General features: G+C 40.9%; 1 protein-coding gene across 1 annotated transcript; it reads left to right on the top strand.

Annotated features, from left to right (window-relative positions):
* Window positions 1-49071: 49071 nt before the first annotated feature.
* On the top strand, window positions 49072-71461 carry TSNAX (translin associated factor X). Its single transcript, XM_016196009.2, has 6 exons — window positions 49072-49166; window positions 49605-49709; window positions 52984-53098; window positions 54676-54806; window positions 65809-65936; window positions 69621-71461. Exons 1-6 carry the CDS (start codon window positions 49151-49153, stop codon window positions 69996-69998), a joined length of 873 nt encoding a protein of 290 aa, XP_016051495.1. The 5' UTR covers window positions 49072-49150; the 3' UTR covers window positions 69999-71461.
* Window positions 71462-72089: the final 628 nt, after the last annotated feature.

The raw sequence follows: 72089 nt of genomic DNA, 5'->3' as shown, positions 1-72089 counted from the left end.
TTTTTCTTAGAGATAGTATATGGTTGGATCTTGCTTTTATATCCAGTCTGATATTCACTGCCATTTTATTGAAATATATAGATTAGCCCTAGCCAGTTTGGCTCAGTGGTTAGAGTCAGCCCAAGAACTGAAGGGTCCTGGGTGTGATTCTGGCCAGAGGTGTGTACCTTAGTTGCATTCTGGGTCCCCGGCCCCAGTTGGAGCTGTTGTGGGAGGCAGCCAATTTATCTCTCTCTCTCTCTCTCTCCCAGCCCCCCACTTTCTCTGAAAAGCAATGGAAAAAAATATCCTCAGCTGAGGATTAAAAAAAAGAAAGAAATATAAAAACTATAGGGTCAGGAAACATTTTCTGTAAATAGCCAGATAGTAAACTGGTGTTTGTCATTACTTCTCCAGTCTGCTATTGTGTGAAAACAGCTTTAGAAAATAACACCAACAAATGTGCAAGGCCCGTTTATTTACAAAAACAGGAGGCTCCTACTGGTTCTGCTTGTTCTGCTTTTCCTTCTGCTTGCTTGGTCCTGTTTCTGCTTTTGTTTCTGTCCTTTCTCTCCCCCTCCTTTGCCCCTTCACCTCCTCTTCTTCTGTGTTTTTCTTCTTTGGTGTAGTGTGTTTTCCTAGTACAACTGTTCTTAAGCATAACAAACTTCCATAAATACTCACTTAGTAGAAGCCTGGCTGGCAAAATAAAATCCTCTTAGTACTTGTTTGCCTGAAATGTCTTCATTTTGAAAAATATTTTTGCTGGATATAGAATTCTAGGTTGAGAGGGGTTTTTTTTGTTTGTTTGTTTTTTAGCAAAATTAAGATGTCATTCCATTGTCTTCTGCCTCCATTGTTTCTGATGATAGTCTTTGATAATTCTTACCTTTGGTCCACTGCTGTTGTTTTGTTTTCCAAATACTTTTTTTAAATGTGACTTTATCACTGTTTTCATCAATTTTATGATGACAAGGCTTGGTGTTGTTTATTTTGTTCTAATTCTGATTAAGGTGCATTGAGCTTTGTGGATAGGAATATTTACAGCTTCATCAAGTTTGAAAACATTTTGGATATTATTTCTTCAAATATTTTTTGCCTGCACTTTTCTGAGATTCAAATTATACATATATTAGACTACTTAGCATTGTCCCACAGATCACTGAAGTAAAGTTTTTATTTACACACACACACACACACACACACACACACCGCTTCCATTTGAAAGCATTTCTGTGACCATATCTTTGGGTACCTGATCTTTTCTTTTGCAATGTAATCTGGCAGTCCCATCCAGTGAGTATTTTTGTTTCAGATATATCATCTTTTTCAGCTCTGGAATTTCCATTTGGATTTTTCTTTCTATAGCTTCCATTTATCAGCTCATTATGTCCACATTTTTCTTTACATCCTTGAGCATATTTATAAACAGTGTTTTAAAGGATTTGCCTGATAATTCCACACTATTTCTGGGCCTGATGCAATTGGATCAGTTTTTTTTACTTATGGAAATGTAATTCCTTTCCTGCATGTTTAGCAATTTTAATTGGATTTTTGACATTGTGAATAATTTATTATTGAGTGCTAGATTTTGTTGTCTTTTCTTAAAGAGGGTTGATTTATTCTGGCATAAAGTTATATTTATTGTGAAGCCTTTTTAAAAAGCTTTGTATGTTGCTCTTGAGAAGTCTAATGCTAGTTTAATTTTCTTACCTTTTTTATAAGTAATTTTATCTTTATGCCTGGAGGCTCTGAGGCTTTTTCTTTTGTCTTTAGAATCTAGTGATTTTTCCAAGATATGTCTCATAATTGATAATAGGTAATTTTCTCCATATATGTGGTAGGCTCTTTCAATATTTAAGTTTTCTTGCCTCTGGAAAGTTATTTAAAAGATTTTAAGCACTAGTTTTGTTCCATTGTTTTATTTCTCTTCTTCAAAAATTCCAAGTATGTGTATATTTAATTGTTTTGTGTGTGTGTTTTCCATTCCTGTCACACCCTCTCTGATCCCTTTTTAAATGTCTTTATATCAGTTTCATTCTCTGGCTGTTTTACTCACTTTCTTCAGTGATTCCTAGTAGATTTTTATTTGAATTCCTTTTCCCTTGGGCACCTTGTAATTTATTCTTCACTTTTTAGACACATTTTTTTTTCTCCAGTTACTTTCCTAGTTTGATCAATTCTTGTTGCATTTCCCCCAGGGTTTTAAATTTAAATTTTATTTTATTTTGATCTATATCTAGTCTTAGTCTTTGAAATTATTATTCTAAGTAGTTTTAAAAAATTATATTTTCATGCTTCAGATATCTCATTCAGTGTAGAGTTTTGTGTTACAGTGTACCATTTTGTGATTGGTTTGGGGGGAAGAATTTTTATCTGCTGATATGATTCTACTTTTTGTATTTGTGTTCTTATAGTTGCTATGTGTGGAGTTGGTTTAACCTTTTGCTATTCCTAGGTATTTTATGGACAATATGAATGCCCAATTCTGCCAAGATATGAAAGTACAGTTTAAATAAATAAATAAATAAATAAATAAATAAATAAATAAATGAGTCTGGCTGGTGTGGCTCAGCCGGTGGAGCATCATCCTGTGCACCAGGAGGTCGCTGGTTGGATTCCCGGTCAGGGCACATGCCCGGGTTTCAGGCTCGATCCCCAGTGGGGGGCGTGCAGGAGGCAGCTGATTGATGTTTCTCTCTCATCGATGTTTCTGTCTCTTCCTCTCTCTGAAATCAATAAAAACATATATTTTAAAATGTTAAAAAAGTAATAAATAAAAATAAATGAGTTTGTGATAATGTTGAAGGGTGAAAGTGTTGGTGTGCCCTATTTATCAGGTTTCTTAATTTAACTTTCTTCTTTCACTTCGCTGTGGTGTCTCCAAGGGACATCATACTTTCTGTATTCATCTGACTCTCTCAGAAGAAATGCTGTTTTCGCGGATGCTGCCTCTAGTGCAGTCACCTTCAGCTTCTTCCATGTATTTAGTAGTGCCTAGACCTGAGTTTTAACACACAGTGTTGAACATTTTCTTGTTGGGGTGATTTTTGTCTATACTTTAATTTCTTTGCTCCCCTCTTTTATTTTATGTGGAGTTGTTTAAGCCACACTTCCCCTATTCGCCCCCACAGGCCTGGGGGAGCAGGAGTTCTGCTGGAATTTGGTGTTTACTTCTGTACCACAGGTAATTTGAAGTTTGAGTTGTTACCTGTCTCCTGTTGATCTAAAGGCCGGGTAAAGTATGATTTTATTTCTACCTTTTGTTGATTTTACGGATTTAGGGAGGCTGTATAGACAGATTCTGGTTTAGGCATCTGACATTATGTCCCAGACCTGGAAGTTCTACTTGGAATCACCTCTCTAGTACCAAAATATGGTGATTTGTGAGCACATGGGCCAGAGAAGTCCCAGAGCAGAAATCAACATTGTAGTATGTACCAAGGGTCAGCAAAGTTTTTCTATAAAGGCCCAATATTAAATATTTTAGGCTTTTAGGGCCATACTGTTACTGTGGGCCAGCACCTCTGCTGTTTTAGCACCAAAACAGCCAAAGACAAGTCACCAAATGAGTGTGGCTGTGTATCTGTAAATTTTACAGTAAAAATAGACAGTGGGTCAGATTTGGCCCATGGACCATAGTTTGCTAACCCCTGGCATATACCACCCCCCTGGGAAATGGCTTCAAAGTAGATAAAACAAATTACAAAATGTTATGTCAGATGGTTCTGCAGAAAACTTAGAGACTTTCAGTAAAATAGTAATTTGATTTCTTTGGAGTTTCTCGTTAAATACAAAAAATCAGCTTGTATCCTTCACTAAATAGGCAAAAGGATAGAGATCTATCTTAAAATTTTGTGATATAACAAGTATGACCATAGAAGATATTTAATGATGGGAAAATGTTCACAATATATTGTTATGTAAGTCATTTCAGCATTCAATGAATACTTGTTGAATGAGTAAGTCTTAAGTGCTGATTACAGTATTAAATTGTGATCTTGAAGAGAGTGAAGGGATGTTTATCAAAATGTTAACAGTGATTCTGTTTAAATGACATGGTCAGGTACAGTGTTTATTTCCTTCTTCAATCTTTTCTCATTCTGCAACCATTCTACAATAAATATGTAGACTAGTTGTTAAATATATTTGTTTTGTTCTAAAAAGCAAACAATAATAAAATTGTTTGTAATAGAATAATAGTGTTTAAATAATAAAATAATTGAAAGACTTAAAAGCAAATGATGTCGTAGTAGGTGGTCACAAGAAAATTGACAAAATTGCTGGAGGCAATAAGATCCAATGGAAAGAGAATGGATTTTGGAGTAAGAACTGAGTTAAAATTCAAACCCTCTTAATATTTACATGATATTGAAAAGTCAGACATCATCCTGAGTCTTAGTTTACCCATCTGTAAGAGGAAATAGAATTCTCTGCCTCACTCTTGTAAGAGTTAAGAGATCATTTACATGACTAGTTCAAAGCATTCTGTAAAGCACATTTACATTCCACTAGCTTTCCAAACTAATTCGTTAGACCCACTTTCAAAAATTTATTTTAAGCTGAATTTCTGACCCATTTTGCCTTTCTTCCATAATCATGTGAAAAGTCTTTCTCTAAATCCCTTTATTCCATGAATGCTCATATGTAATCTCATGGTCATACAACCAAAGAAAGCAGAGTAAAATCCAGCACCCTTCTAGAAAACAACCCCCATGCACTTGCTATAATCGCCATTACCATTTAATGTGTACATAATAGAAGGTATAGTTTTGTATGTTCGAATTTTTTCACATAAGTGGTATCATGCTCTCTGCATCAATCTGTAAATTGCTTTGTCACTGGACCCTTGCTCTTCACTCTCACTGGCAGAGTCATCTGGATCCTTCAGATACTTTCAAAGCATCTATCACAGCCTGTTTTTCCTTTGCCATATTTTGCTAATGTGTGGCAGACCCAGAAGTGATAAGGCGGCATTTTTTTTTGCAGACAATGGCCTCTCAAAATATTTCTAAGCTCTTGACTCCTGATCGAATCAACATTATTATGTAAAGGAAGCTTTCATAATAGTAATGCCAATGCTAAAGTACAGGTTTCTAGCATTATATTTTAGGAATCACTAGCAGTGAAATAGGATAAAACAACAGCACTGGATGCTTTCTTTTTCACGTTTCCAACAAAAATCCTTCTTTTGCAGTAGCTGGAGCTGGATCATATCTTTGATATTTTTGCAGATGTACTGTGTCTGAAAGAACCTTAATGAAAATTAAATTGTTTTCTGTACTGAACGAATTTCAATCAGATTTCAAAATGAACATGCAAAATAAAAAAAGTAAGAGGCAAATGAACTCTTCTCGCCTGAATGTAGTCAACAGTGTGAAGGTGAGAAATTCATTGCTGGTAGGAATTATTTAGGGAAGCCTAATACAAAGAACGTCTAATGGCGACCTGTGAATTTCCTTGAAATGCGAGGATGGCAGTAGAGGCAGGGTGTGGGGAGTTAAAGTGCAAGTCATCTCCTGAGGGTAGCCACAATTTGCACTACAAAATCTGTGGTTGTGGTTATGGCCGGTGATTAAGATTTCCCTCACAATTAATCACAACCCATTTGTTCAAGAGCCTCCAGTATACTACCTAATGCTCTTCAGTTATTACTTCTATAGCTACATGTATGTAAGACATAGCAGATATGCTTGCATTTTATCTACACTGGAGGTCATTCTACATTACTATAGCAGGTGCTACACAGGTGTACACACTATAGTAATGTGTGTGTATGTACATAGTGTGTGTATATATGATATACATTACGTATACATATTGCATATATATGATGTATAGTATAGATGTGTAATGTGTATATATGGTGTGTAGTAATGTATATATATATGATATGTATATATAATACAGCTATAATGTATTGTACATATAGCGTTGTGCAATATTATAGAGCTATCTGTATATATAAACACACATACTATATATATGGCACCTATTGTAGCAACATATAATAATCTCCAATTACAGTATACATATATACACACACACAATTGGTGCTATATAGTGTACATTGTTATATGTGTGACGTAAGCAGTTGAAAACCCGCAAGGTCCTTTCTAGTTCTCAAAGTCTTTTAGCTGATCACACTATATAAAACCTATAGGCTGTTTATTAAAGTGACAAGTGGAAAATATACAATATGTGGGGAAAGGAGTAAATGGTATCAAAGAAGTAGGCGAGGGCCAGAGCACGTTTGCCCAACAAGTGGTCACAGTACAGGTGTTGAAATGACATGTACACACAGTGCCAGGAGCTTGTAGGAGAGGCACATCCAACCCACTCTGCAATGACCAGGGAAGGCTTCCTGGAAGAGGTGACACTGGAAGCATGGTACCATGCATGCTGCCCCCTCAGAATGACCTTTCCCCAGTGAATTTCAATTCTATTTTCTTCTTTTTATTTTCAATCCTCACCCAAGGATATTTTTTCCATTGCTTTTCAGAGAGAGTAGAAGGGGTTGGGGGGGGAAGAGAGAGAGAGAAAAAATTGGTGTGAGAGGGACACATCGATTGGTTGCCTCCTGCACAACCCCCACCCAGGGCTGGGGATGGAGCCTGCAACTAAGGTACATGCCCTTGGCCGGAACTGAACCCTGGACCCTTTGGTCCGCAGGCTGATGCTCTAACCACTGAGCCAAACTGGCTAGGGCTCAATTGCTCAATTCTACTTTTTGCATCAGTGCTGATTATACCTTCTTTACTCATTCTTTGTTGACTTTGAGCATCACTTTAAAGGATTCGTATTGGCCTTGGCACCCTGAATTCGTGGCTTCATGGAGCCATATTGGAATGACTGAGACAGAGTAAACCTAAATATAAATAAAATACATAGTCACACCACTTTATACAGTATTGCACACAAACACAATGATTCAATATTATGCTGAAGGCATTAAAACTTAAGACAAACTTCAGAAAGATCATCATCAGCTATATTGGAACACCTATAGAATTATTTATGTATGGGAAACGTGCAGTGAAACAATTTTCATCTACTTAATGTAAGTTAACTCTCACAACTCCTTTGAAGTAAGCAAGGCAGGCATAATTTCATTGTCACCATTTTTAGGGACAGATGGTGATAAACTTGACAATTAAGCAAGGTGGTCTGTAAGCAAGGTGGTCTATAAATCAGAGGTGGGGGAACCGACTGGCTAACCAAACTGGGAATGCCTAAGGGAGGTACGGAGAGCCAGAGCGGGAAGCTGAAGGGTTAAAATGCTGGACAGACCCTAACAGAAAAACAGAGGCTGCAACCCTCTCTTATAAGCATTTTAAACAGGAAGCTTCTGGCGAGGCCTTTGCTGTACTGGTTGACATGACCTGTAGGCATCTGGCTCCAGATAGCAAGTTCCAGGGGGGATGACACCATGAGTGCTTCCAGCTCTCTGCTGGAGAGCTTCACCTGGCTGTCCGGCAGGGGCTTCAGACTCAAGGAGGTGAAATAGCTCATTTCCCCCAGGCTTTCCTTTCATTTAAAGTCTTTGCTAATCACGCAGCTGTCTGAGATGGATGCGCCAGGGTCAGCGATGGCTTCTTCTTGTTTACCTCCCACATCTGTTCAGTTGTCAAGGAAGCCTACAAGCCTCAGTGATGAAAGGGTCAGTCTTCCTCAGTGTGGCCCTTGCTTTTTGTACCCGGAGCAATGTAGGCGCTGCACAGACAGAAACTGAGAAGGCATTTGTAGTCAGCTCCAGCTGATCCACATGGGGAACACGAATATAATCGTGATTTATGAAACGGTGCAGGGGAGTAGCGATGGATGGTAGCGAGATCAAAGGGGGCTCTGACTCAGAAAACTCTAATCCCTTTTGGATAGTGTCTTGAAGAATAATCCGTTTGTTCTCTGTATCTAAAAGTCTGTTTCTGTTTTGTTTGTGGGTGAAAGATGTACAAATTGGTAGCTACAAAAGAGCCACGAGGAAGTAAAGTATAGGACAGGGAATATAGTCAACAATATTGTACTGTGTACGGTGCCAGGCGGGTGCTAGACTTGTTGGGAGGATCACTTTGTAAATTATATAAATGTCTAACCACTATGCTGTGCACCTGAAACTAATATAAAATAATATTGAATGACTACTGTTATTGAAAAAAAAAATAATCGGCACTAGTCAGGCTACCAAGAGTTGCATCCAGTTCCTTCCAGTGCTTTCCTTTCCTTCTCATTAGCACTCCAGGTTGGGCCGCTGGTATGTGCATCACTGGAGCTTCCCCCTTCAGAGTTTCAAAGATGCTGCTTGACTGGGACACAAATGACCTTCTCCAGTTCTCTGTAGACTACAGTAGCTACCACCTGACTGGTCTCCCTGATTCCAGTACCTACCTCCCACTCTCAGTCGACCTTCCAAAACTACTAGGTCAGGGTCCTCAGCACAGAGGTTACATGCGGCTAAAGAGGCACAAAGTTAGAGGGTACCCATTCGGCAGGACAAGTCAGCTCCTTGGGAGGGTGTGTACCATGTTGACCCCTCCCAGACGGGCTCCTCTCTGCTTTTCCGACCTCAGCTTCTGCAACCTCTCCCATTATACCCACATGAGTTTTTCCACGAATGAATGCAATTCCCTCATGCTTGTGTCTCTGGCTACATTCTTTCTTCTGCCTGGGATTACTTTCAGTTTTCTTCTGCTTGGGGGTGGGAGAGTGTCAACAGAGTAAAAAATTAGGACTTGAAAAACAAGTCCTCAGCCTTAATTGAGGAGCCTACTATAGAATTCTCCTGAACATGTGGGAACCTCAAGAAGGAATATATCTGCCAAGAAGGACTCCTCATGGTTAACTAGACCCAAATTCATGATCAGAGCCTGGTGGCCATTGCTGACAGAGGCCTCTCGCCCAGGCTGCGTTTCAGGGATAGTCGCAGCCTCCTGCACTGTTTCTGTCATCTGAGCTGACCTTTGCAAAGAAGCTCCTGCTATAGTCTTTTGACCAGTAAGACTGAGACCTGCCCTGTCCTCTTGGAACTGTGCAGCTATAGCCTCATTTGAATTTCTACCCACCAATCAGGGCATGTAATTCCAACAAATCAGGACAATGCTGTTTGGACCAATCAAACTGTGCAAATTTGGATTCCTCATTTGCATAAAAATGGACCAGTTAGGGGTGGGGTGGGGGGCACTTTCTTTATATAATCTGGCTTCCCCTTTGTTTCAGGGGAGCTTGCTTGTGGTTTCCAGCGGAAGCTATATTTCCCTGAACAATTTTTTTTTTTTTTTACCATGCCCCAGATGAGGTATTCCTGTTGGCATTAGATTGATGGCAGCAACATTTTGTTAATAGATGTTGTGAGGACTTGAAGAAATCCATATAGAGAAAATCAATCAACTAAATATAATCTGATTATTCTGCCTCTACAGGGATAAAACGTTGCTTATGATAAAGACATCTCAGCTTGACAAGCGGACTGCAGGACAGTTCAAGAAGTGTACTAGTTCTCAGCATTCCTCCTGAATAAAGTCATGCTACGTGCAAGTAATTAATTTGGTTCAGAGAGAAAGTCTAGCCAATAATGTGGAAAGTAACCTGGACAAGAGCTCCAGTCCTTAAAGGTCCACATACTGAGAGTAGTGAAGAAAATCTGAAAATCCAGAATACTTCAAAGTCAAGATCTGGGGGGTTGATTAGAATTCTGGAGAACAAACAAAAAATGGAACGTGAAGAGTAACTAACGGAAGAAACCAGTAAACCAAAATACCAACATCTCTGATGGAGGGACTTGGATCAAAGGCACAATCCACGGGCTTGAAGACGACAGTAAAACATGTTGAGAGATCTGCTTGGCAGGTTGAAACCAAGAAAGGATAAGTTTAAAAAAATGGATAAAATATTGAAAACACAGAAATCTATATGATTAAATAAGTAATTATAAGGAACCCTACAAACATTCAAAAATATAAAAATATCCCTAAAGCAGAGGCAATGAAGGGAAGGTAAAGTCTAAAGTCCTGCTTTCTACCGAAGAAGACAGTGAAAGCCTGAAGGGGGCACAGGAGGAAGCAGCCGCCTGGGATTGGAGCTCACTGAGAGGACAAACCTCATTAATTCAGGAGCCTCAGAAAGCCACGGAACTCTTGTTTACAAGGAAAATGAAACTGAACATTTTAATCATTACATTGTGCAACCGAAATAGCCAGATCTTCACCCTGAATCAGACGGCAAATACTGTATAACTAAAGGGGAAATGCAAGGTGTAATTTAGTTAACGGACAACTGGTAGATCACTGGAATGAGGAGCTAAAAGATCAGAAAATATTCATGAGGATCCTGCTAAGTAAGTACACTGTAGATTTTTATCAGTCTCATGTGCACCTTTTTAAACTGTAAAACACTACACAAATATATCACAAGAAGGGCGGGGGCATGCTTGGTGGACAAATACAACAGATGTTCCACTTGTAAAAGTCTATTAAGATGGAGTTTCCAAGGAATAAAAAATAATAGAGAATAGAATTTAACCTGGGATCCATGAATGGATTTCAGAGTCCATAAATTACCTAGAAAAGTAAACACAATATCAGTGAATTTGCATTTTAGGAGGAGATCTTCCATAACATTCATCAGTTATCAAAGAGGTCCATGACCCTACTGTGATAAAGAAGCCCTGCCACAGGGTTTCCATGGTAAAATGAAATGTAAGAGCTTGCAGGCATCTTAAGAGGTAGTTTCACATATTTGAAAATGAAAGTAGAGCCCAGTGCATTGCAATGTGAGAACTCCACACATTGTTGCCAGCTTTGAAGATGGAGCCATGAGCCAAGGAATGCTGGCACCTCTAGAAGCTGGTAAGGGCAAGGGACGGGAGATGCTGGCGAGTGTCCAAAGCCAGACTCTATGAGCTGAAGTCGGAGGAAAAGAACCACTCCACACTATTGAGGGGGGAGGGAAGGGGACCTCATGACCACATTTCTACTTCTAGGTGCTTGTGTCAGTATCCTGGCAGGAAACACATGGTATCTTCAAGTGGGGTACCAAGAGGAATTTAAGAGGAAAGTATTTATAAAGGTGTGGGCACGACTGAGGGAAGTCACTAATGAGTGGAGAAGCATCCCAGGGCTAACCAACGCGGGGCAGCGAGGGGTGGAAGGGAGCAGGTTACAGAACTTGGAGAGAGCTGCAGGTGCAGGAGAGGACCTTGGTAGAGGAGGCACCGTTGCTGAGCCACAGCCCAGGAGACAGGGAGATGTCCTGTCTCTCCTTCCTCCTAACTCCCACCTCCTGCTGATGCTTCCCATGGGCTTAACCCACCTGTGGCCAGAGGGCAAGGAAGTCCATGCAGACCTTCCCAGCCCCAAATCAACCCTGCTCAGCATTGAGGAGTCCAGAAGGAAGCGGGATTCCATAGCTCCAGGAAGAAAAGGAGGGTTTCTAGGTGAGAAGCTAAGAGTGGAGAATGGAGCTAACTAAACTGAAATACTACCGGAGGACTGAGAAAAGAATGAAGCATTCTTCAGAAAGTTCCAAGTTGGTACCAGAAACTTAAAGCAGAATAACCTTTGGAGTGTGATGATTTAGGCCAAAGTTCTGCTTCCTGAATAATTCAGATATTTGCCTCAGCCCCATGCTTTGCTGAACGTGGAGAGATTTGACTTCAAAAGGCAGGTGGTCAAATTAAAATTATGTTTTGGTGGACCTTATTTTAAGCTCTTTTGGAAAGAAAAAAGAGAGCCAATTACTGCTCAATTAAATATTTCTATGCATTGTGAAAAAAAAATAATGAAAGTACACTTCAACATTGACAGTATAGAACAAGTATCTTTTAAGGAAATAGCATAAATTAGCAGTTAGTCTAGGTTGGGATGCTACACTCTTCATCAGTTGATTTACAAGTCTATACAATCAAGCCAAACTGTGTGTCATCTTAAGTCTTCTTCCATCGTTTCCCTTCTTCCATATGCTCAGTCTCCAAGGCCCATTGGCTCTTCCTAGGACTAGATTAGGACATGTGAGAGTCTCAATCTAAGAATTTCCTGCCCATTCAACTGTTTATTGGGAGTTGGGAAGTTAAGTATTGTTTAACTATTATTTAAGAATTATTTGACAGCCCAGCCGGCTTGGCTCAGTGGTTGAGCATCGACCAAGGATCCAGGAAATCACGGTTCGATTCCCAGTCAGAGCACATGCCTGGGTTGCGGGCATGATTCTCAGGAGGGGGAGTGCAGGAGGTAGCTTATCAGTGACTCTCTCTCATCATTGATGTTTCTCTCTCTCTCTTTCTCTCTCTCTCTCTCTCTCTCTCCCCCTCCCTTCCTCTCTCTGAAATCAATAAAGATATATTTAAAAAAAAAATTATTTGACAGGTAGGAGGTCAGACCCAAAAGAAGGTAGGGCCGGAAAGAAGGTGTCAGTATGAACCAGACTGCAGAGACAAGTGGGCTTCACACCCTTTATGGATGCAATTCAGTGTGGGCACATCAACATAGCCAGGCTGCTCCTTGGAAAGCTTCAGGCTCGCGTTTCTGCTGAGGATTCCATGGGGCCCAGGCTACACACAGGGCAGCCGTCACTGGGCAGAATGAAGCCACCCGATTCTCGGTCTCTGAACTGAGCACTGACGTAGGTCTGACGACAACATCAACCCACCTCATAGCACTTTCTTACGCAGTCAAGGAAGGACGTGTCGGCACAGATCAGATGCTGGTTTTCTTGGGTGCTGATATTAACTCTACAGATGAAAGAAATGGATAGTCCTGCACCTGGCCTCAGCAGGTCAGCACGTGGACTCTCCAGACGTCACCCTGGCTCAGCAGCTCACCTGGAATGCAGACACCCTTCAGTCCTTCGGTCACGGGGTGATGGCATGAGGGGGTTTCTAAAGAAAGGCAATAAAATGCGAGTGAGTACGTGCAAGACCCCATCACGCCTGCAGCTTTGCTTCTGCCCTACCAGCTTGTATGAGCTCACCGGCCAGCAGGGACGACAGAGGGTCAGATTACACTTTGTTCCCTAGAGTTCCAGAGATGGCAGTGACGATAATAAGGTCAACTGAGGCAACGGTAGTAGTGATAATATAACAACAACCTATTACCGTAGTGGTGACATATTAAGAATGCTAATGACAGTAGTGATAACAATCAGTATTATTCCCTATCTCTAAAAAGAGAATTACGCAACATTTGTTAGGTGTGATGGAAAGAAATCATATGCATTTTATATATAATATTTAAAAACCAAATAGCATCTTGGGAGGCAGATAAAAACATTTAAAACTTAGATGAATAAATCTCTTATTCCTAATAAACAGGATTTGTTTATGCATTATTTGGTTCTAGAATTTCTTCCCCCCCACCCCCACCTGGAACCTCAAAAGGTGACATTATTTAGAAGTAGAATCTTTGCAGATGTAATTAGCCAAAATGAAGTCATTTTGGATTAAGGTGGGCCCTAAATCCAATGATTGGTGTCCTTCTAAGATGATGTGAAGACACGGAAAAAAGGGCCAGGTGACAATAGAGCCAAGGAGCACCAAGGATTAGCAGCAGCCACCAGAAGCAAGGAAAGAGGCAAGGAAGGGTTCTTCCCTTAAGCCTTCAGAGGGAGTATGGTCCTGCTGACACCTTGTTTTCAGACTTCTGGATTCCAAACCAGTTAAGAGGATAAATTTCTGTTGTTTTAGGCCACTGTATTTGTGGTACTTTGTGACAAAGCTCTAGGAAACTAATACACCAGCCATATGGGAATGTGTCTTAAAGTGGCTTAATTAGCAGCTGTAATAAAACAAAAGCATTTTACCTTCTGAGAGACAAATTTCATCACTCTCATCACTTACTGAAATTTTTGCTTTTGAAAGAGACTTGTAGAACATTTATAAACCTGTGACAAATAGCTTACCTGATTTCTACATTTTTCTAAATTGTATGAATCTTGTGAGCCTCAATTTAACTCTAATCTGCATACCCATTTCCCCACATTCTTATGAAATAAGAACATGTCTCCCAATGATTCGTTATTTGTATATAGAAACACAACTGATTTTGGTACAGTCATTTTGTATCCTACAAATTTACCAAATTTGTTTATTATTTATAACAGTGTTTAGGTGGAGTCTTTAGGGTTTTCTAAATATAATATCCTGTCATCTGAAAATAGAGACAGTTTTACTTTTTCCTTTCTGACTTGATGAATTTTATTTCTTTTTCTTGCCTAAATGCTCTAAGATTTCCAATACTGTGTTGAATAAAAGTGCTGAGAATGGGCATCCTTGTTTTGTTCCTGATCTCAGAGGAAATGCTTCCAGCCGTTCACCATTGAGCATGATGTTAGTTGTAAGCTTGTCAATGTGGCCTTTATTATATTGAGGTATGTTCTCGCTATACCCATTTTATTGAAGAGTTTTTCTCAGGAATGGATATTGAGTTTTGTCAAGTGCTTTTTCTGCACAAATTGAGATGATCGCCTGATTTTTATACTTCACTTTGTTAGTGTGGTGTATCACATCAATTGCTTTGTGAATGTTGAACCATCCTTGCATCCCTGGAGTAAATCCCACGTGATTATATCATCTTTTTAGTGTATTGTTGAATTTGGTTTATTACTATTTTGTAGAAGATGTTTGCATCTATGTACATCAGGGATATTGGCCTGTAATTTCCTTTCCTTGTAGTGACAATCTGAGGGTATAAAGCTGGTTTCATAAAATGAGTTTGCAAGTGTTCCCTCTTCTATTTTTTGGAAGAGTTTAAAAAGGATTGGCATTAGTTCTTTAAATGTTTGTTAGAATTGAGCAGTGGAGCCATCTGGTCCTGGAATTTTTTTGTTGTTGGGTAATTTTGATTACTGATTCAATCTCTTTACTAGTAATCAATCTGTTCGAATTTTCTATTTCTTCATGATTCAGGCTTGGTTGAATGCTTCCAGGAATTTACCCATTTCTCCTAGATTTCCAATCTGTTGGAAAGTAATTGCTCATAGTAGTCTCTTATGATCCTTTCTATTTCTGTGCTATCAGTTATAACATCTCTTCTTTCATTTCCGATTTTGAGTCCCCTCTCTTTTTCTCTTGGTGACTCTCGCTAAAGATTTGCCTGTTTTATCTTTTCGAAAAGCCAGCGCTCAGTTTCATTGACATTTTCTGTTGTCTTTTTAGTCTCTGTTTCATTTATTTCTTCTCTGATCTTTGTTATTTCCTTCCTTCTAACTTTGGGCTTAGTTTATTCTTCTATTTCTCGTACCTTAAAGTATAATGTAGGTTGTTTGAGATCTTTCTTGTTTCTTTTTTTTATGATTTTTAAAAATTAAATTTATTGGGGTGACATTGGTTAATAAAATTAGATAGGTTTCAGATATACAATTCTATAGTACATCATCTGTATATTGTATTGTGTGTTCACCACCCCAAGTCTGGTCTCCTTCCGTCACCATTTATCCCCCCTGTACCCTCTTCTACCTCCCCCACTCCCTTCCCTCTGGCAGTCACGGACTGTTCTCTGTGTCCGTGAGTCTTTCTTTTTTTCTTTGCTTAATCCCACAGGCATTTAACGCTGCGAGCTTCCTGCTTGGCTCTGCTTCTGCTGCATCCCATAAATTGTGGTATTTTGTATTTCCATTTTCATTTGTCTCAAGATATTTTTTGATTTCCGGCTTGATTTCATTGCTGATCAATTAATTACTCAGTAGCATGTTGTTTAATCTCCACATATTGTGAATATTTTAGTTTTCTTCTTGTAATTGACTTATAGTTTCATATCATCTCATTGGAAAAGATGCTTGGCATGACTTCAGTCTTCTTAAATTTATTCATACTGTTCTGTGACCTAACATTTGATCTGCCCTGAAGAAGTTTCATGTGCGCTTGAGAACAATGTGTTTTTCATTGCTTGTGTCAATGTTAATCTAGAATTTCTTATTGTGACTGTGACTGCCAAGTTCACGTGACTGTCAGGTGGGTGGTCTTGGAAATAGCCCATCCCATAGTCAGAGTTTGGCACGAGCTTATTGTGGAGATGCTCAGTCGAGCTAGGCTTAGGCTGGCACAGGCAAGAAAACTTTAAATATTTTTTCTCTAGGAGACCATCTACTTTGATAAGAGCAATGTTAGTTTGCATTTTGACAATTGAATAAGAAACTCTTGGAGAAACCTGGAGGAACTGACACAGCAGTTCTAATTTTTTCCAGTGGTGTTTTAGCAATTCTTTATGGAAGGGGACCTGGGCAGCTTCCCTGCTGGTCTGCATCTTAATCCAGTTCTGGTTCTACTCCAGAAAGTTCTCTCAAATGAATTCTCCCCTGTTATTTGTCTTAGGGCTCTAGTTTAAGTTTCCATTACTTCTGACTTGGATAATTATAATACTCCTCTTTAGCCCACGTGTCTTCCCATTCATCATGCATTTTACCAGAATAATCTTCCTAAAGGTATTAGTTTATAAATTTGTCTTTCCCACCAGACTGTGTGTTCTTGCTTATTTAGTACATGGAAGATGTTTTAAAATGTTTGTTCAAATGGGGGACATCTTTGCAGATGTCAACAATAAAAAAAAGTTTGTTCAATGAAGAATAGAATAATTAATTAATTAATATTAAATAGTTAATATCTGATTTTGAAATGTTGGCAGACATTCTCCCTACCCCCTTCATCCCCCATGCAAATAAATTTTTCTTTGTGTCAGATTAAACCCATAGCCTTGGCTTTGTCTAAATCTCAGGATTTTCAGAATTATGACCTAGATATGGGAGGGCATGGCCAACTAGCAGCATGGACGAGAGAAAGTCATAATAAAGACAAGTTCCCCTGGGTTTACTCAGACCACCCATGTGAAAATCCACTTGGAAAAAGTGAGAATCAACTGCACGTTGTCAGTTAATATTTTTTACTGAATTCAAGAGTTGCTTCTTTTGCATTTTTTTGGCCTTATTTATTCCTTATTACTGATATCCCATATTTTTTACTATTAAAAAGAACTGATTTAGGATAACAGCAGTGGGACTATAAGAATTCATAGGATTGTTTGTTTGTTTTGTGAATCTTCACCCAAGGATATTTCTTCCATTGATCATTAGAGAGAGTGGAAGGGAGGGGGGTAGCGAGAGAGAAACATCGATGTGAGAGAGATACATCGAGGGGTTGCTTTCCGCACTCGCCCCAACCGGGCCGGGGATTGAACATGCGACCCAGGAATGTGCCCTTGACTGGGAATCGAACCTGCAGCCCTTCAGTGCACAGGCCAACGCTCTAACCACTGAGCAACACTGGCCAGGGCAGAATTCATAGTTTTACCTCTGCTCTGAAGAGTGGTGTTTCGCCCCGTGCACTCCCTCATGTGGAACCCTACAGTACATAGGGGTTAGCATGTCGAATGTTCTCTGCAGTCAGCATCAACCACCCCAGATTTAGAACTCTATCTTATTTTACTATAAAATATTTATATTTTACAATATTATTTGCAGTATTGTATTAACTTCAACGTTAATACAATCATGAATCGGGGTAATAGCATGGAATATACACATGTGCCTTTTCTCTTATATTTCTGCATTCATGACCCTCTCCCTAGCTCAAGATGGCAAAATGTAGGAAATCGGAAATGTCAGTTAGGACAGCTACAGAGGAAGGTAAAAAAAAGAGTTATATTCGGCTTGTGATGTTTAAGATGAGATTTCACCCCAAAGGAAATAATCTTGCAAGACGCTCTTTGTCAAAATAGAGGAGTTTTTAATAATTTCATTTTTCCTCTGGGCATATCTAGATCCAGCCCTGAGGGAAAGAAGCAATAGCGTTTTAGGAAGGGGGGTGGGGGTTTGCCCTCTGGACTTGGGAGGTGGGGAACGGAGAGAGCTGGAAGTTGGGCGCTGATAGGTCCTGATGTCCCTCTTGCCTATTAGAGTGGCCAGGGCCACAGTGGATCGACATTGGGGGAGCAGTTTGCTGAGACAGGTTAAGGACAGCCCTTTAACCTTCCTTAGTTGCTAGGAGGCTTGGGGAGGACCCAGGAGCTCCTGCAAGAGCACACGGCAGGTAGCTGAGGTGGGAGCTAGGGGCGCCTAGAATCTGAACACCAGTCACAGCCGAGCGGTGACACCTGGGCCAGAGTAAACTCGCAGAAGGACCTTCACCGTCGGCAGGGCCCAGTTACACAGGCTCCACCAGGCTCAAGGCTGAGAGCCCCAGCTACAAAGGACACTGACAGGCCTCACCCCAGGGTGCTGTGGAGAACAAATTGTGACCAGGAGGGTGTGGTCGGCGCTGCAGAGGCCAGAGGAAGGGGCACGTTTCCGAGGAAGCCTTCCCCTCGTGGCCACAAGGCCACAGAGCCAGCCACGCCTTTTCCTCCTGGAGAGAAGCAAGGAAAGGGTAGAGAGGAAGTCTGAGACTGGTCGTTTTTATCTTAAAGAGGAAGATTTATGAAAAGGGACTCTGAATGACTGCATCAGGCAAAGATTAGTATATTAGGCACACATTTAAATGTTATGTCATTCTACTTAAACAATAGAGGCTTGTCAGGAAGACCAAATCAGGTACAGAGGAAAATCAGCCTTTTTTTCTGTGCATGGGGGTTGCTGTGTAAATAAAATGGACAGATTCCACTACACATGGAAATGAACATCTCTGAACATATATTTAGCACCCATGATGACAAAGATGGAGTTAGCTCCTCTCTCAAAGAGCTTCAGATCTTTAAAAGAAAACAAACTTTCAACGTTTTACAGTAGATTTGTCTTCTAACAAAATAAACCCAAACTCATTTTTCACATGGCTTATAGAATACGGGGCCCACAAGACAGGAGGCAATATTAAATAGCAGAACAATTTATAGTAGGTGCTAAAATGTCAGCTCGAAGGACTTCAGACTGGCCACTGTGAAGACAAGGAGAGACTCTGTCACCCTGAAGAATGTACTGTTCACTCTGGGAAAAGAACAGATAGCAGTTATTTCCACGGAAAAGACAAATGATCTTTCTTGAGGTGTCAATAGAAGACAGAGACATAGTATAATACTCTTTAATTTGGGAGGTAGGTTTCAGTCACTTTATTAAGCTCTTAATGGGTTTACAGGCATTCACTGGGCCAACACAAAATTAAGTAGAACCAGAATTTCTATTTCACATCAAGTCTGTAATTATTTAAGACTGTATTACATGTAAGGCACTGTTCCAGGCTCTATATAGGCTCCAATAATGAAGACTCCATTTCTATTTTAAAACAAAATAGATGATACAAGGCAGAAGAGAAATAAAATGGGATGGATAAAAAAGATAAACGTTCTCTAGCACTGAATATAGTTCCTCGTACCCAGTGAAGAGTCAATTAGTATGTGCTGCTGAATGAGTGAGTGAGCCTGTGAGACGGAGACAACATCTATGGGACAGTTTAATTTGAACAGATCCTGAAAAGCAGAAAGGATTTGGATATAAAAAATGAATGTGGAGCACGTTTATGGGGAAGAGATGTATTTTAAAAGGGTAGGAGCAGCACAGGGCGTGTTCAATGAACAATGATGAAATTAGTTTGGATGGAATGGGGGCTTCATGAAGCAGGGTCGTGGGTGACACCAAGGAGCTTCCAAGAGGCGGTGGCTTGGAGTAGTCTGACTTCTAGGGCCAGTCTGAGAGGTTTGGGCTGTATGTTATCAACACGGGAATGCCAGAGAGGTAACTGGGCGGGTGATACGGTCAAAGGGGCATTTGCAACCGCTGGCACATTGGGTATGGGTCGAAGTAGGGAGAGACCACAGAAGTGACGGCCAATCACAGCCCTATTGCTACAGTAAGTTCATTTCCTTTTTTGACCTGAAGCTCTTTGAGGAGAGAAGAGCTTAACTCCACCTTTGTCACCATAGGTACTACACATACGTTCATTTATGCCTGCTCTTGGGTAGTGGTGGTAGGAATGGCAAAAGGGGATCTATTAATTTATTAATTAAACAGCGGTAAGTAGGGGCCAACTGTACTTCCGGCTCTATATTTAAGAGACATCACAAAAGATAAACAACAGGACTTGAGGATATTGAAGGTAAGGAGAAAGAACACTCATGTTCTTATACATGTGGACATCAAATGTGCTACATTTGGTGAAAAGACTGTCATTTGTCACCTCTGAATTATTACAACCCTTGGTTTCCTAAACCATCCGCCCCGGGAGCAGGACACAAATAAGGGAGTAGAAACAACTTCATTGGTAACAAAAATAATGGTGGGTTCAGACTCCATATCCATGAGGGTCACTTGAGACCCAGTGACCAGTCTAGACACTGCGTTTTGGCCCAAGTAACCCACACGTTTTACTTGCTCCATTCGAGTTTTCTTGGTGTTTTATCCCTGGAAGGGCTGAGTTTGCTGCTGTTAAGTCTCCTCTCAGAGACTTCGCTTCGTCTTCTCAAGCTGAGGACCTGCAGCTCCTCACACACCTTCCATGGCGCTCCCATCTGCACCTGGATTCTAATGACTTCATCAGACTTCGAGAAAGTGTTCCCACATTCCTAAATTTCCTTGTAATTTCTGGGGCTTTATAGAGAGGTGTTTGAGAAACATCACCCCCCCCCCCAAAATATCCCTGGCCTCAGTAATCAGCCTCTACCCTGAGTATGTAAGTGCTGTTCTCAGAGTAAGTTTTCTATTTTCCTGATGCTACATTTGTTGGCCTCTTGCTTTCTGAAGATTCTTACACTTCATGCAAATTGGATGTGATGTGCCGAGGCAAGTATACAGAGAGGCCCCCCTTTGGACCCTTACGGAGCAAGTTACCTTAATACAACATTCTTGGAGATAGATAGTTTTGTTGTTTCTTTTAATATCTGAGGAAACAAATATAACAAGTATAATAAAAATAAATGATTTGCTTAATATGACTAAGGTTATTCGATTATGACAAATAACCAATCACAAAGCTGTCTGTTGTAGTGTATCTGCTATGGGGAGTCTTGATTATGGTGCTAAAGCCAGTCTTGGGGAGCCATTTACACACTGTAAATTCTTTTCCAGTGATAAAAGTTACTAATTTAGGTACAGGCAGTACAACTTTGCCCAGTTTTTCAAAATATCAACTGAGATGGCAGGTGAGAGACTGTAAGATTGCCTTTGACAACTTTTACATTCAAGCAGGAGAGGGGATTCCTATCAGGGGGCCAGACAGACAGCCGGTATGCTAGCAAACCCTCTGCGTCAGGAGTTCAGAGGCCTGGGTTCCAGTCTCAATTCTGCCACAAGCTAATTGTGAGACCTTAGCTACTAAAGCCTGCTAGAGGTTAGTTTCTTCACCCGAAAAATGAGAGAGTCGGGCCAGATCCCCTGTAAACTTCCTCCCAATACTATCATTCAAATTATACAAAACAATATAGAAGGTAATAATAGGTGAGTTTAAAAATTATAAACATAAGAATTATATCAAAATTATTATCTACCCCAAATAATTAAAAACAGGGACAGGCAGAAATATTTGTGCCTCTGTGCTCACAGCAGCATTATTCACAATACAAAAGGTGGAGGCAACCCAAGCGTCCCCTGCTGGCTGGCCGGCTAAACCAACTGTGGTCCATCCGCACAATGGGCTGTTATTCAGCCTGAGAGAGGGAGGGGATCCTCACACCTGCTGCAAATGGGTGAGCCTTGAGGACGTTATGCTAGGTGAAGTGAGCCAGTCTCAGGAGACAAACGCTGTGCGATGCCACTTACATGAGGCACCTAGAGGGGTGAAATTCACGGGGACGGAAATCAGGGTGGTGGTTGCCGGGGGCTGGAAAGAGGAGAAGATAAGTTGTTGCGTCACGGGTATGAAAAAATCCTGGAGGTTGGTTGCATAACAGTGAATCTGTACATTTAAAATGGTGAAGCTGGTACATTTTCTGTTACGGGTATTTTGCCACTTGCCGCGGTCCAGCCGCAGCGGGAGTCGGGTGCCGGAGGCGGGCAAGGCGTCGGCGCTGGGAGACGGCGGACTGCACGGCTCGGGGGTGGCGTGACACTGTTCCACTCTATTGAGAATCGACAGAATCTTTTATACTTTCTTTTTTGGCTATGATTCCATTTTTTCAGTTAGCAAGCAAGAAATATTATTCACAGGTTAAACAATACAAGTTTCGATTTCATCAGAACGGAACAATTTTGACTTATTTTTTAGAATACAGGAGAAGGGAAAAATCAGTGACCTATAGAGTGATAGCTGTGGCTTTGCAGCAGGAATATATTAGTTTGTGAGACAGATATTTTCTATAATATTTGCCTGTGGTTACTACTTCTTATGGTTATATTTTAACTATGGACCTATTCTTAAGCTATTACATTCTTCTTGCCATTTTCTTCTAAGAAAAGAGTGCCTTTTGCCATAGCTATGGATTAACTGCTAAGAATGCTTTGCTTTTGTTCCTTGGGGAGCGAGCACCGGCGTGGCCACTGCCTCACCGAGCGTTTCGTGGAGGGCAGGTTTTCACACTGACCAGGCCTTCCGTTTACAGTAACTGCTCTGATACCGCTCTCACTGGAAGCACCTCTGTAAGGCAGAGGAGGGGCTGGTGGCCTTTCCACACTGTTAGCCCCTTCAGGGGGATGCCACAATCTGCCATTTATTCTGTGTGCTACCCAGGGTGGCCCTAGCACAGTAGGCGAGGGGCGATGGCCTTTTCCTGTCCTCGACTAATCCTGCAGTCACAGGCGGGGCACTGGAGGATCGGCGGCTGGGTGAGCTCAGCTTTCTCTGGTTCCTCCATAAATTCCTTATTGGGGGCGCCAGGGGGGATTTTCCTGGCTACTTCTAATAACAATTTGTTAAAGCATCTGGCACATGTGATGGTGACTGGACTTGGGGAAATCGGGATTTCTTCAGAAGTGAGAACATTGTTTACCATTCCCAGGTTAGTTACTGATTTATGGGCCAAAATCCCCCTCCAAGGAGGAGAAGGGATATTCCCATTAAGCCAATTCCTCCCACCCACATGCCACGTCCTCTCCTGAAGACGCCTTCCTTGAAGCTTCCTCTCCATGTCCGGATTTTGTCAGACGACATGGTTGGGAGAGGACGTGGCATGCCACCATTAAAGAATTACACCCAAAAAACATGAGGGAATTTTACAAAAGTTTGGTAGTGGTTTGGGGGCTTTGCCAAATCTGCCTCCTCAAATACCCCTTGGTAGGAGATGGTGGGGTTTCATAATAAATTCATGATAAATACACATCCTGGGGATTTCCAGTGAAGTTGTTAGGAGACACTGTTTATATTTTATTTATATATATATATTTTATTGATTGCAGAGAGGGAAAGGGAGAGGGAGAGAGATAGAAACATCAATGATAGAGTCACTGATCTGCCACCCCCTGCCCAACCCTCACTGGGGACAGAGCCCACAACCTGCAACCCGGGCATGTGCCCTGACCGGGAATTGAACTGTGACCTCTGGTTCACAGGTCAACGCTCAACCACTGAGCCACGCCTGCCAGACAGGAGGAGACACTGTTTATATTTGATGACTAAACATACAGGGCATCCAAAAAAAATGTTTACACACTTTAACTGCTGATAGCTCAATCTTGAAAATGAAATGTATTTTCATAAACACCGCCTTTATACTCTTTCAAAGTGTGTGGATGCACATTTTTGGGACCCCCTACATAGTTTTCCGAATTTTTGAAATTGTATTGTAGACATGCTGAGGTGAGAATTAACTAAAATTTAAAGTATCAATCCCCTCGGCTAAAGAATGCATCCGAAGGCAGGCCAAAGAAGAAGATAAAAATGCAGCTGTGGCGATGAGGCCAGGGGGCTGCCCAGCTCTGCTGTGGTCCGTCTGCTCCTCAGCGCTCAAGTGCAGGTGTCCCCCCCCCGCAGCTCACAGACTCCCGTGGGCGCACGACTGTGCCAGGCGGGCCTGAGAGGAGACGCCTGGGGGGGGACGTGCTGAGCATCGCCCTTGCTGTCCCTCCAGCTGTGGGCTCCGCTCACCTCTGCTGTGAGGACACTGGGCTTGGCAGTGGCGTGACACTGTCCACACCGGCCAGGGCAAGGGGCTGTGCATCCTTCGGAGTGAGTGCCACCTCCGAGCTCAGTGTGGCTGTGGGTGTGAGCCAAACCCAGAGCAACCCTGGGCTCCTCACCTTCCCCAGAGCTGACCGGATAGTAACTCTGCACGAAGCACCGATGACCAGCTGGGATGCTTTTCCCACCGGTAAAGTGTATGGTGTCTCCATGGAAAATAAATCACAATTTTTTGGGTCCATTTTAAGAGAAAACAAAGCTTCATATTAAGTCTGCCTTCTCTCCTGCGTTTCTGAACAGGCGTGATGCCACACTTACTCAAGTGGCTCATTGCCCTGGCCGGGTGGCTTGGTTGGTTAGAGCATCGTCCCCCACACCACCAGAAAAAAGGCTGTGGGTTCGATTCCTGGCAAGGGCGCGGGCCTAGGCTGCAGGTTCCATCACCGGCTGGGGGGTATACGCGAGGCAGGCCATCGATGTTTCTCTCTCTCATCAACGGTTTGCTCTCTCTCCCTCCTTCTCTCCCTCTTTCTCTCTCTCTCAAATCAATAAACATATCCTAGGCTGAGAATAAACAAACAAAGTGGTGAGCTGACAAAAGTCTAACATTCTGAATCTATTTTCAAAACTTTCTGAAGGTGGTGGTGAGGGCTGCGAATCACTTGCTGCGTCATCAGAGAGTCAGACAGATGCGCTGCGGTGTCTGAAATAGCCGTGTCACCGTGGCACGGATAAGAAAAGCTATTTTCACGACACCCATCCCCTCACCACAACCCCCATCAGAACCTAATGGCTCACCCACGACAACCGATGCCAGGTTTTCTCTTAAAAGTTAGTCCTGCACCGGAATAAATTTAAGATTAATTTTGTCATACTGGTGGAACTAAGAAACTAGATAGCCTCATATTCTCTGGGCTCCTGAAACTAGTGAGACGTATCACAGCAGAATTCAAACTCTGTAAGTGCGATGTAGCTAGTACTCTGCTAGATTGCTAACTAGGGACAAAGCTGTGAGAGCTGCCACGTCCGTTACAGGGTCAGAGGAGTTTCCAGAACGTTCATTCTAGAAATAAAGTACAAACAGATCTTTTCCTTATAGAAAATTCCCCTGGGACTGTGACTTAGACACATTGGGCCACCCCTTTCCGAAACTATTATTTGATTCCTCATTAAGGTGGCTACTTTGAAATGATTAAGTATATTTGCATCAAACAGTCACACTGAATTATTCCAACAATTGAGCCTTCCAAACCAGAGCCAGCAATACACAGTCTTTGTTTTTTTAACTACATTCCGAAGTGCATATCTAAGTTCCATGGCTGATAATAGTCATATGGAGCTAAATGGGGTGGGGGGGGCGGGGGGGAAAATGCTAGAGACTGGTCTTATCTCCACGCCCGGAATTATGCTTCAGCTGCAGTTCAACAAGCTCTCGGCCTGTTAAAGGAGCAACAGAGGGGAGAGAATGTGTTGGGGAAGCTGTATATATAATAGAGTAGAAAGATTACAGGCTCTGGGACATCAAAGTTCAAATCCTGGCGGCACCAATGACTCCGTGTGAATTTAGGAAAGCTATCAAGCCTTTCTAAACGTTAGTTTCCTCCTAAGTAAAATGAGGATCTATTTATTAACTTCACCAACTCGGGCGAGGGTTTACTGTGAACAGAAAGGTCATTGGTGAGGTCACTTTTTCTTAGGCAAACTGAAGCGTCTAGAGTCCCACCCCCAGGACGCAGTGGCAGACATGCACAAGTGTAGACACGCACACTTTAAATATTCCAGGGAGAGTATATTTAAGTTAAATGTGAAGCGTGTTGCCATATAATCTTCTTGCCTAAGTGATTCTCATACATTTTTTTCATAACCTTTTACTCTGGGTTTTTCATGTTGGAAAGAGGGTAGCCTCAGCTTAGAGAACAGACTTGGGAGTCCATCTGACGCAGTTTCATGTGGCTTAAAACAGTAAAAGCACCAGCTACTGTGCTAGGCCCTGGGGACACATCAGTGAACAAGACACATAAGATCCCTAGTCTTCAGTGGAATCATAATAACACCTATCTCATAGGGCTTGGTACAAAAATAAAAATAATGGTCACTATCGTTACCAGTGACTGAGTGCTCTCCATGTGTGAATTTGAAGCACTTTATAAAAGAATTCATTTCAATTCATTTAATTCACAATAACCTTATGAGATAGGTATTCTAATTACTCTCTTTTAGCAGATGAGGAAACTGAGGCAGGAAGAGGTTAAGTAGCTTGCACAAGATCATGCAACTAAAAAGCCAGAGAGCTGGAATTTGCAGCCAAGCTATCTGGCTCCAGAGCCTGTTTTCCTAATTACACTCAGGGCCAGCCCCAGGGGCCTGGGATCTCTGCAGTCAGTAGGCCCCACACTCAGAAGGATCTGCACTTACTTTAGTGCTCTGCTGTTGCCGTCTTATAATTTTCATAATTTTAAAACACGGAACTCTGCATTTCCATTTTGCACTGGGCTTTGCAAATTATGTAGCTGGTTCCTTACTATCCTCTATTGCTGATAGTTCACAGCAAAAGAAAAGGCATTTTAAAAAGTTAGAACACGGTAGTCGTAAACTGTCAAAAGACTTTGTAAATTATTACATTTATTTAACCAAGTATTTTCCAATCTGCATTGTGCCATGATCAATGATGGGTGTGGCAACCAAAAGAGACGGACTCTTGTTTGGGCCCCAGGCCCAAATGGTGCGCTTTACGACTTCCCAGGGTGGCTCATTTATCTGCCCTGAGATCTTACACTAGAGAGAGCTTATTACAGTCTTATACCGATGAGGAATTTGCAGCTTACGTGATTTGCCCAAGGTAACATCACTGTTTAGAGCAAAAGCAAGATTAGATTGCAGAAGGTTTGACTCCTGTATGGCTTCCAATTCTTGAAATGCCAGAGATCATACACATTTATGAAGAAGAAAGATGTGGAAAAAATGGATTTCTGGAAATAATATAATATGTTACCGTCATTCTCATGATCAAGAGTTGGGGGTCACTTTTAAGCCAGTCACTGGGTCAAGCCAGAGAAGTTTTTAATGATTGGAGGTATCTGCAAAGGGGAAACCTCTTGACTATAGTTTACTGGAGTAAAATGCATTGTTCCTAATGGAACGGTCCCTGTTATGGCATCTGAAATGGTTCAGAGTGTGGCTCAAGGAATGTGATCGTACTGGAATTGCCACCCAGTTATCACCTGCGCTGCTGCTTGTAGGGGCTGGGTGACAGGGAGCAGGAGCTTGAGCTTCCCAGGGCGTCCGCTCCCTGGGTTCTTACCCGGAACGTCCAGGGCGGATGGTGTGAAGCTGGAATCTAGGAGTTAGGCCTGAGCTTGTGGCCACATGATCAGACGGGAGCAGGAGGACCTTGGTGGTGTTGCTGCTTCTCAGGCAAACTGGGGGGCCTACAGTTTCCACTCCCGGGAAGCGGAGAATGGCAGAAATGAGCCTGCACACTTTCTGCCTTCCGGGGAGAGTGCAGTTAAGTAAAGTGCGAGACCTGCTGCTGTGCAATCTTACTGTCTAAGTGAATCAGCCCGAGTTTTTTACTTGGCATTTCGTGCTGTTGGGTGAACAGTATGGGACCGCAGCTGAAAGGATGAGCCTTTCTGTCAGTCTGGCACAGCATCGAGGACCAGTGCCAGCGTATTAAAGTAACGTTAGCTGCTATTGCAGGTGAAGCTCAATTTTACAACCATGAAAGTTGTTTTTGTTCACAGCCTAACGTTCCTGGTTAGGCAGCTTTCCATGTGGCCAGCAGGGACCCCTGCGCCCGCTCATCACAGCTCCCACCCTCCTGTGTCCTCAGCATTCTCTGCATTCAGCCGGAGGATTGTGAGAGAGAGACTACGTGGAAGACAGGGAAGGAGCTTTCCATGGGCCTTTCTAGCAGAGGTGTCATCACTTCAGTGCCTTCTCTAGACAGAGCTCTGTCACATGGCTCCACTGAGATGCAGAGAGGCAGACGCTTCCCAGCAGCAGCTCCACGCCAGGGAACGGTGAACGGCTTGGCATCTCTTCCACAACCTCCCTGGCCGCTCAGCAGCTATGCGGCCTTAGCCAAGTCTCTCATCTTCTCTAAGCCTCAGTTCTGTGTAATGAGAATGAAAACGCAGTCTGCTCTGCTGCGTGTCTGCTTCTGGGAGGCAAATTAGCCGGTATGAATCGGTACACAGGGGAGCATTGGCGCAGAAGCATCGGTCCATGGGCGATTTTACTACTGGTAAATATGCGAAGCATTTGCTCCATGTGCAGAAGCACCGGTCCACGTGCAATTCTACCATAGGTGCAGAAGCACCGGTCCACGTGCGATTCTACCATAGGTGCAGAAGCACCGGTCCACATGCGATTCTACCATAGGTGCAGAAGCACTGGTCCACGCGCGATCTTACCATAGGTGCAGAAGCACCGGTCCACGTGCGATTCTACCATAGATGCAGAAGTGTCAGTCCACGTGTGATTTTACCATCGTGTGTGGCCACTGTGTGCTGAATGCCAGCCATGCACCCTCCCCCACCTGCTTCCCCAGGGCTCAGTCCCACTAACACTTGCTCTGTCTTGGGACTGCTTCACGCAGAGTGTTCCCTGACTTTTGTGCATTTGTACCTTGTCTCCATAAATCAGCAAACTCAACTTTTCTTTACATTCCCTTCCATAAAGCTGCCTTCATTCTTTTGATTTAAATTTGCAGTTCAAATGTCTAGAGAGAGGAGAGTGAAAAATAAAGCCCAAGGAAGAAAATATTAAAGATAAAAGTTGAAATTAATGAAATGGATAACAGAATAGAATAGTTCTAATTAATATATCAAAATCCTGTTGACTTTTTTTGTGGAAAAATTAATGAAACAGATAAGCCACTAAGTAGATTGATCAAGAAAACAAAGTATGAACATATAGGATAAGAAATGACCAGGGGAAATAGCTTTCAAACAGAAGAAATTTAAAGCATAAGAGATCACTTTGCTGACTTCCTGGGGAAACATGTTATTTAAATTGACCCCCTTAGATTTAGAAAATTTAACCAGTTTCCACAGGAGAAATGGAGACAGTTATTAAGAAACCACCCAACAAAGTGCACAAAGCCCAGGTGAATTCTACCAATTCCACCAGATAGTCCTAACACTTTATAAGTTATCCCAGAGCCTTAAAAATGAAGGAAAAGTTCCAAATTATTTTTATGAAGCAAGTGTAACGCTGATACCTCAACCAGATAAAGAAAGTACAAAGAAAAATCCAACAGACCTGAATCACACAAAAATTCTTAAATTATTAGCACATAGAATCTAACATCACACTAAGAAAATAATACACAAGGAATGCCAGTTTGGTTCAATATTAGGAAGTCCGTTAATACTACACATCACATTACTAAATCTGAGGGGGAAAAACATAATTATCCTTATCAATGCCAAAAAAGACTTTTTGACAAAAGTCAACACCCATTCATGAGAAGAAACACTCAAGGAAATAGAAATTGAGAGGTACCTTTTTAACATGATGTAATGAACATGGCCTATTTCTTTAGCCAGTATTTTATTTAATGGGGTAGCACTAGAGATTTTTCCACCAAGATCAGTTATAAAGCCAGGATGCTCACTGTCTCTACTACTAGTCAACATATTACTAGAAGCATTAGCCAATGCGATTAGACAAGATAAACCAATTGGAGACACATTCTAGCTATGGCTAGAATGAAATTTCATGGTGCTATTACTGTAACTGCACTGTCCACTTTATTTGGTATCCTTGTGACTTCATTTGTTCCTATTCAGTTCCTCAGAGAATAAACCTTCTGTGCTCCTCCTAGAGGCTGTCCGTGGTTGTATATATGTCAAGGGGAAGGGAAAATGGGGAAATTGACTGATCTGTCAGATACACTTTCAAGCCATCTTTCTCTTTGCAGCTCCACATCTCACTTTAACTTTTGCCTTCAAGACCTGAGCCTCCTGGTGTGCTCTTTTTTTTCTTTCTCCAGGGCACACTTGGGTCTTTCCTCCCTCTTTTGTCTCTCAAGGTGTATATCCTTCTCTCTCCTAAGCTCCAAGGGCCCTTCTTTCCCATCTGTACTTACTTCCTGAGCCCATGTCTTCTACAGTTTACCTCTACCTCTTATAGCTTGAGGGGCAGGGGGAACCTGAGCCTCTCCGCAGATTTGAAGACTGGTTCAGCTCTCAGCTTGTTCAGGACCTCCTTGCACACACTATTAGTTGTGTCTTTCTCTACCATGCTAAATCAGTTACACTCTAACATTCACTTTGCAGATTCCAAAAATGTGTTGAAATTTCTTATCTGCTACCAGCTCCCTCTCTAGAGTCTTTATTCTTATAAGCTTATGGATTTTTAAAATTCATTTACTTGTGTTTTATTACATTTATTTTAATGGAGAATAAGGAAGAAGAGAAGATGAAAATTGTAGTCATTATTAAGAGCTGATGATTATTATTATAGTAAAAGTGGTAGATGTTAAGAGAAAATAATTCCATGTTTCACCCAAGGAACTTAAATAGTAAGAATACTCTTGTTACGGCTATGAGGTTAGAAAAGAACAATCATTCCTACATGTAGAAATAACCAGAACATTTGGGTGATTTCCTCAAAGCCAAATTGATCTGCAAGATTTTTGTCTAAATACAAAACGTTTCTTTGATCTGTTGGGGGGGAAAATCCCACAATTTTCTGTGGAATTATATCATTTTTAAATTTTACATAAGGCAATTGATGTGACTCACTTTCTATTACAGATCAAATTATTAAACTCCCACTGAGATAACTGCTAGCAGGTCACTCACTATTGTGTTAGTTATAATGAAAATTTTGGAGAAAACATGTGCCCTGACCTTTGTAAGAGGAAATTTGTCACTTACGTCACCTCCATACATTCTAACCATTTAACTATTTATTTTTGTTTGTTTTGTTAATCCTCAAGGACATTTTTTCCATTGCTTTTCAGAGAGGGGGAGGGAGGGAGAGAGAGAGAGAGAGAAATATCGATTGGTCGCCTCCTGCAGACACCCCGACAGGGGCCTGGGAATGAGCCTGCGCCCGAGGTACGTGCTTTTGGTCGGAATTGAACCCAGGACCCTTCAGTCCGAAGGCCAACACTTTAACCACTGAGCCAAACTGGCTAGGGCTGACTATTTCTTTTTTAAAATTTTATTTTATTGAGGTATAATTGACTATTTCTTATTTTTCATCAAAGTCCTATCATTGTGATCCTCTCAACTAGATAAGTTCATTGGCCTTCTGATCTTCACAGTTTCCTTCTCCTGTCTCTGTGGCTGGGGCCACGAAATGCCTCCAGTTCCATGAAGTTTCTCGAGTCCCTCTCATCTCTGAACCGAGCGTCTGCCTGCAACACTCCTACCCCGCTTCATTCGGTTCCTCCCGCACCCCGATGAGCATGTTATTTCCTGGGATTTTTTCCTCAGGCCACTACAAGAAGACTTAAGTGTTCTTGCTGTGTGCTTTCATGGCTTCCTATACTTTTCTCATTTCAGCGCTATCATTCTGTATTGTGACTACATATTTGCCTGTAGCCTCCCGTAAAATGTAAGCTCCAGAGGGTCCAAATCATGCCCAGTTTGCTCACCCTATTATCTAATAGTTACTTTGAATATATAAACTTGGTAAAATGGTCCTTACTACCTGTGGAACAATTATTTCCCTATAGTCAAGAGGCCATTTATTATTCATTCAACTACAGGCAGCCCTCACTTTGCTTGGTTCCAATACGCACAAATTTCAGTTACTGGAGCTTAGTCCCTCAACGTCCTGGTTCAAACGTCACTCGCTCCAGTATATGAACTGTGAGCGCGCACAGAGAATACGAACTCTGCTGCTAGGTCTCCAGTCAGAGCAAAGGAAATAACAGGCGTGCGTCGTGATTAGAGGCCAGGCACGTCCCTTCGCCCGAAGCCCGTGGGAGGCCGCGCAGGTCGGTCCCCGCGACCTGGCCCTCGGCGCACGCACAGGCCGCCAAGTGTGCGGTGTGTTGCCCGCCTCCCAGTGACAGAGCCACACGTTTTACAGAGACGGATGACTGGGCGAGGACGTGGGCCAACAAAGAGAAAAGTGCAGCAAAGCAAGAGAGGCGATAGAGCTGGAAGTGAGATTTGAATGGCGCTCCCTGAAGCTATAGGAGTGAGTTCACCAAAGGGCCTGGCTGGGTGGCTCAGGTGTTAGAGCTCCGGCCGCATACACCAAGGTTGTGGGTTCGAGCCCCGGTCAGGTCACAAACAAGAGTCAACCAATAAATGCACAGATAAGTAGAACAACAAATCGATGTTTCTCTCTCCCCCTCTCCCATCAATGGGGAAAAACCCACTAAGAATTAGCCGCCACGGAATGCTGACCCGACCGCCATTCAAGAGCCTCTAGATACGCAGCCAGAGCTAGTTTATAAACATCAAGGCCATGTTTTCAGCATAAACAAGGGACGTGACTGTCACCAGAGGGTGAAATGTCCCAGAGGAATTGACGCTGGCAAAAAAGACACATTAAAGGAACTCTCAGAGATATTTCACCGCACCGAAAGCGGAAAGGGTACAATGTGGAAAGCTGATCCAGCCTTAGAAAGAAGTCTGACAACTTGACAGTCTGCCAGGATGTGGAAGATACCCATTCCAGCCCAAAGTCACACAACGAGGGGCAAGCGCTGTTCGAACCACGAACCACAAACCACTTGACAACATTCTTTGCAAAGAAACAAAACACTTTATTTTCCCATGTTTTTAATTTTTAAATTACAGTATACTAAATATTAGTTTTAGCGTTTTTTTTTTTCATTTTCCTCTATACTTATAACTGACATTATGGAGCTTTTTGATGTTTTGATGATCGATGTTATTGGTCGCAGAACAACTGTAACTTTTCACATTGGCTATAAAGAATGCTTTGCCTGGTTTTTGCACAGCATTTTACGGTCCCACATTACTGTGCAGAGCAAGGGCTGCCTGTAATTTATTGATGGGCAACGATATATGCCTGGCACTATTCTAGGCCCGGGGTTACCATGGTGAATAAAATAGACAAAGCCTCTGCCCTAATTTACCATATTCCAGTGGGTACAACAGATACTAAACAAAAGATGTGCAATACACACACACACACACACACACACACACACATATGCATATCCAGTCCATTCACGTCTCTACTCTTTATACCTGGCTCTAGTCTATCAGAATCTCTTATTTCAAAGCAAGATACAAATATATATATTTTCAAAATATGTTTTTATTGACTTTTTTAGAGAGAGAGGGAGGGAGAGGGAGGTTGATGAGAGTCACTGATCAGCTGCCTCCTGCACATCCCCTGCTGGGCATGGAGCCCGAAACCCTGGGCATGTGCCCTGACCGGGAACTGAACCCAGACCTCCTGGTGCATAGGTCGATGCTCAACCGCTGAGCCACCCAGGCTGGGCCAGCCATATTTTTGAATAAATAAATATTTCCCTGTAGCTGATTTTGACCCAGAATTTTTCAGTTCCAAAAGGACAGTAAGTGACTTTTCCTCAGATAGTCCCCCAAACACAAACATAATGTCCCCGTGGGACTGCTGTGAACAGATGCAACTAGAGTTCCACCAACACATTCCAACACCAGCAAAGTGTGACATTCTTTGGGATTAGCTGTCCCTTCTGTCCAGTTGGCAGCTACGAAGAAGTTGAAGCATCATGAAATGCAATGGATTTTTGCACATGGTGGTCCTGACGTAAAGTCATTGTCAGACAAGAGGGAGGCCTGGAACAGCCCTTGAGTGCTGGCTGAAGATATGAGGTGAGAACTTTCTGGCAGGAATTAAAACAAACAAATTGTCTGCAACGAGAAAGGCCCTCCAGACGAATTCCTGAATTCAAAAAGCTTCGTTTTCTCCTGAGCCCTATTAAACTGAGCATGACAGCATTTTCAAATGGGTCAAAAGCTAAGACTGTGAGCTGATAATAAAGTGGTAACAGCATTTATTGAGTATATACTGTGTGTCAGGTAACGTCATAGAAGCTTTATATGTGTTATCTCATTTGGTTCTCGCTGCAGTTCTGTGAAGTAGATATTTTTCTACCTATTTTCCAAGCCTTAAATGTCTTACCCAAGTCCCAGAGCAAGTAAGTGCTAGAAATAAGAAGGGCTCACAGGTCTGCCTGGCTCCAAGCTCCCTGGTGTCCCCATATCTCCAGGCAGCACTTAATGTGCAGTTTTCTCATGATTGGCCAGAACCACATAAGTAAGTACCTACATGGAGTTATAAATGGGCCTTAAAGAAAACCCTGAAGTAAATAGATTTAGGGCTACCTAGTCCTTCTCTGACTTCATCTAGATTGGTTTCATTACAAAAGCACATGCTCAATAAATTTGAGTTCAAATGCTCTATTTTAGAGGACTTTACAGAGGACATCAATTAAGTTCTATAAAGGCAAGAGCACACTTTAAAATTTAGTATATCATATCATGACACTTTCTCTCAAAAGTGATGTGCCATTTGTACTCCCGCCAATATTAATATATAAATGTGTTTGTTTTCCTTACCCTTAGCAACATCGGGTGTTATCAAACTTAAAATTTTTTGTCAATCTGACAAGTGTAAATAATATTTTGTTCTAATTTGTGTTTCTATAATTAGGAGTGAAGGTGACTAAGCTGTCACTGTCCATTTACATCTCCTTTGCAGAGATCTACCTGGTTATATCTTGTGCCAATTTTTCTTAAATATTGATCATTTTATTTTTTAATTTACAAGAATTATTTTTATGGTAAAGTAAATTACTCTTTGTCACGTTTTAAAAATAATTGCTTTAAAAATAAAGCCTTGTGACTTTGTATATGTTTTTATTTTGTCAAAAAGAAATGCTTTAATATTGTCAGATATATTGATTGTACTGATGACCCCACCCTTTCCTCAGCAATTTGGCATGCTGTCTGCAATATCTCATTGGTTATTCGATGCACATCTTTTTGACATTTTAACACCTTTGAAATCCAATTGTCTTAAAGTTGATAGCATTTTATTACTGCTGTCGGTGAGGTAAAAGAGTTGCCGTTGCTTATCTAGGTACAAATTGTTCGTAGTTGTTAATATTTTCATCACGTCCACTGCCTCATGCTATAGTTAAGGGAAAGAAATTCAGTGGAACTTGGTTCAGCCCAGCCAAGTTGACACATGGCAAAGCCACTCGCCACAGATCATATGCTTTTTACATACAAATCGGTGAACTACATTTACTGAATTCTTAATATTTGCATCATTCCCACAATGTACTCCACCTGCTATTTACGAATTATTTGTATGTATTGCTGGGCTCCAGTGAACATAATTTTATTTACAATTTTTGTAGTGACATTTATTAGTGAGATTGGCTGTAAGATTTTCTTTTTGTTGCTATCTTTATCAAGTTGTGATCTGATATAGCAATATTATGCTAATTTTATTAAAATATTGAAAGTATTCTTTCTTAAAAATTTTAAAAACAGGTCTTAAATAATTTATTTCATATATCTTTAAAATTTATAATAAAAATGCTGAAGCCAAGGACATAAATAAAAGTGATGAAATAAGATGCATTTCTGAACTAGTAAATGTGGAAGATGTAGGTATATAAAATTTCTATTTATATTCAATGAATATTATGGTCATTCCAAGGATATGGAACAATTTAAACTCTCACAAAAGAGAAGTGGAATGCCATTCAGTTGACTCTCCAATTTCTAATTTTCAGAGTTATGTGGGAGGTACATGAGATATTTAATCATATATATTAATCCAATATGTATATATGTAACAGATTTTCTATATATGGAGATATACATGTTTGAGAGACAGAGAAAACATTTATATTTTATCTTTTCCTGGAAATTAGCACACGATATTAATAAATAAATGCCCATTAAGTGAATGTTATAACTTAATGGCTCATTGCAACTACCATGTAAGCATCTCTTATGTATGAGACACTTTCCATACATTATCTCAATTACCATCATATACAGGTGAGGAAACAGAGAGATGAAGTGCTGTGGCTGAGAGCATGAAGTTGTAACGTGGTGGCAGAGCCAGTGCTCAAACCCAGGCCCATTTGACTCCCCAAAGGGTGTTATTTTGCCCCACAGTGCTGCCTCTAAATACTGGACCCTATTGGTAGCTGAATAGATAAGAAAACAAGACTCGATTATATGCCACCTGCAAGAGACCCACCTCAGATCAAAAGACTCACACAGGCTGGAAAAAAACAAACTTCTGGAGGACTTTAAAGGAGAGATCGACAGCAACACAGATCTTCCAGACAAAAATCAACAAGGAAACAGTGACTCTAAATGACACACTTGATCAGATGGATTTAATTGACATTTACAGAACATTTCACCCCAAAGCTGCAGAATAGGCATTCTCTTCAAGTGCACATGGACATTCTCAATGATAGACCACCTGTTAGGACTCAATACAAGTCTCTACAAATTCAAGAAGACTGAAATTGTATCAGGCACCTTCTCGGACATTTACACCATGGAATACTATGCAGCTGTAAAAAGGAAGGATCCCTTACCCTTGGAGACAGCATGGATGGACCTGGAGAGTATTATGTTAAGCGAGAAAAGCCAGTCAGAGAAAGACAAGTGTTACATGATCTCACTCACATGTGGAATCTAATGAACAAAATAAACCGATGAACAAAATAGATCCAGAAACATAGAAGCATGGAACAGACTGAGGGATCTCAGAGGGAAGGCAGGGTGGATGGGTGGGTGGGTGGGTGGGGAGAGATTAACCTAAAAACTTACATGCGTATATGCATAACCCTTGGACACAGATAGCAGTGTGGTGAAGGCCTGGGGGGAGAGGTACGGGGGGAGGGGATCAATGGGGGAAAATAGGGGACATCTGTAATACTTTCAACAATAAAGATAAATTTAAAATAATAAATAAATAAATAATAAAAGCCCTACTGCAGTCCAAGAACATACTTTGGCTGCCAGTAATAATCTCAAATATCAATAACTAGGTATAGATTTCTGAGACTATATGTGAAACATCAAAAGCCACAATATTCTTGTTATTTAGGTACCTACCCATCACTGAAAACCAAAATAATGCATTATGAAATACCAAGGGAGAGAAACTATGCTTTCAGTAAACATGAAAGCAACATGCATATGGCAGAAATGCCTACTTTCATGGGCTAAGCTAGGTACTTTCCAAAGAGTGCTGTTAAAAATGAAAGGTATACATTCATTTCTCTCTCACATGTCAGATAAGAGAGCATTTCTGTTTTCTGTCTCAGGGTTTCACCAGAACTAGAGGCAGGTTTCAGATTAAGATCAGATGCTCTCCAGGGAACATGAATGTGTCCATCATTCAGTTCTGAGTCAAATCATCAGCATATCACAGGCTCTTAAACTTGCGTGACCTCTGACGTGCACCGAGGCAGGTACAACTCTGCTCCCTGCAGTAGTGGGAGAAACCTTTAGACACTGGACATGTGTCATATTCATAGGAAAGCTGCGGGAGAAGTTTCTGCTTGGCTCCTGTCATATTCATTTGTTTTACCCAAACAAGTTGATTTATTTAGGGATTTACTAATTTTCCCTGGCCAAACATGTTGGTCAACCTTGATCTGAGCCAAACAGAAGTAGGCCATGCAGTTTACCAGGAACAGAGACAAAAGGAAAACTTACTTGAAGTTGGGTAGCTTGACTAATCACATAAGGAATTTGTTCTACACTTGCACACACCCTTCATCAGAAATTCTAGGCACTCAGACTTAAAATTAAGAAAAGAAAGGCAACACTTTCCATTATAGTTTAATCAGTTCATTGGAAAACATCTCATAATGAGAGCTAGATGTTGATCTAAATCAAGCCTACATATATTTATCAAGTGTCTATTATGTGTGTTTTTTTAAAAAAGGGAACCAAGTAAAAAGAAAGGAAATATGTCCTCTAGAGTGAGGAGTGGAGGTGTGTTTGGTCTTCTTTCCACAAAGCCCTCTTTCCAAGAGCCCACATCAGACTGAGCTTCAAATGACTGCATCTTCCAAAGTTCTGCTCACTAAAGAGATTCACTATGACAAACAAGTTTATCTTTAAAGCTAGAGAAGAGAAAAGAGCCTAGAAAATGTGGGTGGAGAGGAGACCCCTGGCTCCTGATCAGAGGGCAACCAGCACAGGTGCTGGCTCTGTCTCCCCAAGGACCCAACATAAAACTGTGAGAGACGCAGGTACAGATAGAGGATTCTCAGGTGTGTGTGAGGGAATGGACCACGCAGCCCGAGGGGATGGCCAGCGAGGCCTCAGCCTGGGGCCCAGAGAGCCAGACCAGAGCTGTCAAATCCTAACTTAGCTTCTGCCCCGCACCGCCTTGGGCAGATCACCATGGACGCCCGAGCCAGGCAGCTGGGGTCTCAGGACAGGATTAGGCAGCGAGGAGCCCAGCTGGTCAGGCAAAGCAGGTGTTGAAAGCAGGTGTAGACCGATCGGTCTTCTTTTAGCGCTCACCCCTGCGCCCACTCCCACTCCAAACACCAGGGCTCCTGCACTCGAAGACGACCGCTTCTTCCCAGTGCTGCAGGGCCCCTAAGATTTTTAAAGAGCAAAGGAAAAATATATAAAATATAATCTCAGACAGAAGACGGGAAATGCAAGAAGGAACACAGAGCAATGAAGATGGTAAATATTTGAGTTAAACCAATCCATATTGATTTCCTAAACTAATAATAGTATCTTGTGGGTTTGAAACATATAGAAAATTTTAAAGCATGACAACAATACCATACAGATCAAAAGGAGGAAAATGCTACCTGCGTTGTTTCGGAGGAAGACAAAAGTACCAAGTCACAGGCTCTGAGTGTAGGACGAATGCTGCAATCTCTAGGGAGCCGCTAATAACAGTACGATGGGACATGACCAGGAGGCTGAGAAATGGAAGGAGGGCTGGAGGGAAAGAATTTTTAAAAATTAAATCCGTTGCCCAGCCAGGCGTGACTCAGCGGTGGAGCATCGCCCTAGGATCCAGGAGATTGGGGTTTGATTCCCAGTCAGGGGGCGTGCAGGAGGCAGCCAATCCATGACTCTCTCATCATTGATGTTTCTCTCTCTCTCCCTCTCCCTTCCTCTCTCTGAAATCAATAAAGATATATTAAAAAAAAAAAAAAAAAGTGGGCAAGAGACTTCAACAGGCCCTTCATGTGAGAAGCTATCCAAATGATCACTGAACATATGAAAACATATTTCATCACTAGTGATCAGCAAAATGTAGATTAAAGTCATAATTCAATACCATTACACACTTTGTGGGATGATAAAAGAAAGAAATAAAAATACCAGGGAGCTGGTAAGGATGTGAAGCGCCAGGAAGGCTCATACATTGCTGATCGGCATGTGAAGTGGTCTAAGCACTTGGAAAACGTTTAGGCCCTGTCTTTGGAAGTTGGATCTGTGCGTGCCTTATGACCCAGCAATTTTACTCTTGGCATATTCACGCACGAAGAATCTTATACAAGAATGTTCATAGCGGCACTACTTGCATGTAGCCAAAGACTCAAAATAACTGAAATTTCCCTTAATAGTACAACAGATAAGCAAATATTCAGCAATGAAAATGAACATCCACAGCTACCACTCACATCAATGTGGCAGAATTTCACAACTATAATATTGAACAGAAGAAGCCATACATAAAAGAATAAATACTCTTTTATAGAAAGCTCAAAACAAAAAAAAAGACACTAAACAATAGTGTTAAGTTTGGCTTAGTGGTTACATTAGGTAGCAAGGAAAGACGCAGTCATTGGGAGAAGAATACCGTTTTTTGGTATTGTTAAGTATAGATATTAGAACTTCAAGAAAAGCCCCAAATAGATAGACATCTATATCTTCCAATCCAGTGAAGAAGAAAAATAAGAAACAAACCCATAATAAAATTTCTAATAATGGAAGAAAAGAGAGAAAAAAATTAGAAAAAGTCAGAAAGATAGAAAACATAAAATAATTCAGCAGAAACAAATCAGATCAGTAATTATAATCAATGTAAATGTACTTAATTGTTAAAATGCACGAAAGAATGAGCAGGTATAAAGAGCGCCTGTATCATGACTTAATATATACTATATCATGGCAAAGCAGTTAATTCACCAAGAGGATATAATAGTTCCAATTTTTATGAACCTAATATCATACCTTCAAAACCAATACAGTGAATTTTGGCAAAACTACAAAAATGATACAGTGGTCATTCTATCATCACAGGGAAAGAGTCTCATGCACTTTTCCCAGTAATTGAAAGGTCAAACAATTGAACAAGCAAAAAGTAAGGAATAGAAGATTTAAACAACACAATTAATAAGCTATAATCCTGCACCCTGTACAGCCCTACACCCAACAGTTGTGAAAAAACAAGGCATTTATGAAAACAGATGATGTATTAATTATAAGTCTCAACCAGTTTTACCATTGGCCTGATAAAGACCACCTTTTCTGATCTGAACACAATTAAATTTAGAAAACAATAATAAAAGCTAAAATGAACAAAAAATAGCAATCATTTGGAAACTGAAAATAAATAGGTCAACGAAGAAATCACTGAAAAATTTTAAATGCTTAAACATAAAAAATGAAAAATTACTCATGAATATTTGGGGCATGTAACTAAAGTGGTCCTTACACAAGTAAAGTGCTGCTTGCATGGATATTTGTGCCACTGAACTCACACATTATAAAAGAAGCGAGGCTGAACTTTGTGAGCTGAGCAGGTGGTTTCTTTAAAGAAAAAGAGTGGCTTGCTAAAAGAGGTTTAATCTTCTTTGAAAATCTTCGGGCCCTGCACTGTGATTTTCCTGCTGGGACTTGCAGCAGACTTCTTAGAGCATCCGAGTCGGCTCAGATTCTCTGAGCAGCTTGGAATCTGCTGAGGCACCGGACCAAGCACCAGAACTGTTTGCATTGCAGTTTGGACCAGCTGAAGAACCTTTTTGCTCTCGGCACAAATCAGAGCTGGCAGCTTGCTCAGCCGCTTGGCAAGTGTATTAGGGCAGAATAACAGGAAATTATAAATTTTACCTCCAGAATTCAAAGAGGCTCAGCAAGTATTGTACCACCTTCTCTGTCATTCTGGGCAAAAGATGGAATATCTTTCATGTGACTTGGGTGAAAATATATTGACACTCTAACCTACTAAAGGCATAACTTCTGTCATGTGGCAGGATCTTGTATTTTTGTAGATTTTTATTTTCACGTGCTATAAATATGTGCTGTAAATCCATAGCATCTTGGGTGCCTGCTATTCCCTGCTTTCTGGATCCTACTGGCATGTCATCATCAATGCAGTAAATTAATGTGCTGTCTTAAAGAGTAAGGCAGGCAGTCATGTGTGACCCAGAACACGAGCTAAACATCCTGAGCCAGGATGGTAAACATGAACTGCTGTCCCTATCAAATGCAAGCAAATGTGTCTACTATTTTCTTAAATTATTTACATCCATTATACACAACCACACTTTCCTTCATGATTCCAATTTTCTAGAAGTTTTATTTATTTTTTTAAATTTTATTTTTCAATTAGAGTTTACATTCAATATTATTTTATATTAGTTTCAGGTGTACAGCATGTGGTTAGACAATCATATACTATTTTTTTTAGATTTAAAAAAAATTTATCTTTACTGTTGAAAGTACAGCAGCATCTCGGTTTTTGAACGTCTCCATTGGTGAACATTTCCGTTTGTGAATGCTGTAAACCCAGAAAGAAATGCTTCGGTTTTCGAACACACCTCAGAAGTGGAACCTGCCACATGGCTTCCGCTGAGGGCTAGATCCTGAGGCCCAGCTGTCGGCTGTTGATCCCTCAGTTTTCTGACGTTTCAGAACTCCAACGGTCTTCCAGAACGAATGACATTCGAAAACTGAGGTACCACTTTATTACAGATGTCCCCTTTTCCCCCCAATTGATCCCGCATCCACCCCTCCCCTATCACCACCTATTGCCTATGTCCATGGGTTATGCATTTAAGTTCTTTGATTAATCTCTCCTCTCCCACTCCCCCACCTCCAGCTTCCCTCTGAGATCCCTCACTCTGTTCCATGCTTCTATGTCTGATTCTACTTTGTTCATCAGTTTATTTTGTTCATTAGATTCCACATATGAGTGAGATCTTGTAAAACTGAATCAGGAAGAATCAGAAAACCGGAATAGTCCAACAGCAACCAATGAAATCAAAGCAGCAATAAAAAAACCCCAGCAAACAAAAGCCCTCGACTGGACAGCCCCACAGGGGAGCCTTACCAAGCATTCTGCTTCTGATTACAGCAGTCCCTTTAACATTTCCTGCAGTGCTGGTTTGGTGGTGATAAACTCCCTCAGCCTTTTTTTTTTTTTTTTGTCTGGGAAGCTCTTTATTTCACCATCTATTTTGAATGATAGTCTTGCTGGATAGTTTTGGTTTCAGATCCTTGCTTTTCATTACCTTGAATCTTCATGCCATTCCCTTCTGGTCTGTAGAGTTTCTGATGAGAAATCAGCTGACAGCCTTATGCGGGCTCCTTTGTAGGTAACAAATTGCTTTTCTCTTGCTGCCTTTAAGATTCTCTCTTTGTCTTTAATCTTTGGCATTTTCATTATGATGTGTCTGGGTGTGGGCCTCTGGATTTTTCTTGCTTGGGACTCGCCGTGCCTCCTGAACTTGTGTGACTTTTTCCTTGACCAGGTTAGGGAAGTTTTCTGCCACTGGTCACTTTCTTCCCCTTCTGGCACTCCTATGATGTATTATTTTTCACAATGTCCCACAGTTCCTCCTGTTTTTTAATTGTTTTTTCTTAAACTCTCCTCCTGTTTTTTGTTTTTTCTTTTTGGATCTCTGATTGAATGCTTTTTTCTACCCTGTCTTCTAATTTGCTGATCCGATCCTCAGCTTCCTGTAATCTGCTGTTTATCCCTTCCAATGTAGTCTTTATTTCTGCTATGTTATTCTTAAGTTCCTTCATAGTTTTCATATCTCTTCTCATGCTGTTCAGGCTTACCCCTTGAACCTGTCTCCAAGCTCCCCTTTCTTTGACTTTTCAGTGAGCTAACAGGCTCACTTCTTTTCTATAATGTTTCTAGAGAACCAAAGCAGAGCACTGCCTAGACTGTCTCATGTTGAAGTTCTTATGTAGAAAGCAGTGGAAACTGACATTAACTTAAGCAATATGAAAGACTTTATTTGAGATTCTGGAGAGCAGCCAACATTGAAATAAAAGATGAGCCTGGCTGGGTGTGACTCAGAGGTTGAGCATTGACCTAGGATCCAGAAGATCACAGTTCAACTCCTGGTCAGGGCACATTGTACCATATTGTGGGCTTGATCCCCAGTCAGAGGCATGCAGGAGGCGACCAGTCAATGACTCTCTCATCATTGATGTTTCTATCTCTCTCTCTCTCGCCCTCTCCCTTCCTCTCTATGAAATCAATAAAGATATATATATGATGAACAACGAATCCTTGGAGAGGACAGAAACCATTCCAGTTTCAGAGATCTTATCCTTGGGAAGCCATGGACTTGCAAATGACTCAGCTAGCATCACCTTTCCTCCTAGGGTGTGTCTTTCAAAATCAAATTCTGGGAAAGAAAATGGATTTATTTAGGAGTGCCTAAAGGAAGTGATACTGGGCAGGGCAACACAACATATTGTATAATACAACAATATAATAACTTAATACATTCAAATACAAGCCCAGCCCTGGCCAGATAGCTCAGTTGGTTTAGAGCATGCTCCCAATATGCCAAGGTTGTTGGTTTGATCCCTGGTCAGGGCCACACACAAGAATCAACCAATGAATGCATAAATAAGTGGAACAATAAATCAATGTTTCTCTCTCTCGAATCAATAAAACAACAACAAACACAATAAGTACAGTACCATTTTTGGAAATATGAAAAGTCCAGAAAAATGTGAAGTTGGGAACCTACTATGTGTGTACGAAAAGGGGCCACATGCTAACTTGACAAGTTCACGGAAGGCCTGCATCGAGGCCTTGCAAACTCCGAGACCTAAAATAACCATAAAGGATGGTCTGAAATTAAAACTTAAAAAAAAAAAAAATCCTCACCCAAGGATATCTTTTCCATTGCTTTTCAGAGAGAGTGGAAGGGAGAGAGAAACATCGTTGTGAGAGAGACAAATCAATTGGTTGCCTCTGAATGTGCCCCGAGGGCCGGGTATGGAGCCTGCAACCTAGGTACGTGCCCTTGGGCAGAATCGAACCACGGACCCTTCAGTCTGCAAGCCAACTCTCTAACCACTGAGCCAAACCGGCTAGGGCTAAAATTAGAATTTTTTAAATAAAAGAAGTTTATGGCAAGTAGTCCTGTCCTAGGCAAAAACCTTCCTTGACAAAAGTCAATTTTTACTTTAACTAACCCAGTCTATTATCTTTTGCATCTATGATAACATTCCTTTGAAATGTCAAGGTGACTCCCCTTTTTCCAGACTCCTCAGGGCACAACCAATGCACCAGGCTGAGACCATAAATCTCATTGTTATTGTTATTAGGTTAATTGTTGACTGTTAACAATTTTTTTTTTTTTATATGTCTTTATTGATTTCAGAGAGAGGAAGGGAGAGGGAGAGAGAGAGAGATAGAAACATCAATGATGAGAGAATCATCAGTCAGCTGCCTAGCCTGCAACCTGGGCATGTGTCCTGACCAGGAATCGAACCCTGATCCCCTGGATCCTAGGTTGATGTTTAACCCTGAGCCATGCCTGGCCGGGCTGTTAACAATCTTGTACCCACCTATGTAAAAGATGTGTCTATCATTTTACTTTCATCCAATCTCAGAAGTTTCCCTGCTTTGTTTCTCCCACCTCCCTAATCTATCACCAAAGGATTTCATGTAACCCCTTTATGCCTCCTTTGATTGTAATGTATAAAATAAGGTGTAAAACTGACATTTTCTGGACCATTTTCTCAATCCCTTGAGATTTTGCTTCCTGGTAATTGCTGTCAGTTTTGCTCAAATGAACTCATAAAAATTCTTACAGGTTTGAGTATTTCTGACATCCACAGACTTTTATTTTAAATAATTAATTAGATAGATTCTTCTTTATTGGAAATGTGGTAGGCAGTTAGACAGACATGAGCAGGGCAAGGAGGATGGGCCAGGTACAGAAGGTCACCAGGGCAAAAAGCCCTGGGTGCCTAGCAAAGGAAAAATGTAGGATGGCACCTCACCCCCAGGGTGACCTTTTCTCCCTTAGCCTATCCTTGTTTGGTCTTGCAGTTTGGACCCCCTGACCTTTCCTCCCTAGAGATAACATCTAGGCCTCAGTTGTATTTCAGCTCCACACCCAGAAAAGCAACAAAACCAGACTCGGTCGGGGTACATGCGAGAGGGAACTGATCTATGTTCCTCTCTCACATCAATGTTTCTCTCTCCCTCCCTCCCTTCCTTCTTCTCTCTAAAACCAATAAAAACATTTAGATAAATAAATAAATTTAAGCCATATTGCTTGATGCTTTCCCTAGGAACACTGAAGTGTGTGTGTGTGTGTGTGTGTGTGTGTGTATTTACAATACTTGAAAAGAATGTTTCCCATCACTCTTTTAAAATATTTTTGACAGCTTTATTGAGATATAATTCACTTATTTATAATTCATTCATTTAAAGTGACCAATCCAATAGTTTTTAGTATACTCAGATATGTGCACCTATAATCACAATTTTAAAACATCTTCACCACCTCAAAAAGAAATTCCAGGTTTTTTTTTCTTAGCTATCACCCTTCCATTCCCTCTCCCATGTTCCTCAGCCCTAGGCAACTGTGAATCTTTCTATCCATACACATTTGCCATTCTAGACATTTCAAAAAAAAACCACACGGAATCAGATATGCTATTTTGTCACTGGTTTCTTTAACTTAGAATAATGTTTCCAAGGTTGACCCATATTGTAGCACAGATAGTATTTCATTCCTTTTTATTGCTACATAATATTCCACTGTATGAACATACCATATTTTAACCACTCATCCATTGATAGACATTTGGGTGGTTTCCATCTTTTAATTATTGTGGTTGTGCTGCTATGAACATTTGTGTACAAGGTACAGGCCTAGGAGTGGAATTACTGGCCATATGGTAATTCTAGCTTTAAACCTTTGCAACCGCCAAACTGTCTTCTACAGTGGCTGTAAGGTTTTACAGTGTTCCTACCAGCAATGTAGGAGAGTTCCAATTTCTCCCCACCCCCACTAGCACTTACTTTTTATTATTGCCACCCTAGTGGATGGGAAGTGATATCTCATTGTGGTTTTGCCTATCCCTTCGTACTTTCTCAAATACCACCTTCCCTCTCCAGTGAAGACTGAACATCATTTTCTCCTGCATCCTAGCATTGGTTGAAAAATAGATCTGTGAACTGGAATGTGTACACTTCACAGTACCACTCTGGACCCTACAGGTATCTTTTAAATATTATAAAACCCCATGGAAACATGTCTGCTTCCCCCCTCCAGGGTTTCTGTAATAACTACACAATAAAGTAAATGTGAAAACAATCTCTTTAGGACCTATATTTCTTCTCTTACTTTATTATATAATTTTTCAATACTCCAAACCAATTTTTTCTTAAAGACTTTTTTTTTTTTTTAATAGAGATAGAGGAAAGGAGAGGGAGAGAAAGAAACATCGATGTAAGAAAGAAACATTAATCAGCTGCCTCCTGCATGCTGACTACTGGGGATCATGCCAGCAACCCGGGCGTGTGCCCTGAGTGGGCATCAAACCAGCAACCTTTAGGTTCATGGGATGATGCCCCACCATCTGAGCCATACTGGTCGGGACCCCTCAAACCAATTTTGATATGTGATTTTTTTTTTTTTCCTGTAAAAGTGACAAACACTTATAAACGGAATAAAAAACAGGTGGATCTGAAAGGCTTAGAGATTTATTCGGAGTCACGTGTGAGCAACTGGAATGCAACAACAGGAGGGGTGAAGAACACCACTCCAGGGGTAAGGTCTTACTGGAAATCTTTACCTTCCTCTCCCTGCCTTGGGGTGGTAGTATTCCTTTAAAGATAACAAAAACATGTTTTGCCAAATACCAAAACTATGTGTATACATCTGAAACAAGAAAACAAGGAGACCGCCAGGGGTGGAGATGCGTTTTGCAGGTTTTCACTAACGTCGAAAGGTATTTCCTGACAAAGGAGTGGCTACAGTTGGGACACCTGGAATATGTGCATATATGGATAAATGCATATGCAAATCGGGGCTGGGAAAGTGTTCCTGGGACTCACCTCCAGTCAGTACTCTGAGAAGTCATTGCAGGTTATGAAACTGAGTCTTCTAGTCGTTACATTTAAGGGAAGCAGCAAAAAGCAGTGCAAGTAACACAGCGGTAGCTGAATGAGTGAACAGGCGCGGTGGCCAGAGAAAGAAAAGAAATATGGCTGATCCAGGGTTTGGAAAGTTGAGGTCTCGGAAACTGCTGTTCCAGCAGAGTTAGGAAAAACACCCTTCTCCCAGACTATGGTAAAATAAGCGTTTGCTCTAAAAATGTTCATAACTACTGGCTTCCTTGGATCTAGAGGGAGTCACGTTAAAATGATTACATTTACAGCACAGCTGTCTCCCCCCCCCCCCCCATGGTCTAGTCATCTCCAACAGAAGAGTGGGTGGGCGGGGGATACTGTGGATTATGTCAGGAGGGTCAGACCTCACACACACTGAAAACCAACAGTTCAGCCCAGGAGCCTCTTTCATCCACAAGGAATCCACATATTCGATCCATTCATATATTCAAAGGGATGCACAGGGATGGTGGGTGGCGGTGACTTTCTTGCTTCAGAGTAGGAAACGGCCCTAGAGGTTGCCCACACATCGAAACCCTTCCTACAGTGCTCGTGCCAGGGGCTTGAAATGACTGCCATGCTCCGGCCAAGCTGTCTCACTTACCGTCCTTCTGTTCTGGAACTAGCAAGGAGAAATAATAGGCGTGTGTAACAGGTGCCTAGGATATGCAGGTGATTTAGAGATCGGGTAACAAAAGATACTTGTGTTTCCCCTACCAGGCCCAGGTCACCCAACTCACCAGCCTTGGCCTGAGTCTGCACCTGCAGGATGCTGGGCTGCCACTTAGTAGCGAGTCTGGATGATGGGAAACCACCGCCCGACGAGCGCTCACGGAGGCCAGGAGGGGGCGGTGCTGAGACGGTGGGGGAGGGGCAGGTCCGACCCGGCTGAGGACAGGGCGGTCCCTGCCCGTAATCAAAAGCTCACAGTGTAGCGCACACCTGCTGTTACTACTAACTTCTCTCAATCATCATTATTATTTTTTTGGGGGAGAAAGGTATCAATGCTAATATTTAATTGAGCACTTACTACAGGAAAGGCGCTCTTCTATGGGCCTTAGCAGTAACTCACTGAGTCTTGAAATGACCCGACGAGGCGGGTACTATTCTATCCCTATTTTACAGATTAAAAAAAACCACCTGAGGTCTACAGATGAATTACTTCTTCAAGGTCACACAACCACTGGATGGCGGAGACGAATTTGAACGCGGGCAGCGGGGTTCCAGGGAGCCAGGAGAGAGGAGCAAAGCTTCCTCTTACTGATTTGCATTTTTCCGTCACTATAGATCCTCGAGTCGCCGCCAGGAAGGGAAAGTTTCAAAACTAACTCGGGAAAGTTCGACCTGGATGTTAAGAAGACCTCCCCACAGGCGCTCACGGAGATCTCGCTCTCGCCTCCCAGCCTGGCTCGAGCTCAGCAGGACCGGCTCCGCGGGCGAACTACAACCCCCACTAGGCACCGCGCGGGAGGCTGGGTCCTCGCTGAGGGAACGCGAGGGTGTTTCCAAAGGCGCCTTAAGCAAAAATTCACGCCCATTGTCCGTCGCTTTTCCACCTTCACACAACCTCACCTCCGGGAGGACAGATCGTGTCCCGTATTAGCAGCGCATGCATTGAAGCGTGTAAAGTCGCTTCCGTCTTCAGGCACGGCAAAGAGCAGGCCCGAAGGCGGCTGGCCGGCGCGAGGACCCTCCGGACCACGCGCGGGGCGGAGCCAGGGCGGCGAGGTCCTGACGCAGGCCGGAAGTGTGCGAGGGCGGAGGCACGGGCTGGAGTGGCTGCGGCCGGGCGCTTCCGGCTCGCGCGTCGTCGTCGCCTGGTTGAGAGAGTCCGCTCCGAGGCCCTCAGTCTCCGCTCGTCTCGCCGCGGGCCGTGACGACATGAGCAACAAAGAAGGTGGCGTCCTCGACAGCGCTGGGCGTTATTTACCCCGAGGGGGAGGACCTCCAGGCGGCGTGTCGGATTTCCCCCTTCGCCCGCGAGGGACGCCGCGACCCTGGCAGGCGGGGGGCGGCGGCCCTGGCGCCCGTCCCGCCCACGCTGGCCCCGTAACACCTCTCCTTTTCTTAAACGCACGAGTTGTTTTAAAAAAAAAAATCTTAGCTGGGTAATTACTCCACCTTGTGCCAGATCGGGGAGCCTATATTGGTGGTGGCCTGGCCGAGCGAGCTTAAGGTTTGGGGGGAAGAGGCAGGGCTGGGCAAGGCCCTGAGGCGCGGGCCCTGCGGGCGCCTGGTGCTAACGGAGGGAAAGGGGGTGCCTGCCGTCAGTAGGGTTGGACACCCCTCGGTGATGGCAGAGCCTCGCCAACTTTTTTCTCCTTCTCTACATAAGGATCAGGAGGGTTCAGGAAAAGGAAGCATGACAATTTCCCTCATAACCAGAGAAGAGAAGGGAAGGATGTTAATTCATCTTCGCCCGTGATGTTGGCCTTCAAATGTAAGTTCTCTGTAATGCCAGCTGCCCGAGGAGGAGAACTGAGGAGGTGGTGGCGAGGCTTGTTTGGCCGTTGCGTGCCCGTGAAGACGGCCTCTGGGAATTTAAGGCGTGCCTACGCGAATGGTCCACTTCTCCCCGTTTTGGAAGGGGCCTAGGTCTGTCATGAAGGTCACGGTTACAAAAGTCTTGGGTTTCCTCCCCATTACGGGCCCACAGGTAAACATTGGTTAATTGACACGAGACGTTGCCATATAACCAAAAATTATGGTGTACCCGATACATAAATATATGAGACATACACACATTCACCCGCGCTGCTTAGTGACTGGGAGAAACACATCACTCGGTGGCTTCGTGGCTGTGCGATCGTCACACCTGGGTGGTGCTGTCCTTTCTGGAATTGTGTGAGCTGTGCTCCTGTACTACGCCCAGTGCAGCACCGCAAACACGGAGTAACCTGTTCTGTTACAAAGTTACGATGGCTATGACGTCACTAGGCAATAGGAATTTTTCGTCTCCATCATAATCTTAGGGGGCCCCCTTTGTATATGAAGTATGTTGTTGACCAGAACGTCATTATGTGGCACATAACTATGTATCAGGTGTGTGTGCGTATCAGGTATATATAAATATACACATATATGTGTGTGTATGTGTATATATATAAAGTGTATATATATATAATCTGTTTAATTTCTTAAGTGTGTATTGGTTTTGTTTCCTCAACTAGACTTTTGAAGACGGACTGTGTTTTTGTTTTGACTGTAGCACTTTGCACGGAGTGGGAACTCCTGTCTATTGGTAAATCTTGGATGGATAGATAGATAGATGTATATTCATAGTTTCCCTTTTCTCAGTGTATTAACTTGGTCAGGTGCTTCCTCATTTAAAAACAGAACAAAAACAAAATTCTTGTCTTCTGTCCAACATCCTGTACTTTGTAGTTTCTGTGGTTCAGGAACCTGAGAGGGGCTTAGCAGTTGATTCTAACTTGCTGTCATCTGAAGGCTTGATTGGGGCTGGAGGATCCACAGCTATGGACAGGTTAGGGCTTCTGCCAACAACCGGCTCTCAGATCCTCTCCACATGGACCCCTCCGTATTGCTGCTTGAGTGTCCTCATGTTCTGGCATCTGGCTTCCTCCAAAGCAAGGAGGAAACCGCGACCCCCTTATGTCCCAATCTCAGACATCATACACTGGCACTTTTGCTACATTTTATTTGTTAGAAATGAAGCAGTTTAAAAAAACTTCTGCCTCATATTTAAGGGGCAGGGAATTAGGTTCCACTTTTTGAAGGGAGGAGTTGCATAATTCATGGCCATATTTTATTTATTTTTTAAAATATATCTTTATTGATTTCAGAGAGAGTAAGGGAGGGGGGAGAGAGAGAGAGAAACATCAATGACGAGAGAATCATTGATCGGCTGCAGCCCGCAACCCCGGGCATGTGCCCTGACTGGGAATCGGAGCCCGATCTCCTGGATCCTAGGTAAATGCTCAACTGCTGAGCCACGCCTGGCTGGGCCATGGCCATATTTTAAAACAACCACAGCACTTGCAGTGATCTTCAGAGATGTAAGACAACTAGTTGTAATTGAGTAGAGAGGATATTAGTTACAGCTGTTTACTCTGGAAAAACTACAGTGGGCCAGGTATTCCCACCCTTACAGTCTGACATACCCTATACAGAGCTGCTTGTGTCCAAGCATATTTTGCTGTTTTATGTTTCTGCCAGCCTTTCGCACATAGTTTTTTAAGCTTGGAATTGCTTCTAATGTGGTGTGCTCATTGTTTATCGGGTGAACTATGGTTTTGTTCAAGACCTAGCTTAAGTAGTGTCTTCCCTTTGAAACCTTTCTGATTTTTCTTAAGCACAGTTGATGACAGACATTGCATTCATTCATTCATTATCCATCCATTCATTTGCGAAACGTTTACTGAGCATCTATGTTCTAACATGTTCCTAGTGAACAAGAAGCGAGGTTCCTGCTTTACTGAACCTTTTACATACATTATGGGGTGACCACATTTTACTTGATGGTGTCTCTGTCTCATACTGCACTAAGCTCCTTGAGGACAGGCACTGTCGTCTTTATCTTTGTATTCGTACTATCTAGTTCACAGTGGTCATTCATGTATTCATAATAAATAAAAAAGACATTTGCGTGTCTTAAAATATTGGGCAAAATCCTAGCCTAATTATCTCAATAATAAAGGATCAGATGTATTTAGATCCTTGTCAACTATGAATTTGTTTAATAGTTATTCAAGTTCTGGATTTTTTTTTTAATTCATGCAAAATATACTTCCTAGGTGTTCCTTATAGGACAGGCACTTTGCCAGGTCCTTGAAGTAACAGTACTTCAGAAATAAAGTGGTTGTGAAGAGTTAATTGGCTCAGGGGTATTTCAATGACTAGGGCTTGAAAATTCAGAAAGTTGATATTAAAAGTTATAAGCTTTTAATTAAAAATTCCAATTTTGCCCCGGCCTGGTTGCTCAGTTGGTTGGAGCATTGTCTTGATATGCCAAGGTTGTGGGTTCATCCCCTTTTGGGGCATATACAGGAATCAACCAATGAATGCGTAAATGAATAACAAATCGATATCTCTCTCACTCTCCCCCTCCCTAAAATCAATTAAAAAATGTTTAAATTCCAGTTTTTTGCGGGGGCGATATTTATATTGTATGTGGTAAGATAATTTGAAAAAAATATATGCAACTTAGGGAAAAGTAGTTGGAAGTGATTTTTTTAATTTAATTTTTTTTTTCCCCCCAGAGAGTAAGGGAGAGGGAGAGATAGAAACATCAATGATGAAAGAATCATTGATTTGCGGCTGCCTCCTGCATACCCCCTACTGGGCATTGAGCCTGCAACCAGGGCATGTGCCATGACTGGGAATCGAACCCCCATCTCCTGGATCATAGGTCGATGTTCAACCGCTGGTCACACCCGCCGGGCTGGAAGTAATTTTTTAAAGTAGTTATATGTGATAATTTTGTGATAATCTCATGTTTAATAGACCAGATATTTTTTACAATATATACATCTCATTTTAAGGCTCTGAGTGGTAAAACCCAGTTAAGGCATACTTCTATTTAAAGAAAATATTTTGGTTACTAGCAGAATCTTAGATTTCCCAGTACTTTAAAAATAAATGATTTTGTTCTCTTTATCACATAACAGTTGCTTTGTCATGCATAGTAACAATATTGTCTGATAGGCTTTAATTACAGAATATACATGCTTATGGTTGTAATAACGTATTCTTAGCATTTCAGCAAGAACTTGACGCAAGACATGACAAGTATGAGAGACTTGTAAAACTTAGTCGGGATATAACTGTAGAAAGTAAAAGGACAATTTTTCTGCTCCATAGAATTACAAGGTGAGTAAATATCTTTAAAATGTATTACAGTTGGATATAATTTCATATGTATTGTATATGTTGTAATACTTTATACCTCACTGGACAGTAACTAGCTGTTAGAATATTCTGTGACTTATTTTGTCAACATTGGGATCAGAAGGTGTTAGCAGCAGGCAGAGTTTAAGAATAAACGTTTTCCTTAATAGCTGTAGGTAGATATCTTTCTCTTCATCAGTAAGGTTTAGTAGGTTGTGCCTTTCAAGGAATTTTTACATCTCATAATGTATCTTTATTGTCCTTTGATTTCTGTAGGGTCTGTACTGACATCTCTCTCATTCCTGATGTTAGTAACTTGGGTCCTCTCCTTTTCCTGATCTGTGTGGCTCAATTTTATTGATCTGAAACTACCAAGTGTTGGCTTTATGACATTGTCTATTCTCCTGTTCAAGTTACGCTGATGGGTTTTCCCCTTCATGTGCTTGCTTTGGACTCATTTGCTCCTCTTCTTCTAGTTTCTTAAGGTGGAAGCTGAGATCAAAGAAGGAACTTAATTTGCCCTGGCCGGTTTTGCTCAGTGGTTAGCACATCAGCCCACGGACTGAAGGGTCCTGGGCTTGATTCCAGCCAAGGGCATGTACCTTGGTTGCAGGCTCCACCCCAGTTGGGGCATGAGTGGGAGGCAGCCAACTGATGTGTCTCTCTCTCTCTCCCTCTCCCCCCCCCCCAAAAGGCAATGGAAAAAATATCCCTGGGCAAGGATTAAAAAACAAAAAGAAGGAACTTGTTTTCCAATATAGACATTTAGTGCTATAAATTTCCCTTTTAAGCCTCTAAGTACGCATTAGCTGCATTCCATGGATTTTGATAAGTTGTTTTTCATTTTTACTCAGTTCAAAATACTTTCTTTCTTAGGGAGACTCTTAGGCTCCATGTAGATTTCTCTTTCCTGAACTGTCACTTGGAAAGTTTCCAAACAGTAAGACAAGACAATCCATAGGACACGTGTCCTTTTTCTCACAACTCCCTCAGGGATCACTGCCTATTGTCCAGTGTCAGAAAACTGTTGTTTTGTTTGTATTTTTTCTTTTTAGTTGTTTATGGTGGGAGGATAATGTCTGCCCATGTTACTCCATCCTAAAAGCAGACATCTCCTGCCCAGCCGAGCATGGCTCAGCGGTTGAGCATCAGGGCGTGCAGGGGGCGGCCGATCGATGACTCTCTCATCATTGATGTTTCTATCTCTCTCTCTCCCTCTCCTTTCCTCTCTCTGAAATCAATAAAAATATATTTAAAAACAAATAAATAAATAAAAGCAGACATCTCTAGATGTCATATTTTTATGAACATAATTTTTCTTAGAGTTATGATTATAACGTACATACAGCTTTGTATACTTCTTTTTTCACTCAGTAGTATGTTATAGCATTTTCCATGTGTTTACATAGTTTTAATAAAATCTGTTGTAGTTCTGGGTTAGTAGCCAAATACATACAATACTTACTTAGGCCTATATTAATTGATAATTAGATTATTTCAGTTTTTCACTATAAAGCATCTGGCTGATGTTTTAAAAGTCCCCAATATCTTGATTACAGTGCTCCTGATATGGAAGAAATATTAACTGAATCAGAAATTAAATTGGATGGTGTCAGACAAAAAATATTGCAGGTGGCCCAGGAGCTCTCAGGAGAAGACATGCATCAGTTCCATAGAGCCATTACGACAGGTAAGTCTAGGTTCTCTTCAGTGCTAACACTCCTTTTTAAAATAGTGTGTTACATGATTTATGTGTGAGTTGCATGAGTTTTAATTGATACTTGGTGAAATATTATCAGCTTTTAAAAATTGGACTGCTGAATAGTAATGTAAAGGTAATCCAAAACATTTAAATGGCTTTATTTTTCTAACCATGCAGTTTCAGTCATTATAGATTTTAATAAAGTCTGTTTGCTACCAACTGTTTTCTCAGTTACTTTATTTTTGAGTGTGTAGGGTGAATTCAGACGGTATATCTGATCTCCCAGCAGTGGTGGCTCTAAGTTTCGGCTTTAGTAGGTTCATAAAGGAGATGATCAGAGGCATTGGTGGGAAGATGGGTAAAAGCAAAGCTTAAATAAGCCTCCAGAGGAAAACATGAAGATAGCTTCATGAACTTGTGGTAGGAAAAATGTATTTATTTAATTTTAATTTTTATTATTTTTTAATCCTCACCAGAGGATATTTTTTCCATTGCTTTTCTGAGAGAGTGGAAGGGAGAGAGAGAGAGAGAGAAACATCTATGTGAGAGAGACACATTGATTGGTTGCCTCCTGCATGCACCCCTACTGGTGCCGGGGATTGAGCCGACAACCGAGGTATGTACCCTTCGCTGGAATTGAACCCAGGACCCTTCGGTCACAGGCTGACTCTCTAACCATTGAGCCAAACCGGATAGGGCAGGAAAGATTTTTTAAAATAACACAAATAAGCATTAACTTCTAAAAAAAAATATGACCAATTGAGTTTCATTAAAATGAAGAAGTGCTGTTTATCAAAAGATCATTAAGAAAGTGAAAAGGCAGGCTGAAGTCTGAGAGAAGAGGTTAAATGCATATGTTGAATAAAGGACTCCTACAGAATATATGAAGAATCCCTGCAAATCAAAAAGAAGACAGTTTAAAAATGGACAAAAAACTTGAACAGAGGCTTCAAAAAAGTAGAATATTTTAATAAGCATATGAAAAGATTATTCAGCAGAGTAACTCACGTGAGATACCATTCACTCACCAGCATGACCAAATAAATACTACTTTAAAAAACTGGCATTATCTAGCTAAAAATATGTGCCTACTTTATGATCACTTCTCGGTATGTACCCAAGAGATGTGAGGCTTGTGTTACCAAAAGATATGTGAGAAAGCTCGTAACAGCTATAGTCAGAATATCCTAAAACTGGAAAATGACCCAGATGCCTTCAGCAGGAGGTGGATAAATTGTAGTGTAGTTTTACCAGGTAATACTACATAGCAATAAAAAAATAATAAACATATGCAGCGGTGAATATGAATCTCACGTATGTTTTGTTGGGCAAAATTAGCAGACATACGGAGTATCTGCTAATTATCCCACATGTGTGACTTTCGGAAAGAGGCAAAGTTAATCTAGGGAGGTAAAAGGCAGGATAGTGGTTGCTTCTGGTTGAAGGTTGGGGCAGAGATTACTGACTAGAAGCATGAGGGAACTTTCTGGAGTGATAGAAATGTTTTATGTATTTATGTGGGTGGAATTACGTAGGTGTAAAAGTTCATTGAGTTAACCATCTAAGGTTTATACACTTTACTGTTTGTAATTTATAACTCTTTTTTTTTTTTTTAAACAAAGAAAAGTCACTATTGATTAATGAGATCTTAGCTCCTTTTCCAGAGCAGTTCTTAGTATCAGGAGGTTACATCAGTAGCAATTCTCTCAGTGGCAGCCTTACACCAGGAAGGAAGCACTGCTGTCTTGGGCAGAGTTCAGCTAGGGCATTAGTAAAGCCAAGCAGTCTTCCTTCAGATTGTCCCACTTCATGGATCTTTGAGGAGTCTTATAAACACCATGTTTTTGTTTTAGGCCTGTGTTTATGATATGTAACTTTTCTCTGAAGATTAGCTGCTCATGGGTTAAAAATGTAAAGATTTCCTATATCTCACTTTTTCACAAGTCTTTGAAGTAAAAAAAGGTTCTTTAAATTGAAGCAGTAAGTATTTTTTTTTTCTTTAAGGAATAAATCAGTTAAATGAAGGAGGTAGGTATCTGGGACTTAAAAATCGGCTGACAGATATTTTATTTGATAAAATACGGTTATTTATACTTAGAGTAGCATTAACAATATGATGCTTATGAATAGCTTGCTGCTTGTAATTGTTAAATGCTTGTTTTGGTGTTACTCCAAATAGTTGTTCTTTTGACTTGAAGATAAAACAATTCTGGCACTGAACTAAAGGAGTTCTGCGCTTTTCCTCATTAAGCCGAGTGCTAATGGCACGCAGAGCATTTCCCTACGGGATACTTGTGTGAGCTCAAACATTGTGCATCCTCCTAATAATTGAACAACAACAAAAAGTTAGGTCTGTTTTCTACACATTTCTTATCAGAGTAGATTACAGATTGTCCCAAGGGATGGTTAAACAAATGAACGAATCATTAGTTGCTTGAAATAAGTCACTTAAAAAATTTTTGTGCCCTGTTGTGTTTTGTTTTGTTTTTCTCTCTTGTTGAAAAATTAACAGTTGGAGGAAAATATCCTCCATGTCAAAGAAAAACTATATGTGTATATATAAACATATGTATATGTTTACATATTTATATACATTTCTGTTTCTATCACTGTGAGAATGATAAAAATTGTCATTTAAGTTTCAGACCTTTTGGTGTATGAAACTAAGTTCAGACTCTTAGCTGATTTTAATTCTTATCCAAGAATGTGAATGATGGGTTAAGTGCATGTTTTGGGCCAGTTAGATATATTTTAAGCCATCGTTCTTCTTCTTTTTTTTTTTTTTTAAAATCCTCACCCGAGGATATTTTTCCATTGCTTTTCAGAGAGTAGAAGGGGGAGTGAGAGAAACATCGATGTGAGAGAGACACATCAATTGGTTGCCTCTGCACGCACTGACGGGGGCAGGGACCAAACCTGCAACCCAGGTACGTGCCCTTGACAGGGAATCAGACTCGAGACCCTTCAGTGTGAACTGCTGAGCCATGCTGCCCAGGGCTCATGACTAATAAGTATATATATCATATTGCAAACTTCTGGGATGAATGCTATGACTACTAGAAAATGTCTATTGGCATTTTCTGGGTTACAAAAACTCAGTTTGTAAACACTCTTCTTAGGTAAATGGTACACACTACTTAGACTCTCCAAGTATATGAAAGTGTTATAGCTCGGTTTCTCTTTCCACCTTTGAACATTCCTGTAGCAGTGGGGGAAATAGGGTAGCATTCAGCTTGGTGCACTGTTGTGGTGTTTAAAATAAAAACAGACTTCTGTGACTGTTGGCAAGTATTATATTATTAACCATGATGAGTAGTAGAGTTAACTAATAATACAGATTTCAGCATATCTGGTTTTATCTCAGAAGCCAAACAGGCACTATGATTCCAAGGTACTGTATTAGTTTGCTAGGGCTGCTATGAAATGCCACAGACTGGTGGCTTAAACAGAATTTTATTTTCTCACAATTCTGGAGGCTTGAAGTTCAAGATCAAAGTGTTGGCAGGGTTGGGTTTTTTCTGAGGCCTCTATCTGGCTTAAAGATGGCCACCGTCTTTCTGTATCCCCACATGGTCTTCCCTCTGGGCATGGGTGTCCCTGTTGTCTCTGTGTGTCCCAATCTCCTCTTACAGAGACCCCAGTCAGGTTGGATTAGGACCCACCCTAATGGCCTCATTTTAACTTACCTGAGGTACTAGAGTTTAGAGGGGGTAACAATTTGGCCCATGACATTCTTTTTGGTTTGTGCACTGCAATCGAGGGACGCTGCAGAAATGATGTTATTTTTGTTTGGGGGCTGGGAAGTTGTTCTTAGTTAAGTGCCAGGTGGAGTGAGGGAATTTGTGTTGTGCAGCAGAGCCGTGGCCCTCCTCTGTCACCCTGCGGAAGAAATGCCCTGTCTAGGGAGCAGCACATAGCATATGGGAAATTTACTGGGCCCAGAGATAAACACAGGTGTTTCATTGAGCTCATTGATACAGAGAACAAACTGATGGTTGCCTGAGAGGAGGGGGCTTGGGGGCTGGGTGGAAAAGGTGACGGGATTGGGAGGACAAATTGGCAGTTACAGAATAGTCGTGGGGATGTAAGGTACAGCACAGAAACAGAGTCAGTAATATTCTAATAACCATGTGTGGTGCTAGATGGGTACTAGGTTTTGGGGGTCATCACTTTAAGATATATAAATGCCTAGTCACTATGTTGTACACCTGAAACTGATATAATACAGTGTGTCAACTATTATTGAAAAATAAAAATAAAACAAAAAAATAATCAGGTGTTTCATGCAGGGCATGTTCCTAGGTCGCAGTAATAGGCATTGAGTTGGGTTTAGGGAACTTTGTCTTATTTGAGACATACCCCCTGGTGGAGAGGGAGCAGCTGTCTCTGCATGTAGGGAAGTGTTGGGGGGAAGGGAATCTGTCCTGGGTCTTAGTGAACAACCAAAGGACAGCACACAATGTCAACAAGTGGTATCACAAACTATCTTTTCCCCTTCTATCCCTTTTGTCCCCCAAAGGTTAGAGGAGAGGAGAAGAGAGGAACAGAAATTTGATGAATGGTGGAAGCTGGAAGCTGCAACAGAGGCAGGTCCGTGAATACCAGCATAGGCAGGATCCCCAGTCACCTGTCATTTTAGTGGAGGAAGTCTTGGGAAGAGTTTGATGGTGGTCCCAGTGTCAAGTCATGGCTCAGACAAGGGCATCATTTAGCAGGAGAAAGAAGTCAAACAAAAGATCTTTCCAGCAGCATCTAAAAGTCAAATAATTTGGGTTTTCAGAATGAACTGATGAAGAATTTATGTAAGAGAAGAAAAGAATATTTAGGAGTTGGGGTTTTGCCCTGGCCAGTGTGGCTTAGTGGTTAGAGTGTTGGCCCACATACTGAGAGGTAGTGGGTTCGATTCCTGATCAAGGGCATGTACTTGGGTTGCAGGTTTCATCCCCCATCCCAGTCGGTGCACATGAAGGAAGCAACCAATCAATGTGTCTCTCTCACATCAATATTTCTCTCTCTTGCTGTCTCTCTCTGCCCCTTCCTTCCACTCTCTCTAAAAATCAATGGAAAAAAAAAAATCCTCGGGTGAGGATTAACCAAAAAAAAATAAAAATAAGAATTGGGGTTTGTATTGATTTATATAATAACTTACATTCATGTTCAAAATATTTTGACTATTCCTTCAAGGGACTAAGGAGTTGTCAGTGTGACAAGAGTTGTTTACGGGGTTACTATGGTGATGAAGGGAGCAGGGAAGAGAGCTTGATCCTTGCTATTCAGCATCATCTTGGGAATTTAGAAGAGCCCCAGGCTGCTGTTAACTTTTGCACTCATTTAGGTTTGCTTTTAGTAGATAGAATTTACTCAGTAGGTGAAGTAGAAAGAGATGCTTTGCTGTCAGACAGACCCAGGTTTAAGATAGATGTAAGATAGATCCCCTTATGTCTATCACGTTGGGACAAAGTATACAGCCTCTTTGAATTTCAGCTCTCTCCCCTGTAACATGGAACAGTAATAGCTACCTCATGGGTTGTTTTGAAAATAAAATATGATTATATAAAGTATTTCTTACTTTGTTTGGCATCTATATGTTAACAAATGTTTGTTTTCTTCCCTTCTGGAATTTAGCAAAATTAATCTGTGTGCTAAATTCTATTTTCATTTTGGATAAAAACTCAGTAATACTGATTTGCTCAACATTCACTCCTCAGGGCTAAAGTAAAAGCCCTGCTCAGATAGACAAAATCCAAATAGACTCCAAGTCAGTGGAATTGGTCCAGCCGGCCATGGCTCAGCGGTTGAGCATCGACCTAGGATCCTAGGCGATTGGGGTTCGATTCCTGGTCAGGGCACATGCCCGGGTTGGGGGCTGCAGCCAATCAATGACTCTCTCATCATTGATGTTTCTATCTCTCTCTCTCTCCTTTCCTCTCTCTGAAATCAATAAAGATATATTTAAAAAAAAAAAAAAAGTCAGTGGAATTGAATTTAATTTTACTATTGGTAGTGCAATTGTACATACTCCACAATACTGAGGTCTATAGATATAAATATTTTTGATGTATGATTTATGTATTTGAGGTTAGATTTTTAGTAGAGTGGTCTATGAATCAAACCTAGATCTTATTTTACTTTAACATTTTGGTGACCTGATAAAGCTTACTTTTGAAAAATATCAGGTGGCATTCTTTTTTCTTTTTTTTCTTTTTTTAATATGTATTGATTTCAGAGAGAGGAAGGGGGGGAGAGATAGAAACATCAATGATGAGAGAGTCATTGATCAGCTGCCTACTGCACACCCCCGACTGGGGGTTGAGCCTGCAACCTGGCCATGTGCCCTTGACCGGGAATCGAACCTCGATCTCCTGGATCCTAGGTCAGTGCTAAACTGCTGAGCCACACCAGCCAGGCAAGGTGGCATTCTTATAAATCATAAATGCTATTTTAAAAAACATAATTTACAAAACATAAAATTAACCTTTTTAAATTATATAATTCAGTGCTTTTTAGTATAAGTGCAAGATTGTTATTCTTGATATCCAGCTATCACCATATCTAATTTTTATCACCCCAAAAGAAACCCCTTATCCTATTAGAGTCACTCCTTATCTCCCTTTCTGAACCCTAATACCACTAACCCTAGGCAGCCACTGACTGACTTTCTGTCTCCATAGATATCTCATATAAATAGAACCATGCAATATGTGGCCTTTTGTACTGGCTTCTTTCGCTTAGTGTAATATTTTCTTTTCCCTCCCTTCTTTCCTTCCTCCCTCCCTCCCTCCCTTCCTCCCTTCCTTTGTTTTTATTGATTTTAGAGAGAAAAGAAGGGAAGAGGGAGAGAGAAACATCAATGTGAGAGAGAGACATCGGTCGGCTGCCTCCTGCACAACCCCCACTGGGGATTGAGCCCAAAACCGGGGCATGTGCCCTGACCGGGAATCGAACCATGACCTTTTGGTTCATGGGATGACGCTCAACCAACTGAGCCACACCGGCTGGGCTAGCATAATATTTTCGACGTTCATCTGTGTCATAGCATGCTCATCGGTACTTTATTCATCCTATGGCTGTGTGCTGTTGTATTGCACGTAGATACCACATTCTGTTTATCTGTTCATTAGTTGATGGATATTTGGGTGGCTTCCACTTTTTGGCTCTTGTGAATAAAGCTGCTATGAATATTTACCGACACGTCTTCATGTGAACATGCGCTTTCAGTTGTCTTGGGTGTACACCTGGGAGTGGAATTGCTGGGGCATATGGCAGACAGTTTTTTGAAACACTAAAAGCCCGGAAAGAAAGTGGAGACACGAAATTTGAACTTATAATGGAGGCTCTTGTCTTGTCTGTTCACCTGTATATATGGTTTTGATGGAGACCTGGACGGGATATGTATTAAGTGTTATAGGAATATGTAGAAATAACCAGGAGCCTTTAATCGGGTTTCCTTGTGTATGTTCTAGAACGAGGGGAAAATAACAAATTACATAAAAGTGGCCTGCACTTCTCTCTTACTGGCAGCTGTTTCTGTAAATAGTTCTAACTGGATCTCATCCAAGGCGAAAGCAGAAGGGGAAGGCGTTGTTTGATGGGCTGTGGCAGTAGGTTGAGATTTTCACCTTGGGGATTAGTCACTGAAAGTAGCGGATGTCCTTTTCATCAAGTCGAAACATAACTTGTTTAAACATCCTTTTACCTACATGTGACCCAGAAATGCTTTTTAGTGTTGGGGCCAGATGTCCTTGAACTTTATGTTATATCACAAAACCTTATTTCTATGGAGTAGAAATGGCCACCTCATCTCAAATCAGTGTATTTTTAAAAAAGGGGAAAAGTGGTCAAAATACTGAATGCTGCTAAGATTAAGACTGAAAAAAAATGTCTCTTAGACTTATTCTTTATGATAATCTTAGTTAGGGCTGTTTTGGTGAGAGAGGGGCTCAGGCTAGATTGAAGCAGGCCGAGAACGTGCGATGAGGTTATGAGGAGGTGTAGCAGCAACTGCAGGACACTTGGCTCTGAAGTGGAGGGGAGATGGGGCTGATGGGCAGGTGAGAGGCGAGCTGGTGCAGGGTTGCCAGAGGCATCCTGGAGAGAACCTGAAGTGGATTGCCCAGTACGTGGAGGAGAATCCGGGTTAAGCCTCTTGCTGGGATTGCACCTTGATGCTGGGCCAGGGGCAGGGACCCGCCTTGAACGATGGAGCGTGTCCTCCGCAGTAGGAGTGAAGGAGAAAGCATACCATTTTCTAATTTTCCTAACTCCCTTTGTGTGCATCAGGTCCACACAGGAAGCACAGGGATTTAAACAGGGGAAGTGTAATATAAAGAATTAACTGTGTAGGAGATGACCTGATAAGAGGAGAATTGAGCTCTAATTAAGAGTACTGGAGTGTCAGCTAGGGGAGCAGCCACTACCCCAAGACAGGCAGAGCATCCAAGGAAGGAACAAATCTGGAAGAGTCCACCCCTCATTCCCCTCCCTCACCTGAATCGTGGCCTATTGGCAGATAAGTTTATTGAGGTGTTGAGCTAATGGAATTCTCTGGGAAGCTGTCCTTGGGGAGGTGCCGTGCCATGAAACTCCTTGTCCAAGGTAAGATGGTGGCTCCGTGGGAAGCCGCTCTCTGTAGTACACAGGAGGCTGCCCCCATCCCTCCCCATTGGGAGATACCCTGTGCTCCTTGCCACCTTGAGCTGCTGGTTGCCCCACACTTACAAGGCTGCTAGGAGGGGCACACCAGAACCAAGAAGGAGCTTTTCCTTTCTTTGCTGGCCTCCCAGTGCCCTCTACCAACAAAGTGATATCATGCCAGCTGGCAAAGGAGAAATGTTTTAGGGTCCCCTCCATTATCAAAATAATAAAGCTGAGAGACAGTAAGTTGACAAATGGCACATCTGTTGACCTTTTAGGTTTTTTCCAGTTTTTGCTTTAATGGTTGTAATGATGAACCTCCTTGTACATGCTGTTTGTGCTCATATCTTCTAGTTTAGCTCATTCGTAAGAGCTAACCGTACTCAGCATATTTAGAAATGTGATGAGTGGTCCTTGAGTTTCACTGCATGAAGTATTTCTGGAAGGAAATAAGAAATATAGATTGTCTTTAGGAAAGGGAACTGAGTGGTCACCTAGTCATAAAACTAAAATTTCAAATATTTTTATTATAAATATAAAAGATGTTACCTGTTTTGTTAAACTCAACTCTGTTTCATTTCTCAGCATGTTGTGGTGTATTAAAGTGTCCTTTTCTATCCTGTCTTATTCTGTTCGCTGAAGGTACCCATTTTCTGACCCCTAACATCATTTGCAGCTCAAAATGAATCAGGATATTTTCATTTAGTTGTTTCCTCTTTTTGCTGTCATAATCAGGTCATCCATTTCCCTTTCTGCCTCTGACCCTGTGTGGCATTTGTGTGATGATACACAGTGGTCAGCCTCCTCAACACTTGCAGTGCAGCCTGATTTTTAGTGTCAGTTACTAGGAGGTTGTGTGAGTAGCTGGACTCTGTCATATGAAGTGCTACAGAGACAAATACTGATGATTCTAAGTTTAATTCTGAGTTTTCTTTCCATAATCAGAATTCATTCTCCTCTTGTATTTACAATAAAGCCGTCACAGGGAAGACTAAGGCAATTTCTTAACCTGACAAAAATGATAATCGTTTAAAAATACTTTTTCCCTGTATCACTTTAGAGGTTACAACATAGGAAAATAATATTGAAAATTATGACTATAGAATTTAGTTGTTTTAAAACACTTGAAAAGGTATTTATAGTACTTTGTTTTTTGCTTAAAACAACAGAAATTTATTTTATTTCCCAGTTCAGGAGGCCAGAGTCTGAAATCAAGGGGTCAGCGGGGTTGGTTCCTACTGGAGACTTTGACGTATAATCTACGCCTCTCTCCTCGCTTCTGATGGCTGCCCACAATCCTTGGTTTATGGCAGTATCACTCCAGCCTCTGCCTCTGTCCTCACTTAGCCGTCTCCTCTGTGTGTCCGTCCCACATTTTCCTCTGCCTTTCTCTTATAAGGACATCTGTCATATTTGAGGCCTACCCTAAATTCAGGATGATCTTATCTCAAGATCCTTAACTATATCCTCGAAGACACTTTGTCCAAATAAGGTCACATCTACAGGTCCCAGGGTTAGGACTTGGTATAGTACTATTTTTTACCTTTATCAAATTTATTTTTAGTTTGATGTGAATTTTGTAGAATTTTCTTTAATTTTTTTATTGAACTTATTGGGGTGACATTGGTTAATAAAATTACATAGGTTTCAGGTGTACAATTCTGTAATTGAGTGTTTACCAACCAAATAGCATTTCCTTCTTGTACAAAATTGTATTCCTCATTAGCTTTTTTTTTTTTTTTAACCTGAAAATTACTAAAGCAGAAAGGAGTTATCTGTTCTTAGCTACATTTTGAAATGTGAGGAGAAAACCAGTATTTGTATTTTCACACTTCAATCTATGTTATTTAAAGTGTTTCTTTAAAGTGTTTTTTATTTAATAGAATTTTAAGAAGGATCAAAATGATCTTTAATTCTGTCTCATTTGATTGTTTTGCTGCTTACGGGATAAAAAAATAACCTGTATAGTTTCTATTAAAGCCTATCAGAATTTTTATAAAGCCCTTTTTAAAACTTAAAATTTTTTTCTAAAAATGTTTGACTTTTCTCTGTAGGGAAGAGAGTAGATTTTTAAAACTAATGACTCATGAATTAGAAAAAGAAATTGAACACATCAGTATTGGAGCCTTCTGTGTGGTTCAGTCACAGAAATGTTCACTGTTCACTGCTAGTCCCACCATTCCTCCCCAGCTGATTCTTCGTGCTCTGAGTATCAAAGCTGGTGCGACTGCTGTAGCAGGCATCCACTAAGCTCATTTAGCTAGGTGGTGCTCCATTTGAAGTTTTTAGTTTTTATTATGACATTCTTGTTAATTTAATGGTTGTTCCTCAGTAATTTTCTTGGTTGGTTTTTCAGGACTACAGGAATATGTGGAGGCCGTCTCTTTTCAACACTTTATCAAAACACGATCACTTATCAGTATGGATGAAATTAATAAACAATTGGTGTTTACAACAGAAGACAATGGGAAAGAAAATAAGACTGTAAGAATTTAAAACCGCATTTCACATTTATTCCATCATTTATGTAACAGTATAATGATTGTAGGAGATTTACTGGCTTAAAGCGGTAGGAATACTGAGATGGCAGTGTACTTTCTAAAGGGTGGTTTCATAGATTCCCAACTAGGGAAATGGCCTTTTTGAATATTTTAGTTAGTGGATAGAACAAGAACAGTTGTGGGTATGCTGAGGGACAATAAATCCTACTCTCTACCTGATCAAATGCTTACTGTAAGTTCAGTTTTGGTTTTACTGTATATTACTGTGTGCCCTTTATAAGCACTATATCATTTCACTCTTTTGTTATCTTTATAAGGTAAGAATTATCCCCCTCATTTTACAAAGAAGAAAACAGGCTTTTAGAGAGTTTAAGTAACTTATTAAAAGCCACACACTAACTAATAGGGGTGACAGCCAAGCTCTGAAACCAGGTGTCTTGAATGCAAAACTGTGCCCTGTGCTGGTGTTTCTTGGAGTGCTGCAGGGACCCTGTGCTGGGGTCTGCCTCAGCACAGGGTGTTGTGAAGGGTTTGATTGAAAGGTTTTAAATCAGGCAGTGTGTAGCACATGACACAATTCCTCAGTAGTTGTCATTATAAAAGTTAATATAAAGTTGTTATATAGTGAGAGCTGTTAATCACTTATTCAGTCTTTGATGCTTGTATCTGAAAATTAGGTAGGTCTTCTGAATTAAGAAAAGAGGAACTTGTGCAGTTTGACTTTTAAATAAATACTATTTTCCCCTGGGTTTCAAGATACAATATTCAGGCAGTGAGGTGAGATTTTGAATATTTGATATTTCCTGAGATATTAGTATACTGAAGATAAAATTAAAGTTTTTTTCTTTTTTATCTTTTTTTCCGTGTTTTAAAAATTACTCAGAAGATGCAAGAAGCTGTAGAGATAGTGTTTTCTTGAATATTAACTAAAATATTAATATTGAAAAGTGAGAGACTTAGTTTGGCATGACAGATATAAACTTACTTTAAGGAAGCCATTATTTTCTCAATTTTTAAAATTATATGAAGTTTATTAAGGAGGAAATTCATTTTAAGAAGTAAAATTCCTTCATCATTTTGATTTATTTAATGAAGACTGAGTTATATGAAAGAGGTCAGGTAACCCTGCTGGGCCTACTGCTTAAATATATTACGGAAGTTACCACAGCTTCCTTTCAAGTTTTCTCTAATTCAGAGTGGAAATATCAGGGCAAACAGTAAAGAGAAATGAGAGGAAATGCTTTTTTTTTTCCAGGGATTTAGGTAGTAAGTTATTTTAAGATTATGGTGTAATAACATTCATACATACTTTTCAAATTGTTAAGACCACACTCATAAATAATGTTTCCTTTTAGTGCTAAAGATTCTTGGTGCTAAAAATTGTGGGAATTCGATAGCTGAAGATATTTTGCTCTCATGTACCTGTTGAGAATATTGTGAAAACCATTTAATTTTTAAAAACTTTATTATGAAAAATTTAAAACATAGAGAAAATAATAATGCATGAACACCTATAAAACAACTACCTGGATTCAGTCATTGTTAACTTTTAGCTAGATTTGCTTCATCTAAATGTTTTTTGCTAAGCCTGTAGATTATAGGTGTCACGATATTTCCTCCCTAAATACTTCAGATCCATCTTGAAAATCTCCATTTTAAGTTGTTTTCTTTTTCCTGATTCCCATTATCAAGCAGTAAAGCAGAATTTATTTCCTTGATATTCGGTATTTTTTTTAAACATTCTTTTTTCCTCTAAAATCAACTTTTTAGTTATAACCAGGGCACTCCTTCTGTGTAATGATAGAAATAAGAACATTAGTATTTTTTTAAGCAACGTGATTTTTATAAATGACCTATGAACTGCAGCCCTCTTCCCCCTACTACAGTCTACCTACCCTTTCTAAGCAGGTGCCAGTTCTCTAACAGTTAATAGAAACAAAACCAGCAGGCACCGGTATGCCATGATGTAGTTTTAGAGGCACCAGAATAATTGGGAAGCTGACTTTTGGACACTTAACCCAGTTCTGTCAATAACTAGCTGTACTACCTCTGGTGTTTCTGGGACCTCATCTCTTATACTTTACACTGAGAGGATTGGACGAGATGGTCTCTGAAGAGCAGCCCAGCAGTACTGAGTGATCTCAGTAATACCTAAATTTGACTGTCATTTCCTTGCCTAATTCTCAATGACTCTGTTATCTATAGATACGGTTTAAGTACCTTAATGTGACTTTACACCCCTATCTTTCTAGACTCATCCTGTACTACTTCTTGCTTTTAAACTTGACTCAAAAGCAATACCTCACTAGTTTCTTAACTAAGACCATACAGTTGTCACCTGCATGCCTTTGCAGCTAGCTCCCTCTGCCTAAATGACCTCCAGTGTCATTGCAGCATCACTTAAGTCTCATATAGACTTCTAATAACAATTTAGGCATCACCTCTTCCAGAAAGAACCTAATATGTGGTGAGAAATTGGTGTGGGGAAAGGAGGTTTACGTGATGATGGTAATGGTGATTGATAGCAGCTAACATTTATTGAGTATTTACTTTGTGTTGGGTACAGTGCCAAGAACTTGGTAAATGTTATCACATCCTTAAAATAAATGTCTGAGGTAGGTACTGTTGTCCCATTTTACAGATGAGGAAACTGAGGTTTAGAGAGATGAAATGACTTGCCCAAGGGCATACACCTTATGAAGCAAGGTCCTGGAAGAGGTGGGAGGAGATGGGCCCAGGTCATTTGGAAGAGTTACCCTCAGACAAGAGGAGGGACCACTCATCATCTGAGACTGGAGGATAGAAGGTACAGATGGGTGTGGACATAAGTAAGTTTGTGTTTTCTTTTAGGCAGAAGGTAATTCAGAGAGCTTGTGCCACGTGACCTGGCAAATGACCTGGCCATTGAAAGTAGGCAAGATTGTTTGCTGAGAGGCTTGGGATTGAGTAGGGGCTAAGGAGCGTGATTAAGGTTTGAAATAGTGTTTAAGGAGACTGGAGAGAGAACCATCTAAGAAGTAAAAGGATTGGTGACTCATTTGTAGCAGTACAAACTACAAATATAGATGTAATCATTATTTTCCGCTCAGTGGGACTCGGCCACTGAAATAAAGGACTAACAGAAGTAGGTTTTATTATTGATTCAAGGTCATGCTTTTGCTGGGTTCAGTAGAAAAATGGGAGTCTAAAGGAACCGAGGAGGCTGAGCTAGAGAGTAATAAATGAGGATGGTCACTGCTGAGTAGGGATAGAAGAAACACTAGAAAGGGACTCAGTGGCTTAGGAAAACTTGAATTGATCACAAACTTGGAGGGCTTTGAGATTTGTTATTTAAATAAGTTAGTGATTGTCATGCAATAAAGTAATTGGGCCTTGTTTAAGAATGGTTTATTTTGTATGTCAAGTGAAGTTGGAAGTAGTTGATTTTATAATGATACAGTATTAGTTTTCAAAATTACCTTGAACTAATTTAATTAAACTCCCCAAGGCATGAATTCCTCTTGTAACATCACAAGTGGTCATTAAACAAAATAGATCATTTTTAGAGAAGATTAGCATGGCTGATGTGCTCATGGTTTTGTACCTTGTCGTTGATGTGATACATGCATGTTCATTCTTTTTCACAATGTATTTTCTTTGTGTGTGTGTGTTTTGTTTTTTTTACCAGCCTCCTCCTGATGCTCACGATAAAGAGTTTGGTACTTGGAGACTGAAAATCACGCCTGTTGATTACCTTCTTGGAGTGGCCGATTTAACTGGAGAGTTGATGAGGATGTGTATTAACAGTGTGGGGAATGGGGACATTGACACCCCCTTTGAAGTGAGCCAGTTTTTACGTCAGGTTTATGATGGGTTTTCATTCATTGGCAATACTGGACCTTATGAGGTTTCTAAGAAGCTGTATACCTTGAAACAAAGTCTGGCCAAAGTGGAGAATGCTTGTTATGCCTTGAAAGTCAGAGGTTCAGAAATTCCAAAACATATGCTGGCAGATGTCTTCTCAGTTAAAGCAGAAATGATTGATCAAGAGGAGGGCATTTCTTAGAAATAACATTACTCAGTTATATCCTCTTGAACTCCTGAGAGAGACCAGTTTGTAAGACTGTTATTTAGTATTTTATTTGACTTTATTGTGGCTTTTACATAGGAAATTTTCAGTTTTATTATTTTAAATTATATATAAGCTGTACATAAAATTATCAAAATGAATCATTTTCTATATCTTACTCATGAAAGTTTGCATACAAATGTTGCATATATGCCTATTTTAATTGTTGCTGGCTAAATTAATCACTTTGTACTGTGAACATACTTCAGAGTGCATTTTCTGCCACCTGTTTACTTTATGTGAATTGTGAGTGGTAATAATTAGTGGAAACCATTTATAATTTAAGTTGGTTTTATGTGTAGAAAAGATTTCTTAGTTATACATCTGGACTTGAGCTTTTGGTTTAAATGTCTTGGTAATATTGTGCCAGGCCTTCAAGATAGGCTTATTCCATAGAACAGAATTAAAAATTACTAAGTTGTCAATATACTTTCATTTTATGTGGCATTGTGGTAAGAATTCACATTATATTCTGGCTAACTTAGGCCATTTTGAATCTCAATGACACAGCTTTCCAGAAAAATTGACAGATACCCAGATGTTAGTTTGTACAGTTAACTTTTGTCCTTTATCACAGAAAGTTTGGTAGAGAATTGGAGTTAATATTGTAATGTTTTCACTGGTGTTTGAGTTGAATTATATACTTGTACATACAACTGAAAAGCTTTTAGTAGTTATTATTTAGCAATTTTTTTGTTATCTATTATGTTGATATTAGGCATGTTTGGAGGCTTTCCTAGTCTAGCATCTATAAGAAATTACATTTAAGTAATTATAATGAAGTCTTGAAATTTTTGAAATAGTAAGTTAATCCAAACCTTTATAGTTGTCCAGTTGTGTTCATTGATAGTATAAAAAGTTGCCAAAGAAAATTTATCCTGTTCCATTCAGCAATAAGACAGTTGTCAACTAGTTGGGAATAGCAGTGGTGGTCTCTAGTTGTATTTAGAATTGGAATTTGCTACTGAAATTAGTTCTAGATCATCCCCTGTGGTGTGAAACTGACCTGAGCGTGACACTGTTGGCTGACAACCAGACATTTCCATTTGTTTTTTTTTGAGTTTTGGGAATCTAGATACTGGATTATATTTTTGGAAAGATTAGCCGCTCTGCTTGTGAGGGCTAATTCTTTGAAAGTGTAATTTTCCCCAAAAAATTATGTAAAGGAGAATAAAACACCAGCATGCCTAGTAAATTAGGTTGGTTGGTTGGTTGGTTTTGGTGGTGGTGAGTTTTTTTGTTTCCCTGTTCAAAGATACATCGCTAAATGTAGTCTCATTACATATTTTTGTTTTTTCTGCCACTTGAAGTTAAATTATGTTAAAAATAAAATAATGGATTGATGAATATCTTACAAATGTTTAAAACTGAAGTCTTTGAATAAAATATTAAAACAGAAATTTAATCTTATTTTTTGATTCTATTGAGAAATACTTAATCAAACTGTTGTGTATAATTTTGGGCCCAAACAGGAAACCTGATACAGATGTGCTTAATAGGGAGATTTATTATTTCTTAAAGTAGGTCCAGAGGTAGGGAGAGTTTCGGGAGAGACATTTCTTCACGTCTCATTCACGCAACCTGGTCCAGAGGTTCACGTTCCCATTCTCTAAACCAGTTAGTGGACAGGAGAACTGGTTCACCCTGATTACTCGAGAGAAGGGCAAACACGAGAAATCAAGTTTTAGGGTGTTGCCGGGATCGGAGGAGGGGTCGATGGCAGTTAAAAGTCGCTACTCCAGGTGGGTGCTGCTGTTGGTCCATTTCCACATTGCATGTTACACTAGTACAGAGGGTGTTAGACCAGGATGATAGAGGATCCCTGAATATATCCCAAATGTCTTGTTTTAAAATGGTGATTCTGATAGCATTGTCTGTTATAATGTTTTTCATCTTTATTATAACAAGAACCTGGTTCTAGGTCACCTGGCAAGTTGCTGACAGAATTCTGAAATAAATTTGGGTTTTTGCCTTTATAAGTAACTCCTGCATATGTTAAATCAATGGTTTTTCAAAACACATTGCAGA

This window comes from Miniopterus natalensis, chromosome 21 (genome assembly GCF_054644295.1).
Source record: "Miniopterus natalensis isolate mMinNat1 chromosome 21, mMinNat1.hap1, whole genome shotgun sequence".
NCBI lineage: Eukaryota > Metazoa > Chordata > Mammalia > Chiroptera > Miniopteridae > Miniopterus > Miniopterus natalensis.
This window is presented reverse-complemented; position numbering and strand designations above follow the sequence as displayed.

Excerpts from the sequence above, each read along its gene's own strand:
- TSNAX (XM_016196009.2), top strand. Across the intron at positions 53,099-54,675 it reads CTGCTCCATAGAATTACAAG|TGCTCCTGATATGGAAGAAA; the intron begins GTGAGTAAATAT and ends TCTTGATTACAG. Across the intron at positions 65,937-69,620 it reads ATGGGAAAGAAAATAAGACT|CCTCCTCCTGATGCTCACGA; the intron begins GTAAGAATTTAA and ends TTTTTTTACCAG.